Genomic DNA, 72,089 nt, shown 5'->3' with positions numbered 1-72,089 from the left:
GCAAGTGTAAATGTAATGCAAAGTTAAAGGAAAGGATATCTTACAAATGGTGGTTTGAGGGAGGACTCCACCAAACTCATTCCTTGTTGTCATGATTATTGATGTTATCCATATTGCTTAATGCTCTCAACAACCGGTCAAAGGCTTTTGAATGGGCTTCATGTAAGCATAAATAGGAGATTGGTGATGTCAAAATGTAGTTTACCCATCTTGGCTTGGAATAGAACCTTCCAAACACTCTCCCATTTGTTTTGCCCTTGGCACTTGGCTTCTTACAATGCTTCAAACTAACAAGCACATGATTCTTGTCAATACAATGTATGAAGTATTGCCCATATTCATCCGGAGGCTTCCACTCTTTACCATCTCTTTCAAATTCTATGATGATAGAACATTGATTCATCAATCCTCCAATAGTATAAGGAGAGTTCTCATTTCTTTGATGAGGGGATAGTTGAAGGATAAGATGTGGAGTTGTCAACTTCTCACCATTGAAGTCATTCATGCTTTCATTATCTTCACTTTCTTCTTGACCCTCCTTAGAACTTGAACCATTTCCAAAGAAGAGAGCTTCAATTTCTTCCAAACTATGATCAAAGATGCCAACATCATAGTTTTCCTCTTGACCTCTCAATTCCCCAAAGATTGCAAGTTCAAATTCATCAACCTCTTCTTTCAAAGTTTTACCTCCATTCCCATAAGTGTCAAGGGAACACACTTCCTCTACATGGGTCATAGAGGGAAATTGTGGTGGGAGGTCTTCCTCATCATCATCATCATAGGTGTCCCAAATTGGAGAAGCAAGGCTAGTGTGGGAGCTAGATACATGAGGCAATTTAGACAAAGTGCTTGTCTCATAATTGGCCTCCAATTCATATTCACCATTGCTCTCCTCTCCAACTTCATCATGCTTCAATTCATCATCCACTCTTGGTCCATAATCAATCAAGCACTCCCCTTCCTCAAAAGTAACATCTTCATATTCACATCTATCATGAATGTTTGTAAAGTTGGGTACAAGTTGGAATATGGGGTGTTCAATACTTATGAATTTAGGAGGTGGTGGGGGATTCACAAGAGTAGCTTCATAATGCCATCCAAATTCTTCTTCACCCTCATTATCTTCCCCTTCTTCTTCATTTAGCATTTGGGTGGCCTCCATTTGGGCAATTTGATTTGCCAACTTCTCACCATTAGTAGCAATGTTTTTGAGAACATTGTCCCTAGCTTGGCTCTCTTCTAGCATTTGCATGAATAGATTTTGTTGGTCCCTTAACATTTGGAGAACCACACTTTGCATGTCAAGATTATGCTCATTCTCTTGTTGTGGGTACATGGGAATTTGGTGGTATGGGTGTTCATTGTAGGATGACATTTGGCATTGATTGTAAAGTGGGTTTTGGGAGGGTGGTTGTTGTGGATGTTGGATGTGGGGGCTTTGGTAAGAAAAGTCGGGGTAGTGGTTAGGATTTTCATTGTATGAGTTGTAAGGTAGGTTTGTTTTAACTTGCTCCACAAACTCCCCATACCCATGGTAGTCATACTCAAAAGATTCACCACATACTCCATGTGCCAAGCCTTCGGTCATCATCATAACTAGGACAAAGATATAACTACAAACAAGGAAACTACAAGAAAACGGTAAAAACAATCCTTGAGGAACAAGTTCCTCAAGGTTAAAGCAAAATCAAAATAGATAAACAAGCTAGAACTTAATCACATAGCACCATCCCCGGCAACGGCGCCATTTTGATAAGAGTGTCGTTGTGGCTCTCAATCAAACACATTTATAATACTCAACAAACAACTAGTTAGCGGTAAGTCGAGGTCGATCCATGGGACGGTGTGCTTTGGGTTCTAAGTCTATCTATCTCAATTTATGCTAGTGTCACGATTTGTTTGGGTTTGTAGTTGTGTTCTAGGCTAATGCAAACAATAAGGTAAAGCAAACAATAAAGGGAAAGATGTAAACAAATGATTAAAAGTGCTAGGATATCATGGGGTCATGGGGGATTCATGGTGTTGATCATACAAACATGTTTACAAGGTTGCAAGCAATTAATGTTGTGGAGGAACCGAGTTGGGTTATATCTTACGGTTCTTAGGAAGAGTTGGGTCCCGGAGCCGAATCGATTAGATTGTACAACACCTACAAGTCGACTTACTTTCCTCCTAATCAACTTCTATGCATGGTCTAACAAGACTCGAGTTGGTTTATATCTTACAAGTCAAGTTGAGTAGATAAGAGATGGTTGTAAATGCAAGGATTCATAGGCTTAGCATTTCATCAAACATAACATGTAAACAATAAAGATGGTTAGAAGATTAAGAGATAAACAAGTATAAACATATTAAATGGATGACAAAAATGCGCACCTTCATTTGTTGTGATGACAAAAATGTGGTAGAACATGGATGATGGATGTATACATGGTTTCAAGGGTCACCTTGGAATAAACGGTAGCCAAGGAGTTATCACACCACAAGGTACTCTTGACTAGGCCTTAATCCATGGGTCAAAGGATACTAGCATGACACATCCTAGGGTGTTTTACAAGTATTCTAACAAGCAAAGTCTTAAGAAGAAAAAGCATCTACTAGGGCCTATATACACTTGTCAAGCTTCCCAAATAGACGGTTTCGCAAAATTTTTCTAACATGCAAACTACATGCCATGATGCAACTAACATATACACATCCTAATGCATATGATTCTACCAACTAATATGCCATAAAATCTAAATGCAAGTCCTAAGTTCACATTGTTATACCGCATCAATCAAAATAAAGCCACATAGTCATTAACATAAAGAGGAAAAAGGAGATTGGAAAGATCATACCATGCGGTCTTCAATATCCTCATGTCTCGGATGTGGCGTAGTCAATCAATGTGAAAAAGGATGAACAAACACAATATATACAAAACAATATATACAAGTCTACACTACAAAGGAAATGAACTTGTTTTTGGGTTTTTCAATTTTTCAAATTTTTATGGTTTTTGTTTTTATGAAATTAAAAGACATATTTTTGGGATTTTTCAATTTTTATGTATTTTGGAATATAAATTCCCATCCCCCACTTTATTTTGGACATTGTCCTCAATGTACATGTAGGAGTAGGAATAGAAAAGAAAGTACATGTTTTTGGATTTTTGATTTTATGGAAATTGAAGTACAAATGCAATGATATGATATGAATGAATGCATGCTCTAACTAAATGCAATTCTATATGACATATATAACAAGTGAATGCAATCTAAACTATACTATATGATGCATGATAAATGCTTAAGTCACCTATGATCAAACCTCCCCAAACCGATTTAAACACTATTTCTAGTGTAGAAATGAATAGGTTTGGCCATTAGTGACTATGCATGAATTCTAGTCTATATGCAACTATCTACATGAATTATATTACAATGCAACTATATTATATGAACTAACTAATGTAAATGCAATATGATATATAATACAAATGCAAGATATATGTAAATAACTAAATGCAAGTGTAAATGTAATGCAAAGTTAAAGGAAAGGATATCTTACAAATGGTGGTTTGAGGAAGGACTCCACCAAACTCATTCCTTGTTGTCATGATTATTGATGTTATCCATATTGCTTAATGCTCTCAACAACCGGTCAAAGGCTTTTGAATGGGCTTCATGTAAGCATAAATAGGAGATTGGTGATGTCAAAATGTAGTTTACCCATCTTGGCTTGGAATAGAACCTTCCAAACACTCTCCCATTTGTTTTGCCCTTGGCACTTGGCTTCTTACAATGCTTCAAACTAACAAGCACATGATTCTTGTCAATACAATGTATGAAGTATTGCCCATATTCATCCGGAGGCTTCCACTCTTTACCATCTCTTTCAAATTCTATGATGATAGAACATTGATTCATCAATCCTCCAATAGTATAAGGAGAGTTCTCATTTCTTTGATGAGGGGATAGTTGAAGGATAAGATGTGGAGTTGTCAACTTCTCACCATTGAAGTCATTCATGCTTTCATTATCTTCACTTTCTTCTTGACCCTCCTTAGAACTTGAACCATTTCCAAAGAAGAGAGCTTCAATTTCTTCCAAACTATGATCAAAGATGCCAACATCATAGTTTTCCTCTTGACCTCTCAATTCCCCAAAGATTGCAAGTTCAAATTCATCAACCTCTTCTTTCAAAGTTTTACCTCCATTCCCATAAGTGTCAAGGGAACACACTTCCTCTACATGGGTCATAGAGGGAAATTGTGGTGGGAGGTCTTCCTCATCATCATCATCATAGGTGTCCCAAATTGGAGAAGCAAGGCTAGTGTGGGAGCTAGATACATGAGGCAATTTAGACAAAGTGCTTGTCTCATAATTGGCCTCCAATTCATATTCACCATTGCTCTCCTCTCCAACTTCATCATGCTTCAATTCATCATCCACTCTTGGTCCATAATCAATCAAGCACTCCCCTTCCTCAAAAGTAACATCTTCATATTCACATCTATCATGAATGTTTGTAAAGTTGGGTACAAGTTGGAATATGGGGTGTTCAATACTTATGAATTTAGGAGGTGGTGGGGGATTCACAAGAGTAGCTTCATAATGCCATCCAAATTCTTCTTCACCCTCATTATCTTCCCCTTCTTCTTCATTTAGCATTTGGGTGGCCTCCATTTGGGCAATTTGATTTGCCAACTTCTCACCATTAGTAGCAATGTTTTTGAGAACATTGTCCCTAGCTTAGCTCTCTTCTAGCATTTGCATGAATAGATTTTGTTGGTCCCTTAACATTTGGAGAACCACACTTTGCATGTCAAGATTATGCTCATTCTCTTGTTGTGGGTACATGGGAATTTGGTGGTATGGGTGTTCATTGTAGGATGACATTTGGCATTGATTGTAAAGTGGGTTTTGGGAGGGTGGTTGTTGTGGATGTTGGATGTGGGGGCTTTGGTAAGAAAAGTCGGGGTAGTGGTTAGGATTTTCATTGTATGAGTTGTAAGGTAGGTTTGTTTTAACTTGCTCCACAAACTCCCCATACCCATGGTAGTCATACTCAAAAGATTCACCACATACTCCATGTGCCAAGCCTTCGGTCATCATCATAACTAGGACAAAGATATAACTACAAACAAGGAAACTACAAGAAAACGGTAAAAACAATCCTTGAGGAACAAGTTCCTCAAGGTTAAAGCAAAATCAAAATAGATAAACAAGCTAGAACTTAATCACATAGCACCATCCCCGGCAACGGCGCCATTTTGATAAGAGTGTCGTTGTGGCTCTCAATCAAACACATTTATAATACTCAACAAACAACTAGTTAGCGGTAAGTCGAGGTCGATCCATGGGACGGTGTGCTTTGGGTTCTAAGTCTATCTATCTCAATTTATGCTAGTGTCACGATTTGTTTGGGTTTGTAGTTGTGTTCTAGGCTAATGCAAACAATAAGGTAAAGCAAACAATAAAGGGAAAGATGTAAACAAATGATTAAAAGTGCTAGGATATCATGGGGTCATGGGGGATTCATGGTGTTGATCATACAAACATGTTTACAAGGTTGCAAGCAATTAATGTTGTGGAGGAACCGAGTTGGGTTATATCTTACGGTTCTTAGGAAGAGTTGGGTCCCGGAGCCGAATCGATTAGATTGTACAACACCTACAAGTCGACTTACTTTCCTCCTAATCAACTTCTATGCATGGTCTAACAAGACTCGAGTTGGTTTATATCTTACAAGTCAAGTTGAGTAGATAAGAGATGGTTGTAAATGCAAGGATTCATAGGCTTAGCATTTCATCAAACACAACATGTGCATAAAGTTGACATCACAACAAGCAAGCAATTTAATCATGTGAACATATTAGATTAAGCATGAATCAATCCCATGTTGGCTTCCCCTAATTACCCACTAATCCTAGCTAAGTAACTACTCACTCATTATCATGGGAAACATGTCATTAATGGTGTCAATCATCACAACAAGTATAAACATGATAATAGAATGAAGAAATGAACAATAAAGATTAAAGAGTAAAGGAATTATACCAACTTAAGATGATCCAAATAATAATGCAAAGAATAATAGAAGAACTTGATGATTGATGGAAGGTTGTCAATCTCCCAATAATAACCCAATAATCTTCAATTACCCAATAATAAACTTGAATAATAAACTTGAACAATAATTAAAGAGAAATTAATGTGTAATTTGTGGAAAGATTAAAGAGTAATCTATTCTAATCTACTCCTAATCTAATCTAAAGAAGGATTTTCTACTCTAAAACAACATAGAAAGGATGCCTCTTTGATTATTTACAAATGGGGTATTTATAGTGGAAATTAGGTGGATGCATTAGGGTTAACTAAGGGTTAAACTAGTAATTACACTTTTTAAGTTGAGCAAGGAGACTCCGGGATTATCCGAGAGAAGGGCGTCTTTCTTTGAGCTTGAAGAACACGAAAATCTCTGGAAAGGAATCCGAGCGGATTAGAGTCGGGACGGCGGATTTTTGGTGAAGAATCGAGCGGATCCTTGGGCAAGACGCTCGGATTGGTGAGGGGGAATCCGAGCGGATTGTAGGGAATCCGGGCGGATTCTCTTACAGTGAATTTTCTTGTTTTTCCTAGCCAGAAGACGGGCGGATTGTGGACAATCCGAGCGGATTGTAGGAGACGAGCGGATTCTCTCTCGGGACGCGCGGATTCCCGAACAGCTTCTTTGTTTGAGCTCGGATTGTAAAACGGACGTTATTTTCTCATCCGGACTCCTATTGGAGTGATTCAAAAGCCTAGATCACTTGATTTTTCGATGCCGTTCCATCTAGCATACTTTCAGAGCCAAATGAGCAACCCTTGGTTCAGTTTCCGAGCAATTTCTTCATAAATGGCTTCCTTCTCGTCATCCTTGCTTTTAACCCTTATGAGTCTTCTATAAACTCTTTATTCCTACATACATGGACATCATTCTTGCCTCCTCTTCATACTAGTCCATCTATTATCATCAATAAGCTTCCAAATATGCACGAAAGACGGGAATTTCCGCCTTATTATCTCCCTTTCTACAAAACATATGAAGTGCGATAGAAAAGCAAATAGGAAGGTTTTGACGGATAAAATGGCCATAGAATGATATAATAGTATGCAAAATAGGCTCAATTAAGGGACTAAATGCGCGCTAATTATGGTCACATCAAAAATGGTCACATCAAAAACAAAAGCAAACTCCCAAAAGTGAAACTCAAATATCTATCGATCCCTTTATCCATCGTATCCATTTTTGTGCATGGTAGAGAGGGGACGACCCTTCTTCTTGTCTAGGCAAGAGGGGGAATTCCGCGATCCTCCAGTGTTTCTAACACCATAGGGAGTCTACTCTTGACAAAAGCATTTAACGATTGAGGACAAAAGCATTTAACGATTGAGGACAAAAGCATTTAACGATTGAGGACAAAGGGAGTCTACTCTTGACAAAAGCATTTGATGTGACCATAATTAGCGCGCATTTAGTCCCTTAATTGAGCCTATTTTGCATACTATTATATCATTCTATGGCCATTTTATCCGTCAAAACCTTCCTATTTGCTTTTCTATCGCACTTCATATGTTTTGTAGAAAAGGAGATAATAAGGCGGAAATTCCCGTCTTTCGTGCATATTTGGAAGCTTATTGATGATAATAGATGGACTAGTATGAAGAGGAGGCAAGAATGATGTCCATGTATGTAGGAATAAAGAGTTTATAGAAGACTCATAAGGGTTAAAAGCAAGGATGACGAGAAGGAAGCCATTTATGAAGAAATTGCTCGGAAACTGAACCAAGGGTTGCTCATTTGGCTCTGAAAGTATGCTAGATGGAACGGCATCGAAAAATCAAGTGATCTAGGCTTTTGAATCACTCCAATAGGAGTCCGGATGAGAAAATAACGTCCGTTTTACAATCCGAGCTCAAACAAAGAAGTCGTTTCGGGAATCCGCGCGTCCCGAGAGAGAATCCGCTCGTCTCCTACAATCCGCTCGGATTGTCCACAATCCGCCCGTCTTCTGGCTAGGAAAAACAAGAAAATTCACTGTAAGAGAATCCGCCCGGATTCCCTACAATCCGCTCGGATTCCCCCTCACCAATCCGAGCGTCTTGCCCAAGGATCCGCTCGATTCTTCACCCAAATCCGGCCGTCCCGACTCTAATCCGCTCGGATTCCTTTCCAGAGATTTTCGTGTTCTTCAAGCTCAAAGAAAGACGCCCTTCTCTCGGATAATCCCGGAGTCTCCTTGCTCAACTTAAAAAGTGTAATTACTAGTTTAACCCTTAGTTAACCCTAATGCATCCACCTAATTTCCACTATAAATACCCCATTTGTAAATAATCAAAGGGGCATCCTTTCTATGTTGTTTTAGAGTAGAAAATCCTTCTTTAGATTAGATTAGGAGTAGATTAGAATAGATTACTCTTTAATCTTTCCACAAATTACACATTAATCTCTCTTTAATTATTGTTCAAGTTTATTATTCAAGTTTATTATTGGGTAATTGAAGATTATGGGTTATTATGGGAGATTGACAACCTTCCATCAATCATCAAGTTCTTCTATTATTCCTTGCATTATTATTTGGATCATCTTAAGTTGGTATAATTCCTTTACTCTTTAATCTTTATTGTTCATTTCTTCATTCTATTATCATGTTTATACTTGTTGTGATGATTGACACCATTAATGACATGTTTCCCATGATAATGAGTGAGTAGTCTCTTGCTAGGATTAGTGGGTAATTAGGGGAAACCAACATGGGATTGATTCATGCTTAATCTAATATGTTCACATGATTAAATTGCTTGCTTGTTGTGATGTCAACTTTATGCACATGTTATGTTTGATGAAATGCTAAGCCTATGAATCCTTGCATTTTTACCATCTCTTATCTACTTAACTTGACTTGTAAGACATAAACCAACTCGAGTCTTGTTAGACCATGCATAGAAGTTGATTAGGAGGAAAGTAAGTCGACTTGTAGGTGTTGTACAATCTAATCGATTCGGCTCCGGACCCAACTCTTCCTAAGAACCGTAAGATATAACCCAACTCGGTTCCTCCACAGCATTAATTGCTTGCAACTTTGTAAACATGTTTGTATGATCAACACCATGAATCCCCTATGACCCCATGATATCCTAGCACTTTTAAACCATTTGTTTACATCTTCCCCTTTATTGTTTGCTTTACTTTATTGCTTTTATTAGCCTAGAACACAACTACAAACCAAACCAAATCGTGACACTAGCATAAATTGAGATAGATAGACTTAGAACCCAAAGCACACCGTCCCATGGATCGACCTCGACTTACCGCTAACTAGTTGTTTGTTGAGTATTATAAATGTGTTTGATTGGATGAGTGACGACATCGTCCACATCAAAATGGCGCCTGTTCGGGGATGGTGCTATGTGATTAAGTTCTTGCTTGTTTGTCTATTTTGATTGTGCTTTAACCTTGAGGAACTTGCTCCTCAAGGATTGTTTTTACCGTTTTCTTGTAGTTTCCTTGTTTGTAGTTATATCTTTGTCCTAGTTATGATGAAGACCGAAGGCTTGGCACATGGAGTATGTGGTGAATCTTTTGAGTATGACTACCATGGGTATGGGGAGTTTTTGGAGCAAGTTGAAACAAACCTACCTTACTATTCATACAATGAAAATCCTAACCACTACCCCAACTTTTATTACCAAAGCCCCCACATCCAACATCCACAACAACCACCCTCCCAAAACCCACTTTACAATCAATGCCAAATTTCATCCTACAATGAACACCCATACCACCAAATTCCCATGTACCCACAACAAGAGAATGAGCATAATCTTGACATGCAAAGTGTGGTTCTCCAAATGTTAAGATGCCAACAAAATCTCTTCATGAAAATGCAAGAAGAGAGCCAAGCTAGGGACAATGTTCTCAAAAACATTGTTACTAATGGTGAGAAGTTGGCAAATCAAATTGCCCAAATGGAAGCCACCCAAATGCTAAATGAAGAAGAAGGGGAAAATAATGAGGGTGAAGAAGATGAAGTTGGCCGGTGGAGAGCAATGATAAATGTGAGTTGAAGGCCAATTATGAGACAAGCACTTTGTCTAAATTGTCTAATGAATCTAGCTTACACACTAGCCTTGCTTCTCCAATTTGGGATACCTATGATGATGATGATGATGAGGAAGACCTCCCACCACAATTTCCCTCTATGACCCATGTAGAGGAAGTGTGTTCCCTTGACACTTATGGGAGTGGAGGTAAAACTTTGAAAGAAGAGGTTGATGAATTTGAACTTGCAATCTTTGGGGAATTGAGAGGCCAAGAGGAAGACTATGATGTTGGCACCTTTGATCATAGTTTGGAAGAAATTGAAGCTCTTTTCTTTGGAAATGGTTCAAGTTCTAAGGAGGGTCAAGACGAAAGTGAAGATAATGAAAGCATGAATGACCTCAATGGTGAGAAGTTGACTCCTCCACATCTTATCCTTCAACTATCCCCTCATCAAAGAAATGAGAACTCTCCTTCTACTATTGAAGGATTGATGAATCAATGCTCCATCATCATAGAATTTGAAAGAGATGGTAAAGAGTGGAAGCCTCCGGATGAATATGGGCAATACTTCATACATTGTATTGACAAGAATCATGTGCTTGTTGGTTTGAAGCATCGTAAGAAGCCAAGTGCCAAGGGCAAAACAAATGGGAGAGTATTTGGCAAGTTCTATTCCAAGCCAAGATGGGTAAACTACGTTTTGACATCACCAATCTCCTATTTATGCTTACATGAAGCCCATTCAAAAGCCTTTGACCGGTTGTTGAGAGCATTAAGCAACATGGACAACATCAATAATCATGGCAACAAGGAATGAGTTTGGTGGAGTCCTCCCTCAAACCACCATTTGTAAGAAACCCTTTACTTTGACTTTTCATTACATTTACACTTGCATTTAGTTATATACATATACATTTAGCTTGCATTTGTATATTATATTTCATATTGCATTTGCATTAGTTAGTTCATATAGTATAGTTGCATTGTATATACCTCACATGATTCATGTAAATAGTTGCATATAGATTAGAATTCATGCATAGTCACTAATGGCCAAACCTATTCATTTCTACACTAGAAATAGTGTTTAAATCGGTTTGGGGAGGTTTGATCATAAGTGACCATAGTTTAAAGCATGCATCATATAGTATAGTTTAGATTGCATTCATTTGTTATATATGTCATATAGAATTGCATTTAGTTAGAGCATTCATTCATTCATACCATATCATTGCATTTGTACTTTATTTCAAAAAAATCAAAAATCCAAAAACATGTATTTCTTTTTCATTCCTACTCCTACATGTACATTGAGGACAATGTCCAAAATAAAGTGGGGGATGGGAATTTATATTCCAAAAATGCATAAAAATTGAAAAATTTCGAAAAATCACAAAAATATGTCTTTTAATTTCATAAAAACAAAAACCATAAAAATTTGAAAATTTTAAAAATCCAAAAACAAGTTCATTTCCTTTCTAGTGTAGACTTGTATATATTGTTGTACATATTGTGTTTGTTCTATCCTTGTTCACATTGATCGACTACGCCACATCCGAGACATGAGGATATTGAAGACCGCATGGTATAATCTTTCCAATCTCCTTGTTCCTCTTTATGTTAATGACTATGTGGCTTTATTTTGATTGATGCGGTATAAACAATGTGAATTTAGGACTTGCATTTAGATTATATGGCATACTAGTTGGTAGAAGCATATGCATTAGGATGTATAAATGATAGTTGCATCATGGCATATAGTTTGCATGTTAGAAAAATTTTGCGAAACCGTCTACTTGGGAAGCTTGACAAGTGTATATAGGCCCTAGTAGATGCCTTTTGTTCTTAAGACTTTGCTTGTTAGAATGCTTGTAAAACACCCTAGGATGTGTCATGCTAGTATCCTTTGACCCATGGTTTAAGGCCTAGTCAAGAGTACCTTGTGGTGAGATAACTCCTTGGCTACCGTTTATTCCAAGGTGACCCTTGAAACCATGCATACTTCTACCAATTCATCCATGTTCTACCACATTTTTGTCATCAAAGGGAATGGGCACAAAAACAAATCAATTTGAGTTCAATGAAATGAAAAGTGAAAGAAAGTTTGCAAAAATGCATCAAAAGAAAAGAGGAGCAAAAATAGACTCCTAAAGCTTCAAATACAAGGCACCCTCGTTACTAATTGGGGTGACTTTGAAAATGTTCAAAAGAAATGCAAAAAGTTGTCAAGTATTGAAATGCCAAAAGTCAAAAAGAAATGGCAAAGAAAGTGTTCTCAAATGTCAAATGCCAACGAATTTGGGGGGAAAACAAAAACAAAAGCAAACTCCCAAAATAAAACTCAAATACTATCGATCCCTTTTCCATCTTATCCATTTTTGTGCATGGTAGAGAGGGGACGACCCTTCTTCTTGTCTAGGCAAGAGGGGGAATTCCGCGATCCTCCAGTGTTTCTAACACCATAGGGAGCCTACTCTTGACAAAAGCATTTAACGATTGAGGACAAAGGTACCCTAGCTTGACACCTTTTGGAGGTGATTTATTGGTATCCTTCTAGGCTTAGTAGTTTGAAGAAATTGTATCTATGAAGGAGTGTGTACCCTTGAATTGCTTCCCCTTGTAGATAATTTCCGCCACTTAGATGAGGAAAGTGGCTATTTCTTTTTGTAGATGCATCCATTATGTGATTTTGTGTGCTTTAATGTTTGGATGTGTCGCCATTTTGGCAAGACCCACCTTGCCTTGCAAGAAGGCATCCTACCTCATGGTTGTCTTGTTGTGAGTTGAAGGGGCGGAGTGAGACCCGCTAATTGTCTCATATTGGCTATGTTATTAGGTTAGTTTAAATAAAGGTCTAGTTTTAGTCACCTCTTTACTCGGGACGAGTAAAGGTTCGGTTTGGGGATATTTGATGTGACCATAATTAGCGCGCATTTAGTCCCTTAATTGAGCCTATTTTGCATACTATTATATCATTCTATGGCCATTTTATCCGTCAAAACCTTCCTATTTGCTTTTCTATCGCACTTCATATGTTTTGTAGAAAAGGAGATAATAAGGCGGAAATTCCCGTCTTTCGTGCATATTTGGAAGCTTATTGATGATAATAGATGGACTAGTATGAAGAGGAGGCAAGAATGATGTCCATGTATGTAGGAATAAAGAGTTTATAGAAGACTCATAAGGGTTAAAAGCAAGGATGACGAGAAGGAAGCCATTTATGAAGAAATTGCTCGGAAACTGAACCAAGGGTTGCTCATTTGGCTCTGAAAGTATGCTAGATGGAACGGCATCGAAAAATCAAGTGATCTAGGCTTTTGAATCACTCCAATAGGAGTCCGGATGAGAAAATAACGTCCGTTTTACAATCCGAGCTCAAACAAAGAAGCTGTTCGGGAATCCGCGCGTCCCGAGAGAGAATCCGCTCGTCTCCTACAATCCGCTCGGATTGTCCACAATCCGCCCGTCTTCTGGCTAGGAAAAACAAGAAAATTCACTGTAAGAGAATCCGCCCGGATTCCCTACAATCCGCTCGGATTCCCCCTCACCAATCCGAGCGTCTTGCCCAAGGATCCGCTCGGATTCTTCAGCCCAAATCCGGCCGTCCCGACTCTAATCCGCTCGGATTCCTTTCCAGAGATTTTCGTGTTCTTCAAGCTCAAAGAAAGACGCCCTTCTCTCGGATAATCCCGGAGTCTCCTTGCTCAACTTAAAAAGTGTAATTACTAGTTTAACCCTTAGTTAACCCTAATGCATCCACCTAATTTCCACTATAAATACCCCATTTGTAAATAATCAAAGGGGCATCCTTTCTATGTTGTTTTAGAGTAGAAAATCCTTCTTTAGATTAGATTAGGAGTAGATTAGAATAGATTACTCTTTAATCTTTCCACAAATTACACATTAATCTCTCTTTAATTATTGTTCAAGTTTATTATTCAAGTTTATTATTGGGTAATTGAAGATTATTGGGTTATTATTGGGAGATTGACAACCTTCCATCAATCATCAAGTTCTTGTATTATTCCTTGCATTATTATTTGGATCATCTTAAGTTGGTATAATTCCTTTACTCTTTAATCTTTATTGTTCATTTCTTCATTCTATTATCATGTTTATACTTGTTGTGATGATTGACACCATTAATGACATGTTTCCCATGATAATGAGTGAGTAGTCTCTTGCTAGGATTAGTGGGTAATTAGGGGAAACCAACATGGGATTGATTCATGCTTAATCTAATATGTTCACATGATTAAATTGCTTGCTTGTTGTGATGTCAACTTTATGCACATGTCATGTTTGATGAAATGCTAAGCCTATGAATCCTTGCATTTACAACCATCTCTTATCTACTCAACTTGACTTGTAAGATATAACCCAACTCGAGTCTTGTTAGACCATGCATAGAAGTTGATTAGGAGGAAAGTAAGTCGACTTGTAGGTGTTGTACAATCTAATCGATTCGGCTCCGGGACCCAACTCTTCCTAAGAACCGTAAGATATAACCCAACTCGGTTCCTCCACAACATTAATTGCTTGCAACCTTGTAAACATGTTTGTATGATCAACACCATGAATCCCCCATGACCCCATGATATCCTAGCACTTTTAATCAATTGTTTACATCCTTCCTTTTATTGCTTGATTTACTTTATTGCTCGCATTAGTTTAGACACAACTACAAACCCAAACAAATTGTGACACTAGCATAAATTGAGATAGATAGACTTAGAACCCAAAGCACACCGTCCCATGGATCGACCTCGACTTACCACTAACTAGTTGTTTGTTGAGTATTACAAATGTGTTTGATTGAGAGCCACGACGACACTCCCATCAAAATGGCGCCGTTCGGGATGGTGCTATGTGATTAAATTCTTACTTGTTTGTCTATTTTAATTGTGCTTTCACCTTGAGGAACTTGTTCCTCAAGGATTCTTCTTACCGTTTTTGTGTAGTTTCCATGCTTGTAGTTGTTTCCTTGTCTTAGTGATGATGACTCAAGACTTGACATATGGAGTATGTGGTAGATCTTTTGAGTATAATTATGGGTATGGGGAGTTTGAGGAGCAAGTCAACACAAACCTACCTTATTATTTGTACAATGAACATCCTAACCACTACCCCAATTTTTCCCACCAAAATCACCACACCCAATATGAACAACAACCACCCACCCAATACCCATTTCACAATGAACTTCAATTGCCACAATACAACCACTTTCACACCTACCCACAACAAGAAAATGAACCCATTGAAAATGTGATTCTCCAAATGATGGGAGATCAACAAAACTTCTTCAAACAAATGCTAGAAGAGAGCCAAAAACAAGATAATGTTCTTAAAGGCATTGTTATCCAAAGAGAGGAGTTGGAGATTCAAATTGCCCAAATGAGAGAATCCCAAGAAACCACCCCCCACCACTCCTTGGACATTGACCATGAATGTGAGTTTGAAGGAGTTACCTTTGATGAGAAGTGGGAAGAGCCAACCTCTTTGGGCTCTTGTGAATATGAAAGTGTGGTATTTGATGATGAAGACATGAGGTTGAGTAAGCCAAATACTCTTAGCCTTTGTGAGTATGAGGGTGTGTCATTTGAAGTAGATGTTGAGGTGTTGGAGAATGAGTTGGTAAAGAGGAATGAAGCCCCCATTTATGATTCTTATGGAGATAGCGATGATGACGAGCCTAAGGGATGGACTTGTAATATCACCTTCCTTGAGGAACCTATCCTTGAGACCTTTGAGATATCCTATCATGAAGGTGAATGTCCTTTCCTTATATCCCATGAAGACTACTTGACACCTACCATGGAGCCAATGATTGTTGAAGAGGATATGGTGGACCTTCTTCACAAGGTCAAAGCATCATACAAAAGCTACTTGGTGGAAAAGCTCAAGGAGAAACTTGCACGAGAAGCTACTTGTGGAAATTTGGCATCCACAATGCCAACTTCTAAGGAGCTCGATCATCAATGTTATGACAATTCTCCTTCCACCTTGGAAGGATTGAAAAATCAAAATGCTATCATCGTCACCAAAATTGAAGAAGAAGGTGGTAAGTGGAAGTCTCCGGACGAAAATAAACCATACTTCATACCTAGTGATGAAAGGAATCATGGGCTAATTGGTTTGAAGCATCGTGAATATCCAAGTGCCAAGAAGAGGAAGAAAACAACAATGAATGACAAATTCCTTTGGCCAAGCTTCGTCTTGAAGTTAAGCAAACCATACTTATGCTTATTTGGAGCTTGTTCACAAGCTTTTGATCTTCTATTAAGAGCCTTGAGCTCTATGGACAAGAACCTCTACAATTTGAACTAGTTTGGTGGAGTCCTATCTCAAACCACCATTTGTAAGATATTTCTTGAACTCTTTTATTTTGTACATTTGCATTTGTATTTAATTTCTTGCATAAAAGAGAGGAGAGAGAGAGTCATCTTACATGATTTTTGAGCAAGCTTCAGAAAAAGATAAGGAAAGAGAGAAAATCAATGCAAAGGGGTTTACTATTTCACGAAAGAAGAAAGAAGAAGAAGAAAGAAGCAGAGACGAGCGTATTCAAGAAGATCCGCCCGTCCTGGACCCACGGAAAAGAAAAAAGCTGAACTGATGAAGAATCCGAGCGGATTCAAAGAAATCCGCCCGTCCCAGGAGATCCGTCCGTCTTCTTCCTGCTTCCCAACAACGAAATTTTCTCTGTCGAAGAATCCGTGCGGATTCTATAGAAGACGCCCGTCTTGCCCAACAAGGATCCGCCCGTCCCGTGACAAATCCGCTCGGATCGCACTATTCATACGGATAAAATCGGTTCAGCCCAACCCTATCCGTTCGGATTTCCCTTCTTTTTCTATAAAAACACCCCCTTTCTCCCTCATTTCCTCATCTCACCAAACCCTAAAACACTCTCCTAAATCCTCAAAACCTCATCAAAATCATCTTCAATCCTCAAAACACCCACATCACATTACCAACATGAGTTCCAAGGGAAAAGCCAAGAAATTGTTTGATTCGATCGGAAAGAAGCGCAAGGGATCCACTTCTTCAACACCACGAGAAGTGATAATGAGGGGAGGTATTGAGCAGCTCCACAACTTCCAAGAGGTGATCTTTACTTCCGACGACCAACGCGAGACTTTCGTCAAGCTTCTAGGTAAGAAATTTGAGCCTACTCAATTTGTTGATACTAGGGTGTTGGACATCCTTCAAATAAGGTACCCTACCGAGGCATTCTTCAATGGCCTTGGCATTGGGGACTTCTTCCATGCTCATGAGGAGACTTACCTTAGTCTCACGCTTGAGTTCTTGAGTAGCCTCAACATTGTGGCGGATTCCCGCAACAATTTAGGGATGGAGTTTAGGTTGTGCAACCGAGACCACTCCCTCTCTCTTGAGGAGTTTGCCTATGTTTTCGGTCTCGAGATACCCACCAACTATACCGAAAAGCCAGACAATTTCAATGTGGATCTCCTTTGGAAAGCTATCTCCGGGAGGGACTTTGGCAACATAAAGCGTTGCTATACTTTTGCCATTCAACACCCGGTGATCCGATTCACCGAACGCTTTGTTGCCGGATGCATCAATGGGAGGTACGAGCAAGATCGGTGTACCCTCCTAGACTTGACCTTTCTTGAGTCTCATTTAAATGTTCGAGCGGTGAGGCGTTATAACTTCAATACGCCACTTGAGATACTCACTAGGCTCCATGACTTTGCCCAAGGGACTTCTCCACTTAAGACCTTCGTGATGGGAGGTCTAATTACAATTTTGGCTAAGCAACTTTGCCCCGGGTTCAATGCCCGAGGTACCTATATTCCTCTTGAAGGGAGGACTTTGATTGATGAGCACACCATCTTCCATAGTCATCGATGGTGCACTTACACTGAAGATGGGAGTGTGGAATGGTTCACCAAGGGTTGCTCTTCTATGATCCTTGAAGGATGGAAAATACCGGGCATTGACCCAAGATTGAGTCCATACTCTCCCCCGCCAAGCTACCTCCTTGATATCCAAATTTTTGAAGATCCCCCTGAGAGGGAAGAGCCGCGCCGTCAACCACCCCGTGGAGGGCCGGGCATACAAATGCGCCCACCTTCCTACGTCCCTATCCCACCTTTCCCTATTCCGCATACCCCTTTCCAACCGGCAATCCCCAACACCCCGGGTATTAATGATTTGATGGCACTCATGAATAGAGTGGACCTTGGGGTGCATAAAGGGAGGGAAGACAACTACCTAGCCCTCTACCCCCAATACTATACCATGGCTCAGCAAGGGTATGTTGACCCCAACGGTCCTTTGCCCTCTTGGGCACAACCGGAGCTCTTGTTCCCAAATTATGGGGACCAAACTAGGAGTCGCGGCGATGGAGGGCATTCTAGCCAAGGTGGAGGGTACTCGGGTCAAGAAGGAGCTTTTGACCAAGGAGGATATTGGGGCCAAGCACCCGGACATGACCAAGCCGGGAGCTCTCATGGTTATGGCTATGATGAGGATGACGAGTGAAAGAGGCCTACTTCATCACTTCCACTTGTATGATATCCATCTCCCCCTCTCTCTTTTACATTTACTTTTGCATTTAGTATAGCATTTAGCTTGCATTTGTATTATATTTCATATTGCATTTGCATTAGTTAGTTCATATAGTATAGTTGCATTGTATATATCTCACATGATTCATGTAGATAGTTGCATATAGATTAGAATTCATGCATAATCACTAATGGCCAAACCTATTCATTTCTACACTAAAAATAGTGTTTAAATCGGTTTGGGGAGGTTTGATCATAAGTGACCATAGTTTAAATCATGCATCATATAGTATAGTTTAGATTGCATTCATTTGTTATATATGTCATATAGAATTGCATTTAGTTAGAGCATGCATCCATTCATACCATATCATTGCATTTGCACTTTAAATCAAAAATCAAAAATCCAAAAACATGTATTTCCTTTTTATTCCTACTCCTACATGTACATTGAGGACAATGTCCAAAATAAAGTGGGGGATGGGAATTTATATTCCAAAAATGCATAAAAATTGAAAATTTTCGAAAAATCACAAAAATATGTCTTTTAATTTCATAAAAACAAAAACCATAAAAATTTGAAAAATTGAAAAAACCAAAAACAAGTTCATTTCCTTTGTAGTGTAGTCTTGTATATATTGTTGTATATATTGTATTTGTTCTATCCTTGTTCACATTGATTGACTACGCCACATCCGAGACATGAGAATATTGAAGACCGCATGGTATGATCTTTCCAATCTCCTTTTTCCTCTTTATGTTAATGACTATGTGGCTTTATTTTGATTAATGCGGTAAAAACAATGTGAATTTAGGATTGCATTTAGTTTATATGGCATATTAGTTGGTAGAATCATATGCATTAGGATGTGTATATGTTAGTTGCATCATGGCATGTAGTTTGCATGGTTAGAAAAAATTTTGTGAAACCGTCTACTTGGGAAGCTTGACAAGTGTATATAGGCCCTAGTAGATGCTTTTTATTCTTAAGACTTTGCTTGTTAGAATACTTGTAAAACACCCTAGGATGTGTCATGCTAGTATCCCTTGACCCATGGATTAAGGCCTAGTCAAGAGTACCTTGTGGTGTGATAACTCCTTGGCTACCGTTTATTCCAAGGTGACCCTTGAAACCATGCATCCATCATTCATCCATGTTCTACCATACATTTTGTCATCAAAAAGGGAATGGGCACAAAAAGAAATCAATTTGAGTTCAATGAAATGAAAAATGAAAGAAAGTTTGCAAAATTGCATCAAATGAAAAGAGGAGCAAAAATAGACTCCTAAAAGCTTCAAATATAAGGCACCCTCACTACATATGGGGGGACTTTGAAAATGTTCAAAAAGAAATGCAAAAAAAGTTGTCGAGTATTGAAATGCCAAAAATCAAAAAGAAATGGCAAAGAAAGTGTTCTCAAATGTCAAATGCCACAAGAAATTTGGGGGAAAAACAAAAACAAAAGCAAACTCCCAAAAGTGAAACTCAAATATCTATCGATCCCTTTATCCATCGTATCCATTTTTGTGCATGGTAGAGAGGGGACGACCCTTCTTCTTGTCTAGGCAAGAGGGGGAATTCCGCGATCCTCCAGTGTTTCTAACACCATAGGGAGTCTACTCTTGACAAAAGCATTTAACGATTGAGGACAAAGGTACCCTAGCTTGACACAACTTGGAGGTGATTTATTGGTATCCTTCTAGGCTTAGTAGTTTGAAGAAATTGCATCTATGAAGGAGTGTGTACCCTTGAATTGCTTCCCTTGGAGATAATTTCCGCCACTTAGATGAGGAAAGTGGCTATTCTTTTGTAGATGCATCCATTACTTGATTTTGTGTGCTTAATGTTTGGATGTGTCGCCATTTTGGCAAGACCCACCTTGCCTTGCAAGAAGGCATCCTACCTCATGGTTGTCTTGTTGTGAGTTGAAGGGGCGGAGTGAGACCCGCTAATTGTCTCATATCGGCTATGTTATTAGGTTAGTTTAAATAAAGGTCTAGTTTTAGTCACCTCTTTACTCGGGACGAGTAAAGGTTCGGTTTGGGGATATTTGATGTGACCATTATTTGCGCACATTTAGTCCCCTAATTGAGCCTATTTTGCATACTATTATAACATTCTATGGCCATTTTATCCGTCAAAACCTTCCTATTTGCTTTTCTATCGCATTTCATATGTTTTGTAGAAAAGGAGATAAATAAGGCGGAAATTCCCGTCTTTCGTGCATATTTGGAAGCTTATTGATGATATTAGATGGACTAGTATGAAGAGGAGGCAAGAATGATGACCAAAGATGTAGGAATAAAGTGTATGTAGAAGGATCAAAGGGTTAAAAGTAAGAATGACGAGAGGGAAGGCACTTCATGAAGAAAATGGCTCGGAACGCAAACCAAGAGTTGCTCCTTTGGCTCTGAAAATATGTTAGATGGAACGGCGTCGAAAAATCAAGCGATCTAGGCTTTTGAATCACTCCAATAGGAGTCCGGATGAGAAAATGACGTCCGTTTTACAATCCGAGGTCAAACAAAGAAGTCATTCAGAATCCGCCCGTCTTCGCAGAATCCGCCCGTCTTCCTCCAAGACGCCCGTCTTCGCAGGAATCCGCCCGTCTTCCCCAAGACGCCCGTCTTCTCTACAATCCGCCCGTCTTGTGGCTGGGAAAAACAAGAAATTCATTTGGAAGACAATCCGCCGGATTCCCTACAATCCGCTCGGATTGCCCCACTAGAATCCGTCCGGATTCCCCAGGATCCGCTCGGATCCACTTACGAGTAATCCGGCCGTCCCAACTCCCAGCCGCACGGATTTCTTCTCAAAGACGGTTTCATCTTCTCCAAGTTACAAAGAAAGAAGCCCTTCCCTCGAAAGATACCGGCTTCTCCTTGCCCAACTTAAAAAGTGTAATTACTAGTTTAACCCTTAGTTAACCCTAATGCATCCTCCCTAATTTCTACTATAAATACCCCACTTGTAAATAATCAAAGGGATCTTAGGAAGTTTTATTACAAGTTTTATTAGAGTAGAAAATCCTTCTTTAGATTAGATTAGGAGTAGACTAGAATAGACTACTCTTTAATCTTTCCACAAATTACACATTAATCTCTCTTTAATTATTGTTCAAGTTTATTATTCAAGTTTATTATTGGGTAATTGAAGATTATTGGGTTATTATTGGGAGATTGACAACCTTCCATCAATCAATCAAGTTTCTTCTATTATTCTTGCTTTATTATTTGGATCATCTTAAGTTGGTATAATTCCTTTACTCTTTAATCTTTATTGTTTATTTCTTCATTCTATTATCATGTTTATACTTGTTGTGATGTTTGACACCATTAATGACATGTTTCCCATGATAATGAGTGAGTAGTCTCTCTTGCTAGGATTAGTGGGTAATTAGGGGAAACCAACATGGGATTGATTCATGCTTAATCTAATATGTTCACATGATTAAATTGCTTGCTTGTTGTGATGTCAACTTTATGCACATGTCATGTTTGATGAAATGCTAAGCCTATGAATCCTTGCATTTACAACCATCTCTTATCTACTCAACTTGACTTGTAAGATATAACCCAACTCGAGTCTTGTTAGACCATGCATAGAAGTTGATTAGGAGGAAAGTAAGTCGACTTGTAGGTGTTGTACAATCTAATCGATTCGGCTCCGGGACCCAACTCTTCCTAAGAACCGTAAGATATAACCCAACTCGGTTCCTCCACAACATTAATTGCTTGCAACCTTGTAAACATGTTTGTATGATCAACACCATGAATCCCCCATGACCCCATGATATCCTAGCACTTTTAATCAATTGTTTACATCCTTCCTTTTATTGCTTGATTTACTTTATTGCTCGCATTAGTTTAGACACAACTACAAACCCAAACAAATTGTGACACTAGCATAAATTGAGATAGATAGACTTAGAACCCAAAGCACACCGTCCCATGGATCGACCTCGACTTACCACTAACTAGTTGTTTGTTGAGTATTACAAATGTGTTTGATTGAGAGCCACGACGACACTCCCATCAAAATGATTGACACCATGCATACTTGTTCGACACTCACCCAAGTCAAGAGGATCTTTTGAGTATAATTATGGGTATGGGGAGTTTTATGCCATTTTTCAATTTCTTCATTTGTTTAGGGGACTAAATGTGTTTGATTGAGAGCCCACGACGACACTCACGTCAAAATGGCGCCGTTGCCGGGGATGGTGCTATGTGATTAAGTTCTTGCTTGTTTGTCTATTTTGATTTTGCTTTAACCTTGAGGAACTTGTTCCTCAAGGATTGTTTTTACCGTTTTCTTGTAGTTTCCTTGTTTGTAGTTATATCTTTGTCCCAGTTATGATGATGACCGAAGGCTTGGCACGTGGAGTATGTGGTGAATCTTTTGAGTATGACTACCATGGGTATGGGGAGTTTTTGGAACAAGTCAAAATAAACCTACCTTACAACTCATACAATGAAAGTCCTAACCACTACCCCGACTTTTCTTACCAAAGCCCCCACATCCAACATCCACAACAACCACCCTCCCAAAACCCACTTTACAATCAATGCCAAATGTCATCCTACAATGAACACCCATACCACCAAATTCCCATGTACCCACAACAAGAGAATGAGCATAATCTTGACATGCAAAGTGTGGTTCTCCAAATGTTAAGGGACCAACAAAATCTATTCATGCAAATGCTAGAAGAGAGCCAAGCTAGGGACAATGTTCTCAAAAACATTGCTACTAATGGTGAGAAGTTGGCAAATCAAATTGCCCAAATGGAGGCCACCCAAATGCTAAATGAAGAAGAAGGGGAAGATAATGAGGGTGAAGAAGAATTTGGATGGCATTATGAAGCTACTCTTGTGAATCCCCCACCACCTCCTAAATTCATAAGTATTGAACACCCCATATTCCAACTTGTACCCAACTTTACAAACATTCATGATAGATGTGAATATGAAGATGTTACTTTTGAGGAAGGGGAGTGCTTGATTGATTATGGACCAAGAGTGGATGATGAATTGAAGCATGATGAAGTTGGAGAGGAGAGCAATGGTGAATATGAATTGGAGGCCAATTATGAGACAAGCACTTTGTCTAAATTGCCTCATGTATCTAGCTCCCACACTAGCCTTGCTTCTCCAATTTGGGACACCTATGATGATGATGATGAGGAAGACCTCCCACCACAATTTCCCTCTATGACCCATGTAGAGGAAGTGTGTTCCCTTGACACTTATGGGAATGGAGGTAAAACTTTGAAAGAAGAGGTTGATGAATTTGAACTTGCAATCTTTGGGGAATTGAGAGGTCAAGAGGAAAACTATGATGTTGGCATCTTTGATCATAGTTTGGAAGAAATTGAAGCTCTCTTCTTTGGAAATGGTTCAAGTTCTAAGGAGGGTCAAGAAGAAAGTGAAGATAATGAAAGCATGAATGACTTCAATGGTGAGAAGTTGACAACTCCACATCTTATCCTTCAACTATCCCCTCATCAAAGAAATGAGAACTCTCCTTATACTATTGGAGGATTGATGAATCAATGTTCTATCATCATAGAATTTGAAAGAGATGGTAAAGAGTGGAAGCCTCCGGATGAATATGGGCAATACTTCATACATTGTATTGACAAGAATCATGTGCTTGTTAGTTTGAAGCATTGTAAGAAGCCAAGTGCCAAGGGCAAAACAAATGGGAGAGTGTTTGGAAGGTTCTATTCCAAGCCAAGATGGGTAAACTACATTTTGACATCACCAATCTCCTATTTATGCTTACATGAAGCCCATTCAAAAGCCTTTGACCGGTTGTTGAGAGCATTAAGCAATATGGATAACATCAATAATCATGACAACAAGGAATGAGTTTGGTGGAGTCCTCCCTCAAACCACCATTTGTAAGATATCCTTTCCTTTAACTTTGCATTACATTTACACTTGCATTTAGTTATTTACATATATCTTGCATTTGTATTATATATCATATTGCATTTACATTAGTTAGTTCATATAATATAGTTGCATTGTAATATAATTCATGTAGATAGTTGCATATAGACTAGAATTCATGCATAGTCACTAATGGCCAAACCTATTCATTTCTACACTAGAAATAGTGTTTAAATCGGTTTGGGGAGGTTTGATCATAGGTGACTTAAGCATTTATCATGCATCATATAGTATAGTTTAGATTGCATTCATTTGTTATATATGTCATATAGAATTGCATTTAGTTAGAGCATGCATTCATTCATTCATATCATATTGCATTTGTACTTTATTTCAAAAAAAAAAAAAAAAAAAAAAAAAAAAAAAAAAAAAAAAATCAAAAATCCAAAAACATGTACTTTCTTTTTTATTCCTACTCCTACATGTACATTGAGGACAATGTCCAAAATAAAGTGGGGGATGAGAATTTATATTCCAAAATACATAAAAATTGAAAAATTTTGAAAAATCCCAAAAATATGTCTTTTAATTTCATAAAAACAAAAACCATAAAAATTTGAAAAATTGAAAAACCCAAAAACAAGTTCATTTCCTTTGTAGTGTAGACTTGTATATATTGTTTTGTATATATTGTGTTTGTTCATCCTTTTTCACATTGATTGACTACGCCACATCCGAGACATGAGGATATTGAAGACCGCATGGTATGATCTTTCCAATCTCCTTTTTCCTCTTTATGTTAATGACTATGTGGCTTTATTTTGATTGATGCGGTATAACAATGTGAACTTAGGACTTGCATTTAGATTTTATGGCATATTAGTTGGTAGAATCATATGCATTAGGATGTGTATATGTTAGTTGCATCATGGCATGTAGTTTGCATGTTAGAAAAATTTTGCGAAACCGTCTATTTGGGAAGCTTGACAAGTGTATATAGGCCCTAGTAGATGCTTTTTCTTCTTAAGACTTTGCTTGTTAGAATACTTGTAAAACACCCTAGGATGTGTCATGCTAGTATCCTTTGACCCATGGATTAAGGCCTAGTCAAGAGTACCTTGTGGTGTGATAACTCCTTGGCTACCGTTTATTCCAAGGTGACCCTTGAAACCATGCATACTTCCATCATTCATCCATGTTCTACCATACATTTTTGTCATCAAAGGGAATGGGCACAAAAAGAAATCAATTTGAGTTCAATGAAATAAAAAGTGAAAGAAAGTTTGCAAAAATGCATCAAAAGAAAAGAGGAGCAAAAATAGACTCCTAAAACTTCAAATACAAGGCACCCTCGTTACTAATTGGGGTGACTTTGAAAATGTTCAAAAAGAAATGCAAAAAGTTGTCAAGTATTGAAATGCCAAAAATCAAAAAGAAATGGCAAAGAAAGTGTTCTCAAATGTCAAATGCCACAAGAAATTGGGGGGAAAAACAAAAACAAAAGCAAACTCCCAAAGTGAAACTCAAATATCTATTGATCCCTTTATCCATCGTATCCATTTTTGTGCATGGTAGAGAGGGGACGACCCTTCTTCTTGTCTTGGCAAGAGGGGGAATTCCGCGATCCTCCAGTGTTTCTAACACCATAGGGAGCCTACTCTTGACAAAAGCATTTAACGATTGAGGACAAAGGTACCCTAGCTTGACACCTTTTGGAGGTGATTTATTGGTATCCTTCTAGGCTTAGTAGTTTGAACAAATTGCATCTATGAAGGAGTGTGTACCCTTGAATTGCTTCCCTTGTAGATAATTTCCGCCACTTAGATGAGGAAAGTGGCTATTCTTTTGTAGATGCATCCATTACTTGTTTTGTGTGCTTTAATGTTTGGATGTGTCGCCATTTTGGCAAGACCCACCTTGCCTTGCAAGAAGGCATCCTACCTCATGGTTGTCTTGTTGTGAGTTGAAGGGGCGGAGTGAGACCCGCTAATTGTCTCATATCGGTTATGTTATTAGGTTAGTTTAAATAAAGGTCTAGTTTTAGTCACCTCTTTACTCGGGACGAGTAAAGGTTGATTTTTGGGGATATTTGATGTGACCATAATTAGCGCACATTTAGTCCCCTAATTGAGCCTATTTTGCATACTATTATAACATTTCATGGCCATTTTATCCGTCAAAACCTTCCTATTTGCTTTTCTATCGCATTTCATATGTTTTGTAGAAAAGGAGAGAATAAGGCGGAAATTCCCGTCTTTCGTGCATATTTGGAAGCTTATTGATGATATTAGATGGACTAGTATGAAGAGGAGGCAAGAATGATGACCAAATATGTAGGAATAAAGAGTTTATAGAAGACTCATAAGGGTTAAAAGCAAGGATGACGAGAAGGAAGCCATTTATGAAGAAATTGCTCGGGAACTGAACCAAGGGTTGCTCATTTGGCTCTGAAAGTATGCTAGATGGAACGGCATCGAAAAATCAAGTGATCTAGGCTTTTGAATCACTCCAATAGGAGTCCGGATGAGAAAATAACGTCCGTTTTACAATCCGAGGTCAAACAAAGAAGCTGTACAGGAATCCGCGCGTCCCGCGCTGAAGACGCTCGGATTGCCCTACAATCCGCTCGGATTGCTCTGAATCCGCTCGGATTCCCCCACTACAATCCGAGCGTCCCTCCTTGGAATCCGCTCGGATTCCCCCTCAACAATCCGAGCGTCCGTCTCCCGAATCCGCTCGGATTTCACGCCCAAATCCGGCCGTCCCGACTCTAATCCGCTCGGATTCCTTTCCAGAGATTTTCGTGTTCTTCAAGCTCAAAGAAAGACGCCCATCTCTCGGAGAATCCCGGAGTCTCCTTGCTCAACTTAAAAAGTGTAATTACTAGTTTAGCCCTTAGTTAACCTAATGCATCCCACCTAATTTCCACTATAAATACCCCATCTTTGTAATTGATCCTTTTTATGTTGTTTTAGAGTAGAAAATCCTTCTTTAGATTAGATTAGGAGTAGATTAGAATAGATTACTCTTTAATCTTTCCACAAATTACACATTAATCTCTCTTTAATTATTGTTCAAGTTTATTATTCAAGTTTATTATTGGGTAATTGAAGATTATTGGGTTATTATTGGGAGATTGACAACCTTCCATCAATCATCAAGTTCTTCTATTATTCCTTGCATTATTATTTGGATCATCTTAAGTTGGTATAATTCCTTTACTCTTTAATCTTTATTGTTCATTTCTTCATTCTATTATCATGTTTATACTTGTTGTGATGATTGACACCATTAATGACATGTTTCCCATGATAATGAGTGAGTAGTCTCTTGCTAGGATTAGTGGGTAATTAGGGGAAACCAACATGGGATTGATTCATGCTTAATCTAATATGTTCACATGATTAAATTGCTTGCTTGTTGTGATGTCAACTTTATGCACATGTTATGTTTGATGAAATGCTAAGCCTATGAATCCTTGCATTTTTACCATCTCTTATCTACTTAACTTGACTTGTAAGACATAAACCAACTCGAGTCTTGTTAGACCATGCATAGAAGTTGATTAGGAGGAAAGTAAGTCGACTTGTAGGTGTTGTACAATCTAATCGATTCGGCTCCGGGACCCAACTCTTCCTAAGAACCGTAAGATATAACCCAACTCGGTTCCTCCACAACATTAATTGCTTGCAACTTTGTAAACATGTTTGTATGATCAACACCATGAATCCCCTATGACCCCATGATATCCTAGCACTTTTAATCATTTGTTTACATCCTTCTTTTATTTGATGTGACCATTATTTGCGCACATTTAGTCCCCTAATTGAGCCTATTTTGCATACTATTATAACATTCTATGGCCATTTTATCCGTCAAAACCTTCCTATTTGCTTTTCTATCGCATTTCATATGTTTTGTAGAAAAGGAGATAAATAAGGCGGAAATTCCCGTCTTTCGTGCATATTTGGAAGCTTATTGATGATATTAGATGGACTAGTATGAAGAGGAGGCAAGAATGATGACCAAAGATGTAGGAATAAAGTGTATGTAGAAGGATCAAAGGGTTAAAAGTAAGAATGACGAGAGGGAAGGCACTTCATGAAGAAAATGGCTCGGAACGCAAACCAAGAGTTGCTCCTTTGGCTCTGAAAATATGTTAGATGGAACGGCGTCGAAAAATCAAGCGATCTAGGCTTTTGAATCACTCCAATAGGAGTCCGGATGAGAAAATGACGTCCGTTTTACAATCCGAGGTCAAACAAAGAAGTCGCATTCAGAATCCGCCCGTCTTCGCAGGAATCCGCCCGTCTTCCTCCAAGACGCCCGTCTTCGCAGGAATCCGCCCGTCTTCCCCCAAGACGCCCGTCTTCTCTACAATCCGCCCGTCTTGTGGCTGGGAAAAACAAGAAATTCCGCTGGAAGACAATCCGCCCGGATTCCCTACAATCCGCTCGGATTGCCCCACTAGAATCCGTCCGGATTCCCCTGATCCGCTCGGATCCACTTACCAGAATCCGGCCGTCCCAACTCCCAGCCGCACGGATTTCTTCTCAGCACGGTTTCATCTTCTCCAAGTTACAAAGAAAGAAGCCCTTCCCTCGAAAGATACCGGCTTCTCCTTGCCCAACTTAAAAAGTGTAATTACTAGTTTAACCCTTAGTTAACCCTAATGCATCCTCCCTAATTTCTACTATAAATACCCCACTTGTAAATAATCAAAGGGATCTTAGGAAGTTTTATTACAAGTTTTATTAGAGTAGAAAATCCTTCTTTAGATTAGATTAGGAGTAGACTAGAATAGACTACTCTTTAATCTTTCCACAAATTACACATTAATCTCTCTTTAATTATTGTTCAAGTTTATTATTCAAGTTTATTATTGGGTAATTGAAGATTATTGGGTTATTATTGGGAGATTGACAACCTTCCATCAATCAATCAAGTTTCTTCTATTATTCTTGCTTTATTATTTGGATCATCTTAAGTTGGTATAATTCCTTTACTCTTTAATCTTTATTGTTTATTTCTTCATTCTATTATCATGTTTATACTTGTTGTGATGTTTGACACCATTAATGACATGTTTCCCATGATAATGAGTGAGTAGTCTCTCTTGCTAGGATTAGTGGGTAATTAGGGGAAACCAACATGGGATTGATTCATGCTTAATCTAATATGTTCACATGATTAAATTGCTTGCTTGTTGTGATGTCAACTTTATGCACATGTCATGTTTGATGAAATGCTAAGCCTATGAATCCTTGCATTTACAACCATCTCTTATCTACTCAACTTGACTTGTAAGATATAACCCAACTCGAGTCTTGTTAGACCATGCATAGAAGTTGATTAGGAGGAAAGTAAGTCGACTTGTAGGTGTTGTACAATCTAATCGATTCGGCTCCGGGACCCAACTCTTCCTAAGAACCGTAAGATATAACCCAACTCGGTTCCTCCACAACATTAATTGCTTGCAACCTTGTAAACATGTTTGTATGATCAACACCATGAATCCCCCATGACCCCATGATATCCTAGCACTTTTAATCAATTGTTTACATCCTTCCTTTTATTGCTTGATTTACTTTATTGCTCGCATTAGTTTAGACACAACTACAAACCCAAACAAATTGTGACACTAGCATAAATTGAGATAGATAGACTTAGAACCCAAAGCACACCGTCCCATGGATCGACCTCGACTTACCACTAACTAGTTGTTTGTTGAGTATTACAAATGTGTTTGATTGAGAGCCACGACGACACTCCCATCAAAATGGCGCCGTTGCCGGGGATGGTGCTATGTGATTAAATTCTTACTTGTTTGTCTATTTTAATTGTGCTTTCACCTTGAGGAACTTGTTCCTCAAGGATTCTTCTTACCGTTTTTGTGTAGTTTCCATGCTTGTAGTTGTTTCCTTGTCTTAGTGATGATGACTCAAGACTTGACATATGGAGTATGTGGTAGATCTTTTGAGTATAATTATGGGTATGGGGAGTTTGAGGAGCAAGTCAACACAAACCTACCTTATTATTTGTACAATGAACATCCTAACCACTACCCCAATTTTTCCCACCAAAATCACCACACCCAATATGAACAACAACCACCCACCCAATACCCATTTCACAATGAACTTCAATTGCCACAATACAACCACTTTCACACCTACCCACAACAAGAAAATGAACCCATTGAAAATGTGATTCTCCAAATGATGGGAGATCAACAAAACTTCTTCAAACAAATGCTAGAAGAGAGCCAAAAACAAGATAATGTTCTTAAAGGCATTGTTATCCAAAGAGAGGAGTTGGAGATTCAAATTGCCCAAATGAGAGAATCCCAAGAAACCACCCCCCACCACTCCTTGGACATTGACCATGAATGTGAGTTTGAAGGAGTTACCTTTGATGAGAAGTGGGAAGAGCCAACCTCTTTGGGCTCTTGTGAATATGAAAGTGTGGTATTTGATGATGAAGACATGAGGTTGAGTAAGCCAAATACTCTTAGCCTTTGTGAGTATGAGGGTGTGTCATTTGAAGTAGATGTTGAGGTGTTGGAGAATGAGTTGGTAAAGAGGAATGAAGCCCCCATTTATGATTCTTATGGAGATAGCGACGATGACAAGCCTATGGAAGAAGCTTGTGCGGAATATATGTCTTGCATTGAAGAAGAGGAATGGAGTTGTGAGATTGCCTCACTTGAGGAGCCCATCCTTGAGAAATTTGAGGTATCCTTCCATGAGGAAAATGAATGTCTCTTTCCTATTGACCATGAAGACCTTTTTGCACCCACCATGGAACCTATGATTGTTGGAGATGATATGGTGGATCTTCTCCAAAAAGTCAAAACATCGTATAAAGGGTACTTGGTGGAAAAGCTCAAGAAGAAAATTGCAAATGAGCTTGCTTGTGGAAATTTGGCACCCACAACATCAACCCCTAAGGTTTCCGGTCATCAATGTTATGAGAATTCTCCTTCTACCTTGGAAGGATTGATAAATTCAAATGCTATCATCATCACAAAAATTGAAGAAGAAGGTGGTGAGTGGAAGTCTCCAAACAACCATGAACCATACTTCCTACCTTATGTTGACAAGAATCATGGGCTAATTGGTTTGAAGCATCGAAAGTATACAAGTGCCAAGAAGAGGAAGAAAGCAAGAATGAATGACAAATTTCCTTGGCCAAGTTTCGTCTTGAAGTTAAGCAAACCATACTTATGCTTATTTGGAGCTTGTTCACAAGCTTTTGATCTTCTATTAAGAGCCTTGAGCTCTATGGACAAGAACCTCTACAATTTGAACTAGTTTGGTGGAGTCCTATCTCAAACCACCATTTGTAAGATACCCTTTCCCTTAACTTTGCATTACATTTAGCTTGCATTTGTATTATATTTCATATTGCATTTGCATTAGTTAGTTCATATAGTATAGTTGCATTGTATATACCTCACATGATTCATGTAGATAGTTGCATATAGACTAGAATTCATGCATAATCACTAATGGCCAAACCTATTCATTTCTACACTAAAAATAGTGTTTAAATCGGTTTGGGGAGGTTTGATCATAAGTGACCATAGTTTAAATCATGCATCATATAGTATAGTTTAGATTGCATTCATTTGTTATATATGTCATATAGAATTGCATTTAGTTAGAGCATGCATCCATTCATACCATATCATTGCATTTGCACTTTAAATCAAAAATCAAAAATCCAAAAACATGTATTTCCTTTTTATTCCTACTCCTACATGTACATTGAGGACAATGTCCAAAATAAAGTGGGGGATGGGAATTTATATTCCAAAAATGCATAAAAATTGAAAATTTTCGAAAAATCACAAAAATATGTCTTTTAATTTCATAAAAACAAAAACCATAAAAATTTGAAAAATTGAAAAAACCAAAAACAAGTTCATTTCCTTTGTAGTGTAGTCTTGTATATATTGTTGTATATATTGTATTTGTTCTATCCTTGTTCACATTGATTGACTACGCCACATCCGAGACATGAGAATATTGAAGACCGCATGGTATGATCTTTCCAATCTCCTTTTTCCTCTTTATGTTAATGACTATGTGGCTTTATTTTGATTAATGCGGTAAAAACAATGTGAATTTAGGATTGCATTTAGTTTATATGGCATATTAGTTGGTAGAATCATATGCATTAGGATGTTTATATGTTAGTTGCATCATGGCATGTAGTTTGCATGGTTAGAAAAAATTTTGTGAAACCGTCTACTTGGGAAGCTTGACAAGTGTATATAGGCCCTAGTAGATGCTTTTTATTCTTAAGACTTTGCTTGTTAGAATACTTGTAAAACACCCTAGGATGTGTCATGCTAGTATCCCTTGACCCATGGATTAAGGCCTAGTCAAGAGTACCTTGTGGTGTGATAACTCCTTGGCTACCGTTTATTCCAAGGTGACCCTTGAAACCATGCATCCATCATTCATCCATGTTCTACCATACATTTTGTCATCAAAAAGGGAATGGGCACAAAAAAGAAATCAATTTGAGTTCAATGAAATGAAAAATGAAAGAAAGTTTGCAAAATTGCATCAAATGAAAAGAGGAGCAAAAATAGACTCCTAAAAGCTTCAAATATAAGGCACCCTCACTACATATGGGGGGACTTTGAAAATGTTCAAAAAGAAATGCAAAAAAAGTTGTCGAGTATTGAAATGCCAAAAATCAAAAAGAAATGGCAAAGAAAGTGTTCTCAAATGTCAAATGCCATAAGAAATTTGGGGGAAAAACAAAAACAAAAGCAAACTCCCAAAAGTGAAACTCAAATATCTATCGATCCCTTTATCCATCGTATCCATTTTTGTGCATGGTAGAGAGGGGACGACCCTTCTTCTTGTCTAGGCAAGAGGGGGAATTCCGCGATCCTCCAGTGTTTCTAACACCATAGGGAGTCTACTCTTGACAAAAGCATTTAACGATTGAGGACAAAGGTACCCTAGCTTGACACAACTTGGAGGTGATTTATTGGTATCCTTCTAGGCTTAGTAGTTTGAAGAAATTGCATCTATGAAGGAGTGTGTACCCTTGAATTGCTTCCCTTGGAGATAATTTCCGCCACTTAGATGAGGAAAGTGGCTATTCTTTTGTAGATGCATCCATTACTTGATTTTGTGTGCTTAATGTTTGGATGTGTCGCCATTTTGGCAAGACCCACCTTGCCTTGCAAGAAGGCATCCTACCTCATGGTTGTCTTGTTGTGAGTTGAAGGGGCGGAGTGAGACCCGCTAATTGTCTCATATCGGCTATGTTATTAGGTTAGTTTAAATAAAGGTCTAGTTTTAGTCACCTCTTTACTCGGGACGAGTAAAGGTTCGGTTTGGGGATATTTGATGTGACCATTATTTGCGCACATTTAGTCCCCTAATTGAGCCTATTTTGCATACTATTATAACATTCTATGGCCATTTTATCCGTCAAAACCTTCCTATTTGCTTTTCTATCGCATTTCATATGTTTTGTAGAAAAGGAGATAAATAAGGCGGAAATTCCCGTCTTTCGTGCATATTTGGAAGCTTATTGATGATATTAGATGGACTAGTATGAAGAGGAGGCAAGAATGATGACCAAAGATGTAGGAATAAAGTGTATGTAGAAGGATCAAAGGGTTAAAAGTAAGAATGACGAGAGGGAAGGCACTTCATGAAGAAAATGGCTCGGAACGCAAACCAAGAGTTGCTCCTTTGGCTCTGAAAATATGTTAGATGGAACGGCGTCGAAAAATCAAGCGATCTAGGCTTTTGAATCACTCCAATAGGAGTCCGGATGAGAAAATGACGTCCGTTTTACAATCCGAGGTCAAACAAAGAAGCTGTTCAGGAATCCGCCCGTCTTCGCAGGAATCCGCCCGTCTTCCTCCAAGACGCCCGTCTTCGCAGGAATCCGCCCGTCTTCCCCCAAGACGCCCGTCTTCTCTACAATCCGCCCGTCTTGTGGCTGGGAAAAACAAGAAATTCCGCTGGAAGACAATCCGCCCGGATTCCCTACAATCCGCTCGGATTGCCCCACTAGAATCCGTCCGGATTCCCCTGATCCGCTCGGATCCACTTACCAGAATCCGGCCGTCCCAACTCCCAGCCGCACGGATTTCTTCTCAGCACGGTTTCATCTTCTCCAAGTTACAAAGAAAGAAGCCCTTCCCTCGAAAGATACCGGCTTCTCCTTGCCCAACTTAAAAAGTGTAATTACTAGTTTAACCCTTAGTTAACCCTAATGCATCCTCCCTAATTTCTACTATAAATACCCCACTTGTAAATAATCAAAGGGATCTTAGGAAGTTTTATTACAAGTTTTATTAGAGTAGAAAATCCTTCTTTAGATTAGATTAGGAGTAGACTAGAATAGACTACTCTTTAATCTTTCCACAAATTACACATTAATCTCTCTTTAATTATTGTTCAAGTTTATTATTCAAGTTTATTATTGGGTAATTGAAGATTATTGGGTTATTATTGGGAGATTGACAACCTTCCATCAATCAATCAAGTTTCTTCTATTATTCTTGCTTTATTATTTGGATCATCTTAAGTTGGTATAATTCCTTTACTCTTTAATCTTTATTGTTTATTTCTTCATTCTATTATCATGTTTATACTTGTTGTGATGTTTGACACCATTAAATGGATCCATTTAATATGTTTATCCCCCACTTGACAACGGCGCACATTTTGATGTGTACATGTTTACATCAACCCTAGCACATCCTCCTTGCATTTCTTTGAACATTTTGATGTGTACATGTTTACATCAAAATGTTCAAAGTTGCGCCCATTAAACCCTAGCTAAGAGACTACTCACTCATTATCATGGGAAACATGTCATTAATGGTGTCAATCATCACAACAAGTATAAACATGATAATAGAATGAAGAAATGAACAATAAAGATTAAAGAGTAAAGGAATTATACCAACTTAAGATGATCCAAATAATAATGCAAAGAATAATAGAAGAACTTGATGATTGATGGAAGGTTGTCAATCTCCCAATAATAACCCAATAATCTTCAATTACCCAATAATAAACTTGAATAATAAACTTGAACAATAATTAAAGAGAAATTAATGTGTAATTTGTGGAAAGATTAAAGAGTAATCTATTCTAATCTACTCCTAATCTAATCTAAAGAAGGATTTTCTACTCTAAAGCAACATAAAAGGATCAATTACAAAGATGGGGTATTTATAGTGGAAATTAGGTGGGATGCATTAGGTTAACTAAGGGCTAAACTAGTAATTACACTTTTTAAGTTGAGCAAGGAGACTCCGGGATTCTCCGAGAGAAGGGCGTCTTTCTTTGAGCTTGAAGAACACGAAAATCTCTGGAAAGGAATCCGAGCGGATTAGAGTCGGGACGGCCGGATTTGGGCGTGAAATCCGAGCGGATTCGGGAGACGGACGCTCGGATTGTTGAGGGGGAATCCGAGCGGATTCCAAGGAGGGACGCTCGGATTGTAGTGGGGGAATCCGAGCGGATTCAGAGCAATCCGAGCGGATTGTAGGGCAATCCGAGCGTCTTCAGCGCGGGACGCGCGGATTCCTGTACAGCTTCTTTGTTTGACCTCGGATTGTAAAACGGACGTTATTTTCTCATCCGGACTCCTATTGGAGTGATTCAAAAGCCTAGATCACTTGATTTTTCGATGCCGTTCCATCTAGCATACTTTCAGAGCCAAATGAGCAACCCTTGGTTCAGTTCCCGAGCAATTTCTTCATAAATGGCTTCCTTCTCGTCATCCTTGCTTTTAACCCTTATGAGTCTTCTATAAACTCTTTATTCCTACATATTTGGTCATCATTCTTGCCTCCTCTTCATACTAGTCCATCTAATATCATCAATAAGCTTCCAAATATGCACGAAAGACGGGAATTTCCGCCTTATTCTCTCCTTTTGTACAAAACATATGAAATGCGATAGAAAAGCAAATCTCTCTTCAAGCTAATGAAGGCTAATGAAGGTGCCCATTTTGCAACGGCGCCATTTTGATAAGAGTGTCGTTGTGGCTCTCAATCAAACACATTTATAATACTCAACAAACAACTAGTTAGCGGTAAGTCGAGGTCGATCCATGGGACGGTGTGCTTTGGGTTCTAAGTCTATCTATCTCAATTTATGCTAGGGTCACGATTTGATTTGGGTTTGTAGTTGTGTCTAGACTAATGCAAGCAATAAAGTAGAACAAGCAATAAAAGAAAAGATGTAAACAATTGATTAAGAGTGCTAGGATATCATGGGGTCATGGGGAATTCATGGTATTGATCATACAAACATGTTTACAAGGTTGCAAGCAATTAATGTTGTGGAGGAACCGAGTTGGGTTATATCTTACGGTTCTTAGGAAGAGTTGGGTCCCGGAGCCGAATCGATTAGATTGTACAACACCTACAAGTCGACTTACTTTCCTCCTAATCAACTTCTATGCATGGTCTAACAAGACTCGAGTTGGTTTATGTCTTACAAGTCAAGTTAAGTAGATAAGGGATGGTAAAAATGCAAGGATTCATAGGCTTAGCATTTCATCAAACATAACATGTGCATAAAGTTGACATCACAACAAGCAAGCAATTTAATCATGTGAACATATTAGATTAAGCATGAATCAATCCCATGTTGGTTTCACCTAATTACCCACTAATCCTAGCTAAAGAAACTACTCACTCATTATCATGGGAAACATGTCATTAATGGTGTCAATCATCACAACAAGTATAAACATGATAATAGAATGAAGAAATGAACAATAAAGATTAAAGAGTAGAGGAATTATACCAACTTAAGATGATCCAAATAATAAAGCAAAGAATAATAGAAGAAACTTGATGATTGATGGAAGGTTGTCAATCTCCCAATAATAACCCAATAATCTTCAATTACCCAATAATAAACTTGAATAATAAACTTGAACGATAATTAAGAAGAGATTAATTTGTGGAATGATTAAAGAGAGTAATCTATTCTAATCTACTCCTAATATAATCTAAGAGGAATTTCTAATCTAATAAAACTTGTAATAAAACTTGATAAGAGATGGTTGTAAATGCAAGTGGGGTATTTATAGTAGAAATTAGGGAGGATGCATTAGGGTTAACTAAGGGTTAAACTAGTAATTACACTTTTTAAGTTGGGCAAGGAGAAGCCGGTATCTTTCGAGGGAAGGGCTTCTTTCTTTGCAACTTGGAGAAGATGAAACCGTGCTGAGAAGAAATCCGTGCGGCTGGGAGTTGGGACGGCCGGATTCTGGTAAGTGGATCCGAGCGGATCAGGGAGCAAGACGGGCGGATTGAGGTGGGGCAATCCGAGCGGATTGGAGAGCAGGACGCTCGGATTGTGGTGATGAGACGGACGGATTTCAGACAATCCGTTCGGATTGTTCTTCAGCAGTGGTTCTTCTTCGTTTCTCCCCTTTTTGCTCATTTCCATTTTATTCTTTCGAGATTGGTCTTTAGTCCTTGCTTCCTCTTCATACTAGTCCATCTATTATCGTCAAGTAGCTTCCAAATGTGCACGAAAGACGGGAATTTCCGCCTCATTTATCTCCTTTTCTACAAAACATATGAAATGCGATAGAAAAGCAAATAGGAAGGTTTTGACGGATAAAATGGCCAAAGAATGTTATAATAGTATGCAAAATAGGCTCAATTAGGGGACCAAATGTGCGCTAATAATGGTCACATCAAATATCCCCAAACCGAACCTTTACTCGTCCCGAGTAAAGAGGTGACTAAAACTAGACCTTTATTTAAACTAACATACTAATATAGCCGATGTGAGACAATTAGCGGGTCTCACTCCGCCCCTTCAACTCACAACAAGACAACCATGAGGTAGGATGCCTTCTTGCAAGGCAAGGTGGGGCTTGCCAAAATGGCGACACATCCAAACATTAAAGCACACAAAATCAAGTAATGGATGCATCTACAAAAGAATAGCCACTCCCTCATCAAGTGGCGGAAATTATCTACAAGGGAAGCAATTCAAGGGTACACAATCCTTCATAGATGCAATTTCTTCAAACTACTAAGCCTAGAAGGATACCAATAAATCACCTCCAAAATGTGTCAAGCTAGGGTACCTTTGTCCTCAATCGTTAAATGCTTTTGTCAAGAGTAGGCTCCCTATGGTGTTAGAAACACTGGAGGATCGCGGAATTCCCCTTCTTGCCGAGACAAGAAGAAGGGTCGTCCCCTCTCTACCATGCACAAAAATGGATACGATGGAAAAAGGGATCAATAGATATTTGAGTTTCACTTTGGGAGTTTGCTTTTGTTTTTGTTTTTCCCCCAATTTCATTGGCATTTGACATTTGAGAATACTTTCTTTGCCATTTCTTTTGATTTTTGGCTTTTCAACACTTGACAATTTTTCAACTTTTTGCATTTTCTTTTGAACATTTTCAAAGTCACCCCAATTAGTAACGAGGGTGCCTTGTATTTGAAGTTTTAGGAGTTCTATTTTTGCTCCTCTTTTCATTTGATGCATTTTTGCAAACTTTCTTTCACTTTTCATTTCTTTGAACTCAAATTGATTTCTTTTTGTTTTGTGCCCATTCCCTTTGATGACAAAAATGTGGTAGAACATGGATGAATGATAGAAGTATGCATGGTTTCAAGGGTCACCTTGGAATAAACGGTAGCCAAGGAGTTATCACACCACAAGGTACTCTTGACTAGGCCTTAAACCATGGGTCAAAGGATACTAGCATGACACATCCTAGGGTGTTTTACAAGTATTCTAACAAGCAAAGTCTTAAGAAGAAAAAGCATCTACTAGGGCCTATATACACTTGTCAAGCTTCCCAAGTAGACGGTTTCGCAAAAATTTTTCTAACATGCAAACTACATGCCATGATGCAACTAACATATAAACATCCTAATGCATATGCTTCTACCAACTAATATGCCAAATAAACTAAATGCAATCCTAAGTTCACATTGTTTTACCGCATCAATCAAAATAAAGCCACGTAGTCATTAACATAAAGAGGAAAAAGGAGATTGGAAAGATCATACCATGCGGTCTTCAATATCCTCATGTCTCGGATGTGGCATAGTCAATCAATGTGAACAAGGATGAACAAACACAATATATACAATAATATATACATGTCTACACTACAAAGGAAATGAACTTGTTTTTGGATTTTTCAATTTTTCAAATTTTTATGGTTTTTGTTTTTATGAAATTAAAAGACATATTTTTGTGATTTTTCGAAATTTTTCAATTTTTATGCATTTTTGGAATATAAATTCCCATCCCCCACTTTATTTTGGACATTGTCCTCAATGTACATGTAGGAGTAGGAATAAAAAAGAAAGTACATGTTTTTGGATTTTTGATTTTTTTTTTTTTTTTTTTTTTTTTTTTTTTTAAAAATAAAGTACAAATGCAATGATATGATATGAATGAATGCATGCTCTAACTAAATGCAATTCTATATGTCATATATAACAAGTGAATGCAATCTAAACTATACTATATGATGCATGATAAATGCTTAAGTCACCTATGATCAAACCTCCCCAAACCGATTTAAACACTATTTCTAGTGTAGAAAAGAATAGGATTGGTCATTAGTGACTATGCATGAATTCTAGTCTATATGCAACTAACGACATGAATCATGTGAGATATATTACAATGCAAACTATACTATATGAACTAACTAATGCAAATGCAATATGAAATATAATACAAATGCAAGCTAAATGCTATACTAAATGCAAAAGTAAATGTAAAAGAGAGAGGGGGAGATGGATATCATACAAGTGGAAGTGATGAAGTAGGCCTCTTTCACTCGTCATCCTCATCATAGCCATAACCATGAGAGCTCCCGGCTTGGTCATGTCCGGGTGCTTGGCCCCAATAGCCTCCTTGGTCAAAACTTCCTCCTTGACCCGAGTACCCTCCACCTTGGCTAGAATGCCCTCCATCGCCGCGACTCCTAGTTTGGTCCCCATAATTTGGGAACAAGAGCTCCGGTTGTGCCCAAGAGGTGACGTCTCGAAGTGACTAGAGTGTGATGCGATTTATGGCAAGTTCAAGTGCCATAGAGTCATGTGAGATGACTAGTCGATCACATAGGCAGACTGTTAGGAACACTTTATCGGGCCTTATGACCGCTTATAGAGTTCTGGCAAATTTATATAGCCTGGTCGTGACAAGAGCTACTATAGTATTCTAATGAGTCGATTCTTTTGACTAAAGACTGTTCGCCCAAGGTGGCACAGTTTCAAATTAACTTTGATTTATGTTACTACGACCTTCGTAAATGGGGTCAAATGGGCATATTTTGGGTTATGATGGTTGTGGCTAGTCGAAGGGAATAGTGCGATAGGAATTGTCAACCCCCTTGTCAGGGTTAAAACAATATCTCAGGGCCACTCGAGGAGTAATGAACTGGAAATGCGTGGCCACGCTCGAAAGGTTTCTATGGTAGATGATTCCGGTCAATCAGTTATTCTCCAGATCGAGGAAACCACTCTCGATATGATCACTTGCAAGTATGACCAGAAAGACACCTTGCATTGAGTGGGAGATAGTAATAGGACAAGAGAATTGGTGATGCACACTTGTCGAGGACAAGTAGGAGATTGTTGGAATAAGTGTCCTCCGACAATAATGCGATCACAACTGTCGATCATGATGATCACATGTTTAAATCTCATTTTAAGAATACATGTGGGATGTAATATTTTACAGTCAACTGGTCCACACATATCGGTAATGATTGGCTGACTAGAGTTTGACATTACTGTCGTGCGACGGTGGTGATCAGTTGATCCCCCTAGGTCATACCTATAGGGAAATACTCTTAATTGATTATTTAATTAATCGTATACCGATACGAGTTAATTAAATTGCTTAAAATTGACGGATGATTTGTGAGTAAAGTTAACGTGTCTTATTTTAATTTAATTAAATGAGATACGGTCTAAGTAATCGAATTGTTTTATTACTTAGATAAAATTATTATAAATTGATAAACCATTTTGGTACAAGTGATTAAGAATTACTAGTGGATTTTGTATATGACATATTTTATGAGTATGTTGATTTTTAATATGTTATAAATACATTACAAATTCACATGTCAAGTAACATGTCACATATGTCACAATTGACAAATGACAAAATAAAATGGACCTTCCATTTTATTTTGTATGTACCGAAATATTGGAGGGAGTATTAGTGGATAAATTGTGTTGATTATTTTAATAAGAGAAAACACAATGATTAAAGCCTAATAGTAGCCATGCAAACCTATTTTTCTTGGGAAGAAAATGAGCATCATGCATTGGCTCCCCTCCACCCAAGCCAACCGGTTTTCTAAGAGGAAAACATAGAGTTTTTCCTCCATCATTCATTCACTACTTTCACCTACTATTTTTCTAGTGTAAGAAAATCAAATTCTCTCTACAATTTGTTGAAATACTTAGAGAAATAAAATCTCACAAGTCTCTTCTCTCTTGACTGAAATAAGAGAGAACAAATTAATATTTTGTGTCATTTTAAGTAAGACTAATATTGTTACTAGATCATAATAATATAAGTTATTAAGGGTTTTCCTTGGGTATATCCTTTTGGGAGATGTTCTAATTTGAAACTTATTCATCCATTGTTGGAAAGCTCAAGAACTAACAAGAACGAGATCTTGTTGGTGCCCAAATGGCCGAAAATAAGATGGTGAGAAATCGTTTTTTCCATCTTCTTTTATTAAGTTTGCATGCATAAGATCTTGCATTTATTTTATGACTAAATAAATTAATTCATATATGAATATGTATACAAATGAGATTAATGATTCTAACAAATAAATGCCATTAATAGAAGAGCCTCAGCCTATAACCAAGTCATTTCTAGAAATGATACAACAGTTGTTTTTAATGGCAAAATTAAAGCCCTCTATGTCTAACATAGCAATAGAAATAATGTCCTTAGAAAGAGAAGGTACATAAAAACAATTATGCAAATACAACTCAAATCCATTTGCTAAAACAAGTACATAAGTTCCCTTGGATGTGGCCGCTACTCTAGCTCTATTACCAAGTCGGAGATAAACATCGCCCTTGCTCAGCTTTTCCACGTTTCTTAGCCCCTGTAAATGATTACAAAGGTGATAACACAACCGGTATCTAATACCCACGTTGTGGTGGAAGTAAAATTTACATCAATAACATAAATTTCAGAAGCAATTTTACCGAGTGGAATAACAAGTCCATCCCTAATATTTCGCAAATATAAGGGGCAATTCCTCATCCAATGTCCCATGCCATGACAATAATGACACTCATCATCAACTTGGGCTCCTTTGGTAGTCCCACTAGCCATCTTGTTCCCATTGTTGAACTTTCTACCTTTCTTCCCCTTCCTTTTGAACCATTTCCCTTTAGTTGCAAGAGCTTGCTTGCTAGGACTCCCACTAGTTTCGGCATTTCTTTTTTCTAAAGATAAGGATCCCATAGATTTGGTGAGATGGTCTTCTCGAGACAAATTCACAAAAGATCTAGTCATAGTAGGAGGTATGGAGGAAGTAATGAAATTAAGATTTCCGTCGGAACCGATCCCAAAATGAAGCTCTCTAGTTGTATCGAAGTTGTTGTTGGTGCAAATATCGTCAAATAAGTTATGACAAGACTCAATGGTAATAGGTGTTGTCGGATTGATAGGATCCATTGATAAACTACAATATGGAGGTAAAGGAAACATCAGCATTTGTCATTTTAATCATACTTGTAAACACTTTAAACAAGTTTTAAGCATTTATATAGTGACCTCTACCCAACTATTATAAATGATCCCGAGATCCAAATTCATATTAACTTGGGCACGGTGAGCCGATTCATCCCTAATCAATATAACTTGGTGGATTAACTCCTTAATCGATTCTACTTCTAGAACTCTCGGTCGATAAAATTACTTTAATATTTATCTTAAGCCCGGAACACATGCGGCTACGGTCGTGAATACTTCCGTTGAGCTCAATCCAAATTTCTATGTAATAACAATTTACTATCGAGTTACCCAACGTAACAAGTTTAGCACCCTGGTGAGCCGAGCCTACTTCCTTATGAAGTTGGGGCTCATGGTTCTACTATTTGATAAGGCCATCTCTCAATTATTATTTAGTAAGAGGTCTTGTCAATTTATTATCTATCACGTTTTAAGTGAACTAAAGCGGTGAACACGATAATTATAATTGACATGGTCGATGACTCGATAAAATGATATGCATGTGTAGTTATGGCGATTTGGCTACGTGATACCGTCGACAGGTACCAAAAATAAATGCCTTTTACAACTAACAGAAGTCAGTGGCAAGTAGGGTCGATCTCCACAGGGAGATGGGAAAATGTCAGCTTTAACTAAGTCCGTTAAGGTAACCAATTCTTGGGGGTTTGATTGTTTGTTCTAAACTAACAAGGTCAAGGAAGAGAAAGAGAGTAAAAGAGTTAAAAGTAAACAAATAGAGAGAAAGCAGCTAAGACAATCAGTTCACCATGATTCTCAAGTAATGCAATCTAAGGTCTCAGGTCAATGCAAGTTTGATCTACGGACCAATGAATATCTCCTTCCGGTCTCAATTCGCCCTAAAACATTAATAGCTTAGCTTCCGCCCTCACAAAAGTGCCCTAATGTTCGCTACAGGTCTTACCCTTTCCAATCTTCCGATCTAGGTCAAGGTGTACCGCGATTTATTAACTAATTGCGTCGACTCAATTAGACAAGAACAGTTATATGTAGCGATTAATGTAGATACCTCATTTCTGCACCTCCTGCAAGCCACCCGGTGATGATTGGGCCGCATGTTTGGTATACGGAACGATTTGTGACAGTTCGTAAATTTATCGTCAAGTGATCGCTCAAACACTTGTGTCTACCTCTTAATTGTCATCTACGCGCCGATACGGTCGTTTTGGCAGTAATTAGAGTACATTTGGAGTCCGGGTCAAAAACCGTCTTCATTTTCTAATAACCGAGTCAGAATGTTCTGGAATGTTCCGGATATTTCTATTCCATATTTTCCAATCTTTTAATCTTTAGTAAAATATCTCCCGTAATATTCACACAAAATATTAAGGAAACAAGATTAATCCGCTATTCCATAATAGAAACGCGGAAATCTTTCTTCCGCAGGAGGAAACCACTAAGGAAAGGACGCAACAGGTGCTGCGCCTCTTCCAAGGGACGCAGTTCCTGCTGCGCCTCTTCCTTAGTCCTTTTCTGCGTATTTTCCGTATCTTTTCGAGATTCACTTCCAAAGTTTCTCCGAAAACCCTAACTTCCTCCGTGTGATTAGTATACATAGAGACCTTCGGTCTCACATATTTCTCACGCGAGTGTCCGCCCTTCTCTTCTGCCTTTGCATTCTAGACCACGTTCTTACTTTTTGGCATCTACGTGCTTGAACTTTCGACTACGTAAGCTCGAATCTTTCTGAGTACCAGCCTCGTTTTGCATGACCGATCAATTTGACCAACTCCACAATCAATCAACTTTAATCAATCTTATTCGTTTTCCTCCTAAGAGGGCACTTTCGTCGTACATTCGAGTCGAGCATCACTTAACGTTAACTTAGTTCATCTCGTTTCGCCAAACATGTAAGTCTGAGGGTGTAAATCCTTCTTTTGTTTATTGTTCTTTATTATCGTAATTAATATTGTAAGATTTATGTCGAAAGTATGTTTAAAACCGATTTGTAAAACCTTATTTCAAACCCTTTTTACGGATTATCAGAGGGCAAACGTCGAGAAAGGACGCAGCAACTGCTGCGCCTCTTCGAAGGGACGCAGCACCTGCTGCGCCTCTTCCTGAGGCTGCCGTAGTTCCTGCTTCCTTTCTTCTTCCTTTGTCTTTTGTTCATCTGATTGTTTTTGCTTTGTTATCAATTGTTCATTGTTCATTAACATAATAATTTCTAATATGATAATTCTAACATGTAAATAAATCATTAATCATCTTTTAAATTCCCGACTTAAATCCCTTATAATTCATATTTGCGGGTTTTCGTCATTAAAATCAATTCGGGTTTTTAGAGGTTCGATTCATCCATATTGAATCTCTGGAATTCATCTTTGATATACTTGTATCTGTTATTTACCGTCACCATCATTAATTCATCATTAATAACTTGTTTAACCTAATTAATTTGTTTGGTTTGTTTAATTCGTTAATTAATCTCTTTTAATCTTGTAATTAATTCGTCCTATTTAGTTTCATCCATGTTTTATCATTTTTATCACCTCAATCACATGTAAATAATCTGTTAAACCACTTTCATCCGAGTCAAATAATATAATCAAGCATTAAAATCATCAATGAACATTAACGATTTATAATTCCAGTTTCACAGCCAGAACTGAGCTCAGGAACAGACGCAGCGAATGCTGCACCTCTTCCAAAGAACGCAGCTCTGCTGCGCCTGTTCCGGGTTGAGTTCTGTCTCTGAACTCCCGTTTCTGCTTTGACCTAGTTTATTAATTATGTATTTAATTTACTATTAATCTTATTATCACCTAATTTCTTTTCGTTAATTTATTCATTTTTTCTTTTCTAAAATCAGCCGTTTTAAATATATTTTCGACATAAATAAACTAATCCGATGTAATTATTGTAATTTTTCTTTATTGTATTATTGTTTTATTTATTTATCATATTGTTTGTATGCTTTCACATGCAATTAACCTAAATCTCTACTTTGACCGAATGAGTGCTAATTACGTGTCTACCGACTTAGTTAATTCTCACATGTTAGGATTAATCTAATGAATGTTGTATTGCATGCATATAAATTGACGACATATCAAGTACACACAACTTCCCTAATCATTAGCAGAGGCCGCTATTGAGGCGGGCGGGATTAGGTGTTCGATCAAAAGAGCTTCCTAATATGTACCCTCACCCCATACTCCATATCTCTGTGAACATCCGTGTTCATTGGCATTCACGAGAGTCATTCTAGCAATAGAATGCTAAGGGTAACGAGTTCTTGGTGTTCATGTCATTACTTTGTGTCTTAACATGGCACGAGGTATTCGAACGGTTTCCAATTTTCCACAATAAATTGGTGGCGACTCCACAAATGCAAACGCTTGTTCCCAAGCGCCCCCGTGGCCCATGTCCACAATTAACAACATAGACCAAATTTGCATTAAACCTAATTACTCAATTCACACTTCCCTTCAAATCATGGCTCCCCTATGTCTTAGCAAGGGGAAATTAGCTATGCATAATCATTGAACAAGCAACAACAACACATAAGAAATAAAGATTAGGCATGGTAACAAGGATGAAGAGAAATTTATAACAACAACTAAAGACTAAAGAGGGAAGAACAATAGAAAGCAATAATGAATTAAGATTAAGATTAATAAAAGAGTAAAGTACCGATTACAAGTAGTCAAATCCGAGTTAGGGTTCCAAGAGAAGAGTATAGAGAGTAGAGGAGAGAGTATCGAAGTCAGAGAAGAGAGGAAGAAGTCTACGTCTCATACTGCCGACTTACTTAAATCTAAATTACAAAGCCCAACTTGAAAATAGGCTAAAACCCGCATAAAACACAAAGCTTCTCGATCGAGTGAAATGAAACCACTCGATCGAGGATAAAACTTGAAAATCCTCTCGATCGAATAGAAATGGAGTTCGATCGAGTACTCCTTATATCAGCCATTTTGATCGAGTAATAGAACAACTCAATCGAGTGATTCTTGATAGATAATGCATTCGATCGACCAAATAGTGTAGCAAAACTGGTCGATTGAGCTATATTAGCACGTATGGGCTCCTTGGCACCTTCCGAGGCTACTTCACGCATCTATAAGTGATGGATTCTAGGTTCCGATTCCTTATTCTCCAAAATGCATGCGAATGGGACAAGTTTAGGCTCGATTTTGCTCCTTTCTGGTCCGTACCTGCATTTTACACAAGACAAACCAAAGTAGACTATTCGGGGGCATTTGTAGCTAGATGCCACATAAATAACACAGAAATGCGTGTAAAAATGAGGTAAAAACCTTATATAAAATACACGCATCAAATCTCCCCAAACCAAATCTTTGCTTGTGCCCAAGCAACCTATGAATGCAACTAAAGACAACTAACGGAACAGGACCAACTCATCAGCTACAAATCACCCACCCAAACCAGTTTAATGCATCAACTGACAAAGTAGCAATAGGTAAGTACAAACGAGTTAAATCAATGTTTCAAACCACTGATCCGTCGACCTTGCAAGACTCATGAATTTCGGACTCTCACGGGTCTCTCATCACACGAATTAAGCATAGGGTGAGTATATAAGTAAGAGATAGAAAGAAGTAAAGACACTCACCTAACTCGACCTATAAGAACATGCATGCAGTCTAACATGAATAAAATCTCTATAACCGTACATACGCATTCCAACCAACTAATGACCAAGACACATGCCGAGGACTTACATTTGGGTAAGTGAGGTAATGGGTAATAAGGGGCTAAAATGAATTTGGAGATGTGGAGTTAACAGCCAAGCTAGCAACAACGGATCCAAATTAGAAACACTTCCCAACTTCATACGCAATATAAATCAATGCAAAATAGTGCTAAATTTGCAGCACACAACTCACTAACCACCATAGAATTGTTAATTCCCCATAGAATACAAATAAAGCATGGGAGCGAAAAATCACAACACAATGTATTTCTAAACTCATGATTTTTTTCATAATCTTTCTTTTTCTTTCTTTTTTTTCTTTTCACATTCTTTTTGAATTTTTCACAACTTTTTTCTTTTTCATTCATATCTCTCCATTATCTTCAACATTTCCACCAATCTTCTCAAACCGGAAATGTAACCATATTGCAGTGAAACATTCCCAACAGCTACTATTACTAGCTCGGCTAGGGTAGGAAAAATTATAGATTGTAGCTATATAGGACAAAATGGGCAATTTGGCTATGTGGAGCTCGTGGGTAGAATGATATAAAGGGAATTGCCTCTCCTAACATGTGTCACCAACCACAGACCAAATGCATACAGGTATCAAGCAGACTGAATTCATGTTTATGCAAATTGATGTTACATGCCTTATAGAGAGTATTACTCACATCCTATATGAAACTGGTCATGAATGTCACCAGTTTATTAAGCTCTAACCTTAGAATGTAAATGTAGCTTGCCAATAATATGAGTCAAGTCTATTCGTTCAGATAAGAGTGAAACAAAAACTAATTGCAGAATGTCAAGAGTATGCAAGGTAAGGGTAAAGGGACTCAAAGTAGCGTAGAAGTTCAACCGTTCCGACTCAACCTAATTGCAGAAATAAACGTGAAATTTTTGAATTTTTATGGGTGTTTTTTTTTTAATAAAACAACAAGGCATGCGAAAATAAAGAAACGTGCAAACTGAAATGCAACAAAACATGCAGACATGGATATGGATGCATACCTCCCCAAACCAAACTGTACAATGTCCTCATTGTACCAAAAATAGGGAAAGAAATGCAAACTAAAAAAAAGGAGAACGGGAGTCGGAAAACTTACAAGATAACGCAAAAGAGGGTCCTCCCCAAACCGACCATGAACATGGGAGGTCACATAAAGCCTCGTAGCATCGCAGCAGGCGAGATATGGTAGCAGGACCACGCAAGTACTCGATCGAGTAGTTAGAGAGGTTCGATCGAGTAAATAGGGTGCCAGAAGTGCTCGATCGAGAAGATAGGGAGCTCGATCAAGAAAAGTGGTTTTACAGGGATTCGATCGAGAACAGCAGATGCTCGATTGAGTAGAAGTTCCAGAAAAAGCGCTCGATCGAGTGAGATAACCACTCGATCGACCCAATTCACCTGCAAAAACGCACAAAAGGAGTACAAGACTAACAAGATAGGCGCAAGTTCAGCGTTTGTTTGTGACTAGAGTTTAAACACATAACAGAAAATAAAATAAATAGTTCAAACAAAAGTACAACAAAATAGTCCGGGTTGCCTCCCGGATAGCGCAGGTTTAAGAGGTCCCGCACGACCTTTCTGGCTTCAATTAGCTAGCTCATCAGGATTGTCGAAGTACAGGACTTCAACTCGGTTGTCTGCATCATTTGCTTCATGGTAATGCTTCACATATTGTCCATTTACCTTAAACCTGTTTCCCTCGGCATTTTCTAACTCAACGGACCCAAACTTAGTGACAGTTGTCACTGTATAAGGGCCACTCCACCTGGACTTCAGCTTGCCAGGAAATAAGCGCAGTCGGGTATTGAACAGCAACACCTTCTGCCCGACATGAAATTCTCGAGGTATGATCCATTTTTCGTGCCATCTCTTCGTCTTCTCTTTGTAGATGCGTGAGCTATCATAGGCATTTAGCCTAAACTCCTCCAGTTCATCTAGCTGCAATAAACGGTTCTGACCACACAACTTAGGATCAAAGTTAAGTTCACGAATAGCCTACCAAGCTTTACATTCTAACTCAACAGGTAAATGACAGGACTTCCCATAAACCAGCCGATATGGTGGTGCACCAATCGGTGTTTTAAAGGCGGTCCGATAAGCCCATAATGTGTCTTCCAGTTTAAGACTCCAATCCTTCCGTGATTTAGAAACTACCTTAGCCAAAATCTATTTAATCTCTCGATTAGAGACCTCAACTTGCCCACTAGTTTGGGGATGATACCCCAAAACGCGCCGATGTTGGACACCAACCTTAGACAAAATAGAAGTTAGTTTCTTCTCTTTAAAATGCATTCCCCCATCACTAATGACGACCCTAGGGACACCAAATTGGGGAAAGATAATCTTTTTGAACATTTTAATCACGGTCTTGGCATCACAATTAAGTGAAGCAATCGCCTCCACCCACTTAGACATATAATCTACAGCTACCAAGATATACCGGTTACCTTTGCTAGACGGGAAGGGTCCTTGGAAATCGATGCCCCAAACATCAAAAACCTCGACCTCTAGGATACCATTTTGAGGCATCTCATGTCTCTTAGAAATATTCCCGGAGCGTTGGAAAGCATCACAAGCTGAAACAAAAACCTTAGCATCAGCAAACAAAGTAGGCCAATAAAAACCAGACTGAAGTACCTTAGCCACGGTGCGCGATGGACCATGGTGACCACCATAAGAAGATGAATGACAGCCCTCCAAGATTGCCTTGGTCTCCCACTACGGATTACACCATCTGTAGAGACCGTCTTCACACTTCTTAAATAAATAAGGATCATCCCAGAAATACTGCTTAGCGTTATAGAGAAAACGCTTCCTCTGCTGATAAGAAAGGTTAGGTGACAGCGCGCCACTTACAACATAATTAGCAAAATCTGCATACCAAGGGTCATGGTTAATAATAGAGGACAAAACAACAAATAATAAATCATTGGGAAAAGAATCATCAATAGGTAAAGAATCTTCTCCCTCTTGCTGTGATAATCGTGACAGATGATCAGCTACTACGTTCTCAGCACCCTTATTATCTTTGATCTGCAAATCAAACTCCTGAAGAAGGAGTATCCATCTTAACAGCCGTGGTTTAGCTTCCTTCTTACCCAGAAGATGCCTCAGCGCTGCATGGTCAGTAAAAACAGTAACCACAGCTAGCAGCTCTTTCTCAGTGGTGGTGTACTTTACTTGAGCCTCATCCAGAGTTCAGCTCGCATAGTAGATTGCATTCAAAGCTTTGTTTTTCCTCTGGCCTAGCACCGCTCCTAGTGCATAGTCACTAGCGTCGCACATAATCTTAAACGGAAAGTCTTAGTTGGGAGGCTGTATAATCGGCGCCGAAATCAAGGCCTGCTTCAACCTGTTAAAAGCAGAAAGACATTCATCAGTAAATACAAAGGGGGCATCCTTAAGCAACAGCTGTGTAAGTGGTTTAGCAATCTTTGAAAAGTCTTTGATAAACCGGCGATAAAAACCAGCTTGACCAAGGAAACTCCTCACTCCTTTGACATTAACAGGAGGAGGTAATTACTGAATCACTTGCACCTTTGCTTTGTCAACCTCAATACCCATGTCAGAAACTAAGTGCCCTTAGACAACTCCCTCGTTGACCATAAAGTGGCACTTCTCCCAATTAAGCATAAGATTAACCTCAATGCAGCACTGCAACACTTTATCAAGGTTAGACAGACAGTTAGCAAAGTCACTTCCATAGACACTAAAGTCGTCCATAAAGACTTCCATAATAGACTTTATATACTCAGAAAATATCCCCATCATGTAGATTTGGAAGGTGGCAGGGGCATTACATAAACCAAAAGACATCTTGCAATAAACAAAAACACCCTGAGGACAAGTAAAAGTAGTCTTTTCCTGATCATCTGGATGAATAGGGATCTGAAAGAACCCTGAGTATCTGTCTAGATAACAGAAAAACTTATGAGAAGCTAAACTTTCTACCATTTGATCAATGAAAGGAAGGGGAAAGTGATCTTTCTTTGTGGCGGCATTTAGCTGTCTGTAGTCTATACACATCCGCCAGCCAGTTACTACTCTAGTAGGTATCAACTCATTTTTGTCATTCGTGACCACAATAGTCCCTCCTTTCTTAGGAACTACCTGAACTGGACTCACCCACTTAGAATGACCGGCAGAATAGATAATACCTGCATCAAGCAGCTTCATCACCTCAACCATCACAATGTCCTGCATCTTCTGGTTCAGTCGGCGCTGACTCTGTCTGCAAGGCTTGTGATCTTCCTCAAGCTCAATTCTGTGCATACAAATGTCAGGACTAATGCCCTTAATGTCATCCAATGAATAACCCATTACTTTTCTGTTTTTCTTAAGCACAACTAACAAAGCGGTCAGCTGATCATCAACAAGTTTAGCACTAACAATGACTGGATATTGCTTTGTATCATCTAAGAAAGCATATTTAAGATGAGAAGGAATATGCTTATGCTCAGGTACCTTTACCTCTATGGCGCAAAGAGTGCTGATCATTTGTTCCACTCTCTCTCCTTCAGCGTTGGTGAGTTCACGCTTATCGAAAGTAGCTACAAGTGAAGAGTCTATTGATCCAAAATACTCAGGAGGGGGGGGGGGGGTGAATTGAGGATTTAAAACTTTTGAAAGATTTTTCGATTATGTGTATGTAATTGATTATTTAAAGTTTATTGATTAAACTTTAACTAATCAACTAGTGAATGTAAAACGAAATAAACAAACGAACGAAAGAACGAGGAGACACACGGTTTTTGAACTGGTTCAGTTTCACAAGTCGAAACCTACGTCCACTATTCTCGATTAATAAATTTAGTACCTTTCTACGGATTACAAATTTACTAACCCAACTCGTACAACTAACTCTAGCTGTAACTCAATGAGTACCGTTAAATACTCGAGTGACTAACTTACGCTAATAAGAAAGCACTAATGATTCTACTAAAAGTTCACGTTAATGAACGAGTAAGAAATCAATTAAGCACTATTATCTTATAACGATAACAATAAGAACGAATGCACAAGTTTATAATTCTCACGACCTTTTTTCGAAAATAAACAAAACGGTTTTCTTGCTTTAAACACGGTTTTTGTTTTGTGAAAATATATGAAAGTTATGCTCAAAGGTCTTAACTTTAATGATGTAAAGTATGGAGTATTTATAATAAAAGAGGAGCAAGGGTTTCGGTATAGCAAAAACCCTAAGTGCCGTGGAAGTCTTGTAAAGCAAGAAAGAATTAGGTTAAATCTTCCTTAATTTTTTTCCAAGACTTGCCTTAATAAATAATATCTTCCTATCTTAACAACTCACCAATATCTTGGAGATTAGGATAGATAATATAAGGAGATAAAGAAATCTCTAACAAATATTATCCTAATACCTTAACCCTTATCCAAGCAAAGACTTATTGTGCAAGAAGGAAATTACTATTCACGTTTTACTATTCACAGCACTATTCACGGCACTGTTCACGCGGCACTATTCACGCTGCACTATTCATCCCTAATATTTTTATAAGATAGAAAGGAATAAATCAAATAATAAAGAGATAACAAATCTCTAACCAAATATTATTTTAAAGATTTACTCAATCTTTTCCTTCTTTCTTTACAAAAATAATATCTTATATGTTAGGAAAGAATAAATCAAAATAATATAAAAGAGATATTAAATCTCTAATCAAATATTATAAAGATTTACATAAAACCCTAACTTGTACAAAGAGTAACCGTGTATGAGAAAGAAACGACTCATAAGCCCATTCCTCTTTCACAAAAACCCTAGGTAAGATAAATTAGGTTTAGGGTATTATAGAGTATGTAGAAACTAGAAACCCTAATTAGCAAGATGCCTCAACTCATAAGTTGATTCAATCATAATTACTAATTATAAGCTCATAGTAGAACCATACTCAATATTAAAATAAGCTCCCTTGTAAAATAAATACTTTTACTAAAACATTTAAAACGGTTTTCCAAAAACAATTTAAAAACTATTTTGTCGTGTGTTTTATAAACTTCACATCTCAATGTTATAGTAGAATAGCTATAACATTGAGCTCTTATATAAGTAATGTTATAGCTGTGAGGCCATAACTTTACCAATGTAAGAAGTCCATTCTTACGTTACCATTACGAGATAATCACCTACGCTATTCTAATCTTCGTTAGGAGATATTCGAGTGTAGGCTACTTCATTATCCAAGCTTGATCAATCTTTAATTGAGCTTCATCTTCTCACGATGCTTGAATAATTCTTTCACTATCTTGTAATATCTTGATCTGTGATTGAGGGCATGATCATGATATGTTCTTGTATACTTCCGTCACAATTCTTTAATGCTTGCGATTAGTAAGTCCAATATAAAAGATTAAACAAACAATTACGCGCAACGAGTATATAGAATATAAAGCACTCTTGACATCATCAAAACATAATGATGGCAAGTCTCCTAAAATTGTGACTAAGTATGTAGTTCCCCCTCAATATAATACCGTCATCTTTATAGATAAAGATCAACTCAAGATCAAACAATTATATACAAAGTATAGCATCTAAGGACCTTAAGAGATTAAAGGTCTTGACAAGGAGCAAGCTTAGGCAAATACTAAATCATGGTTATTTCTTCCCCCTCTTGACCTCATCAAAAAGACGAGAACAGACATAAAACGACTAGAATGATATCAACCGAGGCAAGAAATATTAATCAAAGCACATATTATATTATAAGAACGATTTCAACATAAGCAAGCTCTAAATATAGAGTGTGTAATACAAACCAAGATGAGTATAGATTTTTGTAAGAGAGAATGAAAATAGTCACTCACCTAACTACGACCTACAGAAGCATGCATGCAATCTAACATGATAGATATCTCTAGCTACCGTACATATACACTCCAACCAATCGAGGTCCAAAACACATGCCGAGGACTTACAAAGTAATGTGAGGTGAGGTAATTGGGTAAGAAGAGGCAAAATAATTTGGATATGTGGAGGTAAAAGCTAAGCTACCACCGATCACAACCAAAAGTAAGCATATTCCGCTTTCCAACCCAACATAACAGATGATGCACCATACCAAGTATGGCACAAACTCACTCACATCAACAAGTTCTTCTCCTCAAGTAATATGGAATGATAAGAATATGAGTAATAAGAGATTTTTGCCTTTCCATCTTTTATAGTATCATTTTTCTCCCTTTTTTTTTGTATTTTGCTCATTATTTTTTTTTCATTCCATCTTTTTCTTCTTCCTTCCAATATCCATCACAAAAGTAACAAAATTGACCACAACAAGACTTCCAAACTTACCAACAAGACTAGCTTGACAAGGGTAGGCCATATGGAATGTAGTAGAATAAATAGGTCAAAACAAGGCAAATTTGGCTAATGTGAGGTTAGTAGGTAAAACATAAAGGAAGGGTTGCCTCTCCACAAGTGTCTCCACCACAAACCCAAGTGTATACAGGCAATAAGAGACAAATTTCATGCTTATGCGATTTGATGTTACATGCCATGTAAGGAGTACTACTCACATCCTAAATGAAACCAATCATGAATGTCATTGGTTTATGAAGCTCTAAACCTTAGAATGTATATGTGATGAACAAGAGTTATGGTTTGTATACAACATAAAATATAATAGACTAGCAAACGGATTATTCTCATAAAATAATAAAATATTATATAAGAATGTACTTGCAACGGAAAATACGGACACAGATATATAATCTCATCTTAACTAGCCAATCATACGGTTAGAAAATAATTATGATAGTTTAGGTGCCACTGATTAAACCAATTTTCAACCGTAAAGTCTCAAAACGTCCTCTAGCTAATGATTTTGTCAAAATGTCTGCCCATTGTTTTCCAGTACTACAAAACTCAAGTTTTATATTCCCCTTCTCAACATGGTCTCGAATAAAGTGGTGTCTTATTTCAATGTGTTTAGTACGTGAATGTTGTGCGGGATTTTTAGAAATTATTATTGCACTAGTATTATCACATAAAATAGGAATACATCCTACGTCAATACCATAATCCTGTAATTGTTGCTTAAGTTATAATAATTGAGTACATACCAGTCCTGCAGCGATGTATTCGGCTTCAGCAGTTGAGAGGGCAACCGAATTTTGCTTCTTCGAACCCCACGTAATAATACACGGTCCGACGAATGTGGCAACACCGACGTGCTTTTTTACGTCTAGAGAACATCCAGCATAGTCGGCATCAGAATAACCGACTAGATCGAAATTGCACTCCATTGGATACCATAAATAAAGCTTAGCCGTTCCAATTAAATATCGTAAAATTCGTTTTACGGCCGTCATGTGTGATTCTTTGGGAGATGATTGATATCTCGCACAAACGCATAGGCTAAACATAATATCGGGTCTACTTGCGGTCAAATATAACAGACCCAATCATTCCATGGTAAGTAGTTTCATCAACTGATTTATCGTCTTCATCTAATGTCAATTTCTTGTTCTCGACCATTGGAGTAGGCATAGCATGGGAATTTTCCATTCCGAATTTTCGAATTAATTCCTTGATATACTTCTGTTGATGGATTTTAATGACTTCATTGGTTTGCTGTATTTGCAGACCTAGGAAGAATTTTAGTTCTCCCATTATACTCATTTCGAACTCGGAGGTCATCAACTCAGAAAAATACTTGCATAGGCTTCGGTTGGTCGATCCAAAGATGATGTCATCAACGTAAATTTGAACAACCAAAAGGTCAGAACCCTCAGATTTTAGAAATAGGGTTTTATCAATGGATCCTCTACCGAATCCACTGTCAAGTAGAAACTTAGACAACCTGTCGTACCATGCCCTAGGTGCTTGCTTCAATCCGTATAGGGCTTTATCTAATTTGAAGACATGATCTTCATATTTGCTATTCTTAAATCCAGAAGGTTTTTCAACAAAGACTTCTTCTTGTAAGTATCCGTTTAAGAATGCTGTCTTGACGTCCATCTGGAAGAGCTTCATCCCCTTGTGCGCTGTGAATGCTATCAGAAGTCTAATAGCTTCAAGACGAGCAACAGGTGCGAAAGTCTCGTCACAATCTATTCCTTCTTGTTGAGTATAACCTTGGACCACCAATCTTGCTTTGTTTTTGATAATGACTCCGGCATCATCCAGTTTGTTCCTAAAAACTCACCTTGTTCCAATGACAGATCGATCCTTTGGTCTAGGAACTAAATGCCAAACCTTGTTTCTTTCAAACTGTTGTAGCTCTTCTTGCATAGCTATAATCCAATCAGATTCAGCAAGAGCTTCATTGATATTTGTTGGTTCGATCATGGATAAAAAAGAGTAGAAAGAGCAGAAGTTATTCAAGGATCGTCTCGTTTCAACACCCTTCTTAATATTTCCTAGAATATTATCCATGGGGTGTGAGCTCTTGTATTTCCACTTTGTTGAAGTACTTGGTTCATCATCGTTATTTGAGCTTGACCCAACTTCATTTGGCTCGGAATTGGAGGATGTTCCTCCTGAATCCAATCTGGGTGTTGTATTAGAACCGATTATAACCGCGGACTCTACACCTTGATTTGGATTCAATGTTATAGTAACATCCTCTATAACATTGGTTTGGGAATCCTTATTTTGAGTCAATGTTATAGTATCATCAACTATAACTTTGGTTTTCTCCCTTTTATCTTTTGAGGAACGATCAAGTTCATCACTTGTTCCCTCAATCTCATTGTCCTCCAATTCCAATTCTGGGGGATCGTCTCTTGAAAGACGGAAGTCGGGTTCATCCAAGTCTTCTTCCTCATCCTGTAAAGGCTTATCAAACACATTATCTTCATCAAAAATAACGTGGACACTTTCTTAAATACAGAGAGTTCTCTTATTGAAGACTTTGTAAGCCTTGCTATGATATGAGTATCCTATGAAAATCGCCTCATCACTCCTAGGGTCGAACTTACTTAACCGGTTTTTACCGTTATTGTGAACAAAACATTTACTCCAAAAGTAACGAAGATGGGAGATATTAGGTTTTCGACTTCTAAGGAGTTCGTAGGGGGTTTTCTTAAGAATAGGTCGAATCATAGCACGATTATGGATATAGCAAGAAGTACTAATGGCTTCAGCCCAAAAGTTACGAGGTAAACCACTACACAAAAGCATTGTATGTGCCATATCTTCTAAAGTTCTATTCATACGTTCAACGACACCATTTTGTTGAGGAGTTCTTGGTGCAGAGAAGTTATGCCCTACACCATTAACTCCACAATATTCTATGAAAGCTTGGTTATCAAACTCGGTGCCATAATCCGTACGAATAGATACAAGATTAGTCTTATATTTGTTTTGAACACGTTTCATAAGACAATCAAATTCATCAAACGTTTCGTCTTTTGAATGAAGAAAGATAGGCCATACATACCTCGAGTAATCATCTACAAGAACGAAGACGTACCTGGATCCTCCTCTACTCCTTACCTTCATGGGTCCACATAAATCCATGTGTACTAATTCCAAGGCTTGATTTGTGCTTACTACTCTTTTAGGTTTTAACGATGATCTTACTTGTTTGCACCTGGCACACGTTTCACACATTTTTTCTTGGTCGAACTTGATTTTAGGTAGCCCTTCAACCAAGTCCCACTTCTTGAGTTTGTTCAAGGTTAATGAGCTAATGTGACCAAACCTTTTATGCCACAAACAGGGATCATCAAGTGTAACTTTCATGCATGAAAAAGAGTTAGTAGGCATAGCATTTAAATCTACCATATAAACATTTCTTTTCCTGTGGCCTTCAAGAATAACATTGCTAGTTCCTTCGATTATAATGCGACAACTATCGGTATGGAAAATGACTTTGTTACCTTTTGTCGCACAGTTGAGATATGCTTAGCAAGTTATGTTTTAGACCGTCCACGAGATAAACATCACTGATTGCGTGAGACTTAGAAATTCCGATTTTGCCAACGCTAATAACTTTTCCCTTTTTGTTGTCCCCGAACGTCACTTTTCCTCCATTAAAAGGCTTGAGTGAAAGAAACAGATTCTTATCTCCAGTCATGTGTCTTGAATATCCACTATCAAGATACCATTTATTTTTTTCTTTCACTACCTGTAGAAGGGATTAGATACAGTTTTTAGGTACCCAAGCTAAGTTGGGTCCCTTATGATTAGTTGCTCTATATACTAAATCCTTTCGAACCCAAACTCGTCTAATAACCGTTTTTCTAACCCTTGGTTTATTTCGCTTGGGAGGAGTTCTAGGGTTAGGGTTTTCTCTTAGTCTAGGAATTTCTCTAGCTCTTTCATGACTATTTCCCTTGTGAATAGGTTTACTAGGTTGAGATCGACAAGGGTTTTGTGAAGTGCTAGGTTTCTTGGTGTAGTCGAAGGCCATGTCATAGAACCAATGAAATTTATTGTTCCTTACTTCGTTAGGTTCATTTATTGGGGCTTCATCATCCTTGACAATTGTGTCAACAGTTTTAGCATGGTCGGCATTTTTTCGAATGTCATTAGCCTTTTTGACACAATTGTTTTGGATGTGACCCGTATGTCCACAGTAATTGCATATCAGGTATTCAGGAAGATCAGCATACTTCCTTTTTCTGAAATCAAAATCCGAATGTGTTGATTTGCATTTAGAGTGATCTCTACGGTTGTAGCACTCATGTCCTAACCCCATCTTCATATTATTGTCAGATTGTTCAGTTAGGAAGTTTAGGACTTTTGTGCTACCTTCCCACTTATCATGGACCTTTATAGCATGTAGAAGTAGGTATTTTAGGGTTTTAATTTCCTCTTAACATTTCGTGTGATCTACATCATTATATTTCTTAAAGTTATCACGAAAGTCTTGGAATCGTTTGTTAAGAAGGAATACAACATCGGAATGTTGTTTCTTAACATTGATCATGTCGGTCTTAGATTCCTTTAATTGCTTTGAAAGGGAATCTATCTCTTTCTTTTGGTCTAAGATCACTGCTTCATCAGATGTGACCTTAGTTTCCAAAAGTTCTTTGGCTTTTCTAAGTTCTAAGGTTATAGCTTCATTAGCTATAACTTTGGCTCGAAGGTGCTTGATGTTAAGCTTTAGGTCCGAAGTTATAGCTTCATTAGCTATAACTTTGGACTCTAATTCCTTCTTTTCAGCCATCGTAGAATCTAACGTTATTGTTTTCTCAGCTATAACCTTAGATTTTAACTTCTTAGCTTTGGCCTTCAGAGTATGATTCTCTTCTGCAATTTCGAGAATCTGTTCCTTTAGATCTTTTAGCTCCAAGTCCTGTTCGTGACACTTATCGAGAAATTGTTCAAAGAATTCAATTAAAGCACTTTTAGACAATTTCTTAACGCGTTTTTTAAGCTTAACATAACTTACCTCTTCATCGTTATCTCCGTCTGATTCTCCAAGAAAGCAATAGTTTGAGTGTGAGTTTGTGCTTTCATCGTCGTTATCAGAGATTAGGTCAAGACTAACGCTGCTGAGACAAAGGTTTGCTACTTCGTCGTCTTCAGATTCCTCGTCATCTTCTGAGTCAAGGTCTCCCCAACATGAAGCCATCATAACTTGTTTGAATTCTCTCTTTGTCTTCTCACGTTTTGTCTTGTCCTTGATCTTCTCCCATGTTGGACAATCCTTGATCATGTGACCAGATTCTCCACACTTGAAGCAACCTCTGTTTGCGAAAGATGACTTTGATTCAGTAACCTTTTTGTTGGATGACTTGTTGTTGTTGTTGTAGGATGATTTTGTTTGTTTGTTTTGTAATATCTCATTTTTGAAATGGCGTGCAAACAGAACATTTTCATCCTCTAGTTCAGAGTCAACTTTTTCGCTCTTTAAGGCCATACTTTTATTACGGCTTAGTTTAGCGTCATCTTGTTAAGAGTAATTTCATGGGCCATAAGAGCACCGATGAGTTCTTGATAGGATAGGTTTTCAAGATCTCGTGATTACTCCATTGCAATGACTTTAGCAGGCCACTTCTTAGTCAGGCTCCTAAGAACCTTTCTAGCAATGTCCTCATTACTGAATTTCCTACCTAGGTTTTTCAGTTCATTTATGATGCTTGAAAACCTTGCGGACATACTATCTAAGGACTCATTAGGCTCCATAATGAATAGCTCATATTTTTGCATAAGCAAATCTATTCGGTGCTTCCTAACAATGGAAGTACCTTCATAAGCCAGTTCAAGCCCATCCCATATCTCCTTGGCCGTAGAGCATGAAGAAAACCGATCAAACTCTGTAGAAGTCATTCAATTTTGTAGGAGACTTATTGCTTTGGAGTTCTTTTCGGCCTTCTTGTAGTCGGCCTCGACATAGTCCTCTTCTTTCTTTTCATAGGTAGTGCCTTCCTCGGATGCTACAAGAATTTTGTGCGGTCCTTTTTGAATAATCCTCCAGCACTCCCAATCGTGACCTTTCACATAGTGAGTCATCATGTTTTTCCACGATCCATAATTCTTCCCATCAAAGACGGGACACTTGAGATATTTGGAATCCATTTATCACGTGATAGGCAGCGGAATATAAAATGATAAGATAAATAAAAACAAGATAGATCAGCCTCTTTGCGGTTAGGCAATCAAGAGCACGAGGCTCTAATACCAATTGAAGAGTCTATTGATCCAAAATACTCAAGAGGGGGGTGAATTGAGGATTTAAAACTTTTGAAAGCTTTTTCGATTATGTGTATGTAATTGATTATTTAAAGTTTATTGATTAAACTTTAACTAATCAACTAGTGGATGTAAAACAAAATAAACAAACGAACGAAAGAACGAGGAGACACACGGTTTTTGAAGTGGTTCAGTTTCACAAGTCGAAACCTACGTCCACTATTCTCGATTAATAAATTTAGTACCTTCTACGGATTACAAATTTACTAACCCAACTCGTACAACTAACTCTAGCTGTAACTCAATGAGTACCGTTAAATACTCGAGTTACTAACTTACGCTAATAAGAAAGCACTAATGATTCTACTAAAAGTTCACGTTAATGAACGAGTAAGAAATCAATTAAGCACTATTATCTTATAACGATAACAATAAGAACGAATGCACAAGTTTATAATTCTCACGACCTTTTTTCGAAAATAAACAAAACGGTTTTCTTGCTTTAAACACGGTTTTTGTTTTGTGAAAATATATGAAAGTTATGCTCAAAGGTCTTAACTTTAATGATGTAAAGTATGGAGTATTTATAGTAAAAGAGGAGCAAGGGTTTCGGTTTAGCAAAAACCCTAAGTGCCGTGGAAGTCTTGTAAAGCAAGAAAGAATTAGGTTAAATCTTCCTTAATTCTTTTCCAAGACTTGCCTTAATAAATAATATCTTCCTATCTTAACAACTCACCAATATCTTGGAGATTAGGAAAGATAATATAAGGAGATAAAGAAATCTCTAACAAATATTATCCTAATACCTTAACCCTTATCCAAGCAAAGACTTATTGTGCCAGAAGGAAATTACTATTCACGTTTTACTATTCACAGCACTATTCACGGAACTGTTCACGCGTCACTATTCACGCGGCACTATTCATCCCTAATATTTTTATAAGATAGAAAGGAATAAATCAAATAATAAAGAGATAACAAATCTCTAACCAAATATTATTTTAAAGATTTACTCAATCTTTTCCTTCTATCTTTACAAAAATAATATCTTATATGTTAATGAAGAATAAATCAAAATAATATAAAAGAGATATTAAATCTCTAATCAAATATTATAAAGATTTACGTAAAACTCTAACTTGTACAAAGAGTAACCGTGTATGAGAAAGAAACGACTCATAAGCCCATTCCTCTTTCACAAAAACCTTAGGTAAGATAAATTAGGTTTAGGGTATTATAGAGTATGTAGAAACTAGAAACCCTAATTAGCAAGATGCCTCAACTCATAAGTTGATTCAATCATAATTACTAATTATAAGCTAACAGTGGAACCATACTCAATATTAAAATAAGCTCCCTTGTAAAATAAATACTTTTACTAAAACATTTAAAACGGTTTTCCAAAAACAATTTAAAAACTATTTTGTCATGTGTTTTATAAACTTCACATCTCAATGTTATAGTAGAATAGCTATAACATTGAGCTCTTATATAAGTAATGTTATAGCTGTGAGGCCATAACTTTACCAATGTAAGAAGTCCATTCTTACGTTACCATTACGAGATAATCACCTACGCTATTCTAATGTTCGTTAGGAGATCTTCGAGTGTAGGCTACTTCATTATCCAAGCTTGATCAATCTTGAATGAGCCTCATCTTCTCACGATGCTTGAATAATTCTTTCACTATCTTGTAATATCTTGATTCGTGATTGAGGGCATGATCATGATATGTTCTTGTATACTTCCGTCACAATTCTTTAATGCTTGCGATTAGTAAGTCCAATCTAAAAGACTAAACAAACAATTACGCGCAACAAGTATATAGAATATAAAGCACTCTTGACATCATCAAGACATAAACATATATATCTTTATGGTTCAACAACAAGCAAATCCAACACAGCATCATTGTTATCTGGGTTATCTGCACACTCATCTAAAAGCATCAAAGCTTCTAGTGGGTCCTTTTTAAAAGAACCCGACCAGAAGTCATAAACAGACTCGTCAACAATATCAACTGAATAGCAAGTATCCTCTATCATTGGCCGAGCAAGTGTACTGGGCAGACTAAAAGTGATCGCGTCATCCCGTACTGTAAGAGTCAAACGCCCTTGTTTGACATCAATAATGGCCCCAGCTGTACATAAGAATGGTCTTCCTAGTATAAAAGGGGTCCGGGTATCCTCAGCTATGTCTAAAACAATAAAGTCCACTGGTATAAAGAACTTGCCTACTTTGACAGGCACGTCCTCTAAGATACCCAAGGGTCGTCTTACAGATCTATCAGCCATCTGTAATGTAATGTTAGGCAATTTAAGGTGACCCATATTAAGCTTCTTGTAGATAGAAAAGGGCATGACACTGACACTGGCTCCTAAATCACAAAGAGCCTTGTCTATCACTTCATTGCCTATGTTACAGGTAATAGAGAAACTACCCAGGTCTTTCATTTTGGGTGGAGCCTTATTAAGAAGTAAATTACTAGACTCTTCCATAAATGCAACAGTCTCGAATTCACTAAGCTCTCTCTGACGCGTCACAATGTCTTTCATAAATTTAACGTAAGTAGGTACCTGGGTAATAAGTTCAGTAAAAGGGACGGTTAGCTGGAGATTCTTGACCACGTCCACAAACTTACCGTACTGTCGCTCGACCTTAGCATCCTTCAGATGTCCCGGATAAGGAACCCTGGTAGCAATAAGCGGTCCCGCGACCTTCTCTTTACCTTTATCAGAACGTGGTACCTCCACAGCAGGGGAAGATGTCACGGTAGTGGAATTAGATCTTAAAATTGAAGTTCCGCTGGCACAGTTGCTCGATCGAGCATTGTTATCACTCGATCGAACAGTTTCATCAGACAAATTACTCGATCGAGTAATGTTCACCTCTCGATCGAGTTCTTCTATTTCAGCATGTTTCGATCGAGCTCCAGAATCACTCGATCGAGTAGTATTTTCTGCAAAGTTACTCAATCGAGAGGAATTAACTCCTCGATCGAATCCTTCAAATAGGGCAGTTCTCGATCGAGTAGGTATTGTGTTCGATCGAGTACTGGGGGAGGTTAAATCACTCGATCGAGTTAAAATATCACTCGATCGAGCTGCAGGATGATATTCAGTAGGGATATCGTCAATTAACTTCTCCAAATCATTGTCCGGGGTATCATCAGCTGTCACAACCCCGTCTTCTGGTACTTTCGGTCCATCATAAGTAAGACCGCTTCGGAGATTAATGGCATTGATCGAGTCACATGGAGGTGATTGATTCACTTAATTTTGCGCAAGTGAAAGACGCGCAACTTGATCTCTTAGCTCTACCATGGCGGTGTCATGCTTATCGAATTTCTTTCCGAACTGATGTGTTAAGTTGAACACCAAGGACTTCAATTCTGCGAACTCCCCATTTGTAGAGGGCGAATCAACTGGTTGTGGCATTGGTGTAGAAGGGCTAGAAGTACTTGTTGATGTCAAATCTTTAAATAGCTTAGAGAATGGCACCCCTTGCTTGAATTTTTGATAAGCTCGGACGCGCTCTACATCCGACATACAAGTAATAGGGTCATGCCCCTCGGTACCGCATCTACCACAAACTACCTCCTGCTCAGTTATAGCATAAACATGTTCATGCACACCCGTAGTTTGTAAAATCTCCGGACTGCTTGACCTTCCACTAAGACTTTCCACCTCGGCCACCACTAACTCATTTACATACCTACTTCCTCGAGGATTTCCATATTCGGCAACGTGGATGGCCATTTCTTCAATAAGATGCCACCCTTGATTATCCTCGACATTTTTCTGAAACCTCCCCTTGGCCGCATTATCAAGAATAGCTCTCTGGTCTAGATATAACCCATTATAGAATTGGGTACATAAGAACCAACGCTTAAAGCCATGATGAGGTACAGATCGGACGAGCCTCTTGAACCTAGTCCAAACCCCGTTCAAATCTTCAGTAGGTAATTGCTCAAATGCAGTAATTTGAGCTCTCAACGTATTAGTGCGCTGTGGTGGAAAATATCGTCTGTAAATGGCTAGAGCAAGGGAATTCCAGTCAGTTACATCGGCAGATTCGCTATCCAAATCTCTCAACCACTCCCGGGCATCAGCAGTCAAGGAGAAAGGGAAAAAGAAACCCTTAACTCTGTCCTGCGTCACCCCAGCAGCTAAAGGAATGGTGGAGCAGTATTCTGTAAAGAGCTCTATGTGCTTGCAAGGATCCTCGCCAGGTACCCCTCTGAAGAGATTTCTCTCAACCAGCTGTATATAAGATGGGTGGATCCCAAAGGTCCCTGAATCAGTAGTGGGTAACAAGAAACCTTTAGGAAGGGAATCCACCGTAGGTTCTGAATGACTGGCGATGTTCGACATCTTAGCAAATAGAGTCTACAGAAAAGCAGGTACGATAGTGTTCTCTTCTAAAATAGATTTCCTGCAAAACTAATTAAGAACTTGGAAAAATATGAGATCAATCTCAAGGAATAAATTCCTTGAGATGAGAGACAAACTTAATAAAAGCAACAAAATTACGCCACCTCCCCGGCAACGGCGCCAAAATTTGATACCGTCGCCAGGTACCAAAAATAAATACCTATTACAACTAACAGAAGTCAGTGGCAAGTAGGGTCGATCTCCACAGGGAGATGGGAAAATGTCAGCTTTAACTAAGTCCGTCAAGGTAACCAATTCTTGGGGGTTTGATTGTTTGTTCTAAACTAACAAGGTCAAGGAAGAGAAAGAGAGTAAAAGAGTTGAAAGTAAACAAATAGAGAGAAAGCAGCTAAGGGAATTCAACCTAGTGCCGATATGTTCTTAATATGTGGACTCTTAAGAGGCACATGTTCTACCTCCCATGAACGAGGCACAATGTCAATATAGTGCCGATATGTTCTTAATAGATTAATGTCACAATCGGTTGCAATCCATAAATATTGCGCTTGTAACGCATCATCCGTATAATAATTTTTCTTCCCAGCATCATGATCCTCATATCTTGCCTGGAGTTTTCTCGCTTGACGAAAAGATTCCAGCTTCTTCCCAAAACCTTCAAACTCGATCATTGCATAAGTCGTAACCAAGAAAACCATGAACTTTAGTCCAAGCTGGGTGGACCTTTTTAACGTTCGTATAACCACCTTGACGAAGCATATCTCTCATCCAAGTAAAACTTCTCGAAAAAGCCTTACCATTGTTATCATATTTGATTGGAAGGTTGTGTATAATACACGTAATAGGATGGACATAGCGCGTATTTGATTGTGATTCGGCGGGTGTAGAAGACGACGACGACATGGTGATCGAAGTGTAATATTTTTAATTAAATTATAGGCTATGATTAATTGAACGTTGAATTGGTGAATATGGTTAATTGATCACATTAAAAGTGATATATTTATAGGAAAATATGTATGCATGTGTGGATATAATAATGGACGGATAGTAAATAACGGTCAAACAAAACAATGCATGCAACGGTTCATTATTTATCATACATGCATCGGTTGAATATTTTACATTGAAAAAAGTATTATAACGGTTATTTTTCACCCGTAAATGATAAATGACAACGGGTACAGAGGAACCGTTATATCATAATAGCAAATGATAACGGTTGCAAGAAACCCGTAGCTATAACATAACAACGGGTGCCAAAAACCATTGCTAGTCTTAATTTCGTAAGGGTTTTCGAAACGCCATTTTCTTAAACTGGTAACGGTTGTCTAACAACCGTTGATAAGGGTGATTATATAACAAGTATATGGAAACCGTTATACGTATTTGATAACGGTTTGTTATACAACCGTTGTCACATTATAATAAGAACGGTTTTCGATGGAAACCGTTATTCTTATTAGCGCGGTCTAGGTTTCCGCCAATATTTTGAAAACGGTAATCTAAGAGTTGTTATTAAATGAATTAAACTGTTGTGATAAGCTCCTTATTGATGGTCCGATTTGGAGTAGTGTCAACTTCAAGGTAGTTCCCATCATCTCTTGCAACTCTTGCCAAAACCGAGAAATAAACCTCGCATCAAGATCTGACACAATGTCCTTTGGGACTCCATGTAACCTCACCATATGCTTCTTGTACCCATTAGCCAACTGAACCTTACTCCATGTATCTTTCATTGGAATAAATTGAGCTGACTTAGTCAAACGGTCAACGATAACCCATATCATGTTATTACCTTGCTGGCTCCTCGGTAAACCCACTCTGAAATCCATGGAGATAGACTCCCATTTCCACTCAGGTACCTCAAGATACTGAATCTTACCTTGTGGTCATCGCTGCTCCTCTTTTACTCTCTGACATGTCAAACACCTAGCCACAAACTCAGATGTCTCCCTTTTCATCCCAGGCCACCAGAACGTCTTCTTCAGATCTCTATAAAGCTTGTCACCACCCGGGTGTGGGAAATATCAGTATACTTCCATAAACATAATAAGGATTATAACGAAATTATGATTGTGAAACTTGTCATAAAAGAAATTTGCATAAACAAAATAAAGAGATTATGAAATCAACCTTTGGTCCTTGCTAATTCGGCCTAAGAACAATATCGCAATGATATTCGCCTATTAGTTGCACCCAAGATGCTCCGAGAAATGCCCCTCAAATTGCTAGAATGAGATCCCCAATTAACTGATTAATTTTTAGGGTTTTGTGTTCTTGATGAGAGAATTAGGTCAAAAATGGAATGAGAGAAAAAACTCTCATTTTGGCCTCTTATTGAACCGTGTAAAGGAGGGGATTAGGGGAGATCTTTTTCTTCTCTTTTTCCTCTTTTCGGTTTTTTTCTCCTTACCAAAAATAAGGAGATTAAATCTACTTATTTTGGTAGTTTACAAAAAATGTATATTAAGTGTATTAATTATAAATCGTCATTTATTTTATTCCGTATTAACAAGTCTACACACAACAGCTTGCAGTTGATTTATTAATACCGGTCTGTAATAATTTATTACGACAATATCGTATAATATATACATTAACTATAAATATCGCATATTTATAATTAGCTAATTAAATATAACCGATTACATTTAATTACGAAATAACATCTTAATTCGTTTAAGCTAACATTATATACATTAATTAAATATAACATATTATATTCAATTTACGAATTGACAGTTAATTCGTCTCAGCTAATATTATTTAATCGGCATTAAATAATCGTCTCATCATCACATTGACTAACTGTTTAGTCAAATACATGAACTAACCTTTTAGTCATATTAGGCATCAATGTGATTACATTTCCATAATCACATCTCTCAAACACATCCTTTAGATGTGACTTTTAGGGACCAGTTGATCACCGCCATCAGTATGATAATAACGTCAAACTTTCTAGCAAGCCAACCGTTATTAGGTAATCGTTAATCAACTGATAAAATACGAAGTATACCCTTGTGAACCTATAAGAGATTTATAATGTTATCACACTAATTTGTGGAGGACACAAGCTCCAACAAACTCCCACTTGTCCTCACAAGTGTATGTGCGATAACCGATTCTCATATCCTAACATTTCTCCCACTCAATGTAAAACAATTTGCAAAATCTTTATTCACAAAGGCCGTATTTTACAAGTGATCTGTATCAAGAGTGGTTTCCCCAACTAGAGAGTAACTTAACTGATATACGAATCATCATTCGAGCATGGCCATGCATTTCAGTTACAACTCCTCGAGTGGCCCTGAGAAATAACTATACCTGATAAAGGTTGGATATTTTCCTCAACTCGAATCCTGCAGATGTAAGCACAGTATGAAATAACCCAGAAAAAATCTACTTAGCCTCCAGTTATGGCAGACCGTGAGAAAGAAACCAAAGTCACCCAAAAACTGCCTTAATCTCAAGAGACAGTCGATAGTTAAAAGAATCAAATCTAGGAACACAATGGACGTCCAATCCACGACCTGGCACCGAATGTTTTTAAACATTTAGGATTCCATTACGTTGTCACAAAAATTTTCCTACGAGGTATCGTTATAATCTCGCATCTGTGATCGATCACTCAACCGTTTGACTTATGGCTCGTTGAACCCACCATCAATCGACTGCACAATATAATAGCCAGAGTTATCAGCTCTTGTAGGCGATTAAAAACCAAAACAAATATAATGTAATTCAGTTCACTTTGTGGTGTTCAATGTTGTCAGTACAATCCACAAGAAAAACAAAATATTATATAAAAACTATGAAGTTATAAATAGTATATGAAAACGATAATGTATCAAATCCATAATCAACTACTACAACTCAAGAACACGTTTAATTCCCATGGAAATAATGTGCCCTTCATGCTTATCATAATTCAACGGTTTAGTGAGTGGATCCGCGATGTTATCATCCGAAGCTATCTTGTCAATCACTATCTCCTCTTGCTCCACGTAATCACGGATCAGGCGAGCCTTCCGATGTACATGTCTAGACTTGTTGCTAGACTTAGGCTCCTTAGCCTGGAAGATGGCATCTCTATTGTCACAAGAGATGGTGATTGGGTCATTCGAACTAGGAACTATCGTGAGTCCTTGTAAGAATTGACGCATCCATATAGCTTCCTTTTCTGCTTCCGAAGCGGCATAGTACTCGGATTCAGTGGTAGAATCTGCTACAACACTCTGTTTGGAACTCTTCCAGCTGACCGCAACACCATTAAGAGTAAAGACGAACCCGGACTGAGATTTTGAGTCATCTCGATCCGTTTGGAAGCTAGCATCTGTGTAACCGATTGCGCATAGCTTAGTATCTCCTCCATAAGTCAATACCCAATCCTTAGTCCTCCGTAGGTACTTGGGGATGTTTTTAACAGCTATCCAGTGTGTTTCACCTGGATTGCCTTGGTACCGACTCGTCATACTCAATCCATATGCCACGTCTGGATGTGTGCATATCATGGCATACATGATCGATCCTATTGCAGATGCATAAGGAATACGACTCATGCATTCAACCCCTTCAGGTGTTGTGGGTGACTGAGACTTGCTCAACTGCATCCCAGACGTCATTGGAAGGTTCCCCTTCTTGGAGTTGGTCATGCTGAACCTCTCAAGAATCTAATCCAAATAAGACTTCTGACTAAGTGATAACGTCCGTCGTGATCTATCTCGGTAGATACGGATTCCCAAAATGCGTTGTGCCTCACCCAGATCTTTCATCTGTAAATGGTTCTTCAACCATCCTTTAACCGAAGATAAGAGAGGAATGTCATTCCCAATCAAGAGTATGTCATCGACATACAATATCAAGAAAAAAATCTTGCTCCCACTCGACTTGATATATAAGCATGGTTCCTCGACCGATCGAGTGAAACCATACTCTTTTATCACCTGGTCGAAACGATGATTCCAACTCCGAGAAGCTGGCTTAAGTCCATAAATGGAATGCTTAAGCTTGCATACTTTCTTAGGATATTCAGGATCTATGAAACCTTCGGGTTGCACCATGTACAACTCTTCCTCCAAATAACCGTTTAAGAAGGGGGTTTTCACATCCATTTGCCAAATTTCACAGTCATGAAAAGCGGCAATCGCTAAGATTATCCAAATGGAACGTAGCATGACTACAGGTGCAAAAATCTCATCATAATGCAATCCGTGCACTTGAGTGAAATCTTTTGCCACTAGTCGTGCCTTATAGGTATCTGGTTGCGCGTCTACAGAATGCTTTATTTTGTAAAGCCATTTGCACTGTAGAGGTTTTACCTTATTAGGTAAATCAACAAGATCCCATACGTCATTCTCATACATAGAGTCCATCTCAGATTGCATGGCTTTGAGCCATAGCTTTGAGTCGGAACAGGCCATAGCACCTTTATAGGTAGCGGGTTCATTACTCTCTAGGAGCAAAACGTCATTCTCCTCGACCATACCAATGTATCTGTCCGGAGGATTATAGACTCTACCCGACCTCCTAGGTTCCTCAGGAATATTAACCGTATCATCAGTTGGAGGAACAACTTCCCCCATTCGTTCCTCGGTTGTTGGTTCTGGAATCTCCGACAGCTCGAAGTTTCTATTACTCGTCTTGTTCTCGAGAAATTCTTTCTCTAAGAACGTCGCACTAGCCGCAACAAAAACTCGATGTTCGGTAGGCGAATAGAAGTAATGACCGAACATTCCTTTTGGATAACCAATAAAGTATGTCTTGACCGATCGCGGGCCGAGCTTATCCTCGTGTTTCCACTTGACATAAGCCTCGTAGCCCCAAACCCAAATAAAGGACAAGTTGGGGACCGTTCCCCTCCACATTTCATATGGAGTCTTGTCGACAGCTTTAGTCGAACTTCGGTTAAGTATAAGAGCAGCTGACAAAAGAGCAAAGCCCTATAATGAATCAGGTACTACCGTGTGACTCATCATGGATCGAACCATATCAAGTAAAGTTCGATTTCTCCGTTCGGACACACCATTTAATTGAGGTGTTCCGGGTGGAGTTAACTGTAAAACGATTCCACAGTCTTTAAGGTGTTGATCAAACTCATTTGAAAGATATTCGCCACCCCG

This window comes from Silene latifolia, chromosome 10 (genome assembly GCF_048544455.1).
Source record: "Silene latifolia isolate original U9 population chromosome 10, ASM4854445v1, whole genome shotgun sequence".
Taxonomy (NCBI): Eukaryota; Viridiplantae; Streptophyta; class Magnoliopsida; order Caryophyllales; family Caryophyllaceae; genus Silene; species Silene latifolia.
The sequence above is the reverse complement of the archived record's forward strand: the minus strand, read 5'-3'. Positions refer to the sequence as shown.